This window comes from Acartia tonsa, chromosome 11, assembly GCF_053477335.1.
Source record: "Acartia tonsa isolate MP-2025a chromosome 11, ASM5347733v1, whole genome shotgun sequence".
NCBI classification, from domain to species: domain Eukaryota; kingdom Metazoa; phylum Arthropoda; class Copepoda; order Calanoida; family Acartiidae; genus Acartia; species Acartia tonsa.
The window spans coordinates 25,919,921-25,981,988 of record NC_137270.1 but is presented as its reverse complement, the minus strand read 5'-3'; the positions used below and the strand labels follow the sequence as shown (position 1 = coordinate 25,981,988).

Here is a 62,068-nt window from a genome sequence, read left to right as displayed (position 1 = left end):
GGAAAGATGCTTACCATTTTCAAAGACATAAAAATATGTTAAAAGATTTAAGTATGGTGCAAGCAAGTAAAACCCAGGGATCTAAAGGGATAAGGCAATTGCCCACTAATTGATGAACATCCCCACATGTTGATACACAAAATTATACCTTCTATAGATTACATTTAGTGGATGAAAAGTTTGGACAATCAACTTTCCAACCAAACAATTAAAATTGAATAAGAGTCCAAAAATTGTTAAACCAACCAATAAGAAAACGCTATTATAAAGCTTTTGGAACTAGTGCTATATTTAGCCCAATGTCCCTCCATCCCCGAGTAAAACTAAGCAAATGGATAACTATAATAAAAACAAAGATGACAACATCCAAAAAAGCGAAGCACTGAAACAGTAGGACAAACGGACATTAACCCTTGTATAGTGTCTGAACTGAATAATCAGAATGTAAATGTTTAAGAGTTGAAGCATAATTATAAGTAGATTTGTTAAAAAACTGCTTGATACAGGATAATGTTTATGGACATACTTACATTTTTAGTACTTGATTATAGAGCTGCTTCGCTTATAATAATGTTCTTTGTTGTCCCAGGAATCAATATACAAAAAATCAGATCAAACAGATAATTAGATCATATAAAAATTTGTTTTAAAAAAAGTAGAAAAATTGGACGTACGGACATTCTTGTAATGATTATAGAGTTTCTAAATCGAACCTAACTACTACACGAATCGCCATGCAAAGTTTGAAATCGATAGGACAATTCTAACATGCCTAAATGAACGAATAAAAGCTATCTATCTCGGACGGACCAACCCTAATTATAGAAAAGCTTCGCTTTTAACAAGGATAAGAATTAAAATTTGCAGAATTCTGTTTAGCTAACTGTGACGTACGAGCGAAAGTACAGAACCTAGTTACTCTTAAAAAATATTCTGGTTTATGTTATGTTGATTTCAGCATGCCCTAAAAGTAAAAAAAGTAGGTGAGAAAGGAATAAAGAGAAGGGTAGAAAAGGTCTCTTTAAAATACAAAAACAAGGATGACAACATCCAGATAGTGTTGGATGTATTTATGACTTATAATTGAAAAATTATGGATGTGTAAATGCCAGTGTCAGATGTATTTTTGACATATGTATAAAAATATTGTATGTATTTTTTGGCAGTGTTGGATGTATTTATGGCATGAGAAAAAGGAAGAAAACACTTTGCCAAAAATACATCGACTGTAAATTTGCTGGATGTGTAAGTGCCATATCCCCGAAGTGGTTTTTAGGTCTTTAGCCCTTAATCCTTAATCTTTGTTTGACTGTCTGTGCCAAATGATCTCACAAACCGCTGCATATGATGCTGGGAAGGTTTAAAATTATATATATTATGAGAGGGTACCGGCCTTCTTCAAAAAGCAATGACCTCTAGAAAAAAATGACCTTTTTCCCCAAAAATTGTTTGATTTTCACATCTTTCTAAATTGAAATTAAAATGGGAGGTAGAATCTTAAGTCGCCTTAGATTCCTTGAGGACGTAGCAGCTAGTGAAGTATATAACATAGCAATAAATTTATGTTTTGATATTTTGATTATGATTATTACTGCAGATAAATGTATGCTTTAATGATCTTTACAGTATGGCTTAGAAACCGTTTAATATCCGCTGGATTTGAACCGGTTCTCAGCTATACCGAAAAATTGAGTATAGCATCGTATCCTATCCAGTTTTCTACGAATATAAAAATGAAAAATCATAACATTTAAACCAGTTTTGTTAGACAGTGCCTTCAGTGAACCAACATCTCGGGGCTAACCAAAGTAGTTTAAATCTTATAATTGTACATGTTTATATCCGCGGAAAGCTGTTTATAATCCGATGCGATAAATAACTAATATGGACATCTTCCACGTAAGTGCTTTCCTTTATTATACACATTTTTATGTACCATTGGATATATAATACCTGGATATTGTGACAGGGGATTTAGGTTGCCAATATAGTCCTTAGATATTGGTCAATACGTTCCTCCATAGTAAGGGGACGGGGTAAAGTCATTAGGGGGATGGGGGTATTGTTATATTAGCCAGCCGGGAGAAACATTTATCAGGGTATGCGATAATCTGGGGGACTGCCATTTACACATCCAGAAATTTTACAGTGGATGTATTTTCGCCAGTGCAATGTATGTATTTATGACAAATTTAATTTTTACTGCATAAATGACAGTAAAATCGATTCTCATGCCATAAATACATCGAACACTGGCAAAAATACATCTAATATCTTTATACATGTGTCAAAAATACATCTCTAACAATATCCATGTTTTCTATATCTATTTATCTGTGTATTGTGTACTTTATACTCTTGTTTTAGTAGTAAAACCTATCTACAATTGTAAATCGCCTTCTGTCCGTGACTACATTGAAGATAAATTGTAATATTCTTGGCTGCTATCTAAGATAAATGTCTTATTTTTTGTGCAGATTCCCTTTGTTATTGAGCCAATTCCATTATTTAGGCGTTCATATGTCTTTCTGTCGGTCAATTACGCAGTGGGAAAGAAGTTAATTTAATAAAGATTTGTGAATTTTTTTCAGTTATAGTATTTCTTTTTCCTTTTGTAACAAACAAACAATATTTTTTAGTAAAACAAAACTTTCTCCTGTCTGTGTCTCTCTCTCTTTGTCTACCATATATCTTTGTACTATAAACAAGGATGACAACATCCATAAAAGCGAAGCACTGAAATGGTAGGACAAACGGACATTAACACTTGTATGGTATCTGAACTGAATAATCAGAATTAGGGTCGAAGCAAAATTGTAAGTAAATTTGTTGAAAAAACTGCTTGAAGCAGGATAATGTTTATGGACATACTTACATTTTTGGACTTGATTATAGAGTTGCTTCGCTTATAATATTGTTCGTTGTTGTCCCAGGAATCAATATACCAAAAATCAGATCAAACGGATAATTAGAACACTTGAAAATTTGTTGTTAAAAAAGTAGAAAAATCAACATTTTTGTACGTGGACATTCTGGTAATGATTATAGAGTTGCTACGCTTTCTAAATCGTGCCCAACTACTACAGGAATCATCATGCAAAGTTTGAAATCGATAGGACAATTCTAACATGCCTAAATTAACGAATAAAAGCTATCTATCTCGGACGGACGGACCGACCCTAGTTATAGAAAAGCTTCGCTTTTAAAAATATCTATTTTTTATCTTAAAGAAGAAAACCAAAAACTATTGTATACCCAATAGACATAATCTCTGAAAAGCAAAGCTTAATTCGAACATTGGTTAGTGAGTTCTTAAGATAAAGACTTACAAACAGAAAAAACAAACAGACAGTCAGACGTTCTTTTAATTTGTGATACTAAAGATTAATCTTTCTCTTTTTCTTTCTTTAACCTTTTCTATATCTTTCTTGAAAATGTATATAAGAAAACTCTCTCTTTCTATCTCTCTCTCACTTTCTCTGTCTACTATATCTCTTGCATCGACGAGCGGATACGCCCCTAACATCTAGGGTTTCTGTATTCAAAGGGGCTCAGAAAATATCTTAAAACTAATACAAGACTTAAATCTGAAAGTAAAGTAGACTAAAACCATCACTGGAACCTATGTAAAGCTTGCCTAAACAAAGAGAATCTAAGGTTTTCATCTAAAAATAAAATAGCATAAAACCGTCCCAGTACCTATGTGAAGCTCCTCCAAAAATGAAACTCAATCAGCTTAGTAGTTGACATTGTGAGATTCCGAAAAAATCTCTACTGCTTCATATAATAGTATTTCTTTCTTAAAAATTATAAAAATGTACATAAGATAACTCTCTCTTTCTTTCTCTCTCTCTCACTCTCTCTCTCTCTCACTCTCAATTTCTGTGTCTACAAAATCTGAGTGTATGTAGTATATAGCACCTCACTATGTTCCTGACAGTGACAAAAAATCGATTTTTACATTTTGGAAAATACACTTTTAAACAATTGTTTAATAATATACACAAGTTTTTGGAAATAAAGCCGAAAGAATTAGCTCTTTACTATGAAAAATAAGAATTTGATGTGTAATTACACCAGAGGTTTGGAATTAAGTTCCTTTTCATCAAAGTAAACAACTATTTTTTCGGTCAACTAAACTACATTTCAAATCAGTGTGAACCCTTTATTTTTAAAGCTATTTTTGAGTATTATATATTTTTGGAATCAGTATATAATAATTTATACGTTTAGCCTTTAAAAGAAGTCAAATCTCCATTTTTTGTTGTAATTGTAGGTACTTTTCTAGACATACCCGTTTCTTGTAAGATAAACAATTTTCTTGAAATGAAAATTTTACGTTTGGGTCCAGAACTAAAAATGGCAAAGGATGGCAATAAAATCCTCTCGTATGAGTAAATTAGAACTATGTATAATATCATAGAACCTTAGCCTAATCTCCCGAAATCTCGCGAAGTTTGCTTTTTTAAGCTCTTAAGTAACTAGGGTTAACCAAAAAATAACAATTTTTAAGTCATAAAAGTAATATATATTTCTTATTACTTAAAACACCTATTCAATTAAACTTAAAGTAAAGAAAAGTTTTAAAATCAAATAAATGATTATCCAATAATGTTTAAGCTCTTATCTGAACTATACCTTTTTATTAGGGGGGGAGGGGGGGGGGGGGGGTTGCTCGATATATATTAATCTTGGATCCCATTAAAGCTAGAAGTCTAAAAATTTTGTATGTGTTTTGCTTGATCAAGAAAAAATATTCTGATTTTATATTTTTAACAGTATATACTCCCTTTACCCTTTTATTGAGCAACCTTTCACAAAAGGTTCTTTAATACTTATTAACAAAGAAGAGTAGAATTTATGTTGATTAAGATAGATAGAAACTGTTTCCTTTAAAGTAAAATGAAAATAAAAATTAAAGTCTTACATATCTATGATCTAAAGGGATAAGACAATTGCCGATAAATTAATGTATATCCCCAATGCTAATACACAAAATTGCCCCTTCTATAAATTACAATTAGTTGTTGAAATGTTTGGACACTCAACTAATAAACCAACCAATCAAATTAATAAAGTCTAAAAGTTGTTATGCCTACAAATGAGAAAACACTATTATAAAACATTGTGGACTAGAAAAATAAACAGCCAATTGTTCCATCCCTCCCTGCTAAAAAAAAACACACAGAAAATGAGTAAGAAATTGACTGATCTGTATGTAAACTTTGTATCAGAAATCTCAAAATATAAATTTCAGGGGCAGCAGTCTGCGGTATAACGGCTGCAGATTTTCATTAAATTTTAGTTGGTCGTGTAATGTTGTTAGATTAGCTTAAGTTTAAAATTTGAAGTCTCTAAGTCAAAAATTGAGGTAACAGGATCTAATTAAAGATTTCTTGAGACCTGCAGGACCTTCAGGATAATACCTGGAACCGGAAATTTACTTGAACAACTAGATTTCATATTGGGATGTAGTATTATAGGATATTTTAGTATTTGGTAAGATGAAATGCTAAGTTTAAGTCATGAAAAAATATTTTTGCTCTTTACCTGTATGATCCTGCCAGGTATCCTGGCATCCTGTGCCCGCCAGGATGGAGATATTCAACTTTCAGGTATGTGTCGTGCCCATTTTAAACAAGTCACTCAGTTAAAGCTCTATATCTTTCACACACAGAAAATGAGATAGAAAATACCTGTAAGGGGGGGGGTCGCCCCCCCCCCCCGACTGTTAAGGGTTACCTAACATTGATTATTGGGTTGTGCAATATCTTTTGATATAATTCCCGTCAATGTAGCTCAAAAACAAAGGAAGTTACAGCTTCTGAAATGTGCTTATTAGACTATCTTTACACCCCCCTTGACGCCCTTTGTGTAAAACCCCTATTATAAGTATTTTTCACAATTATTTTAAAAGATATATGTATACTTATTGCTTTTTAAATAAAATTTCATTAAAATGTTCAAATATACACTCTCTATGATTTTTTGTCATTTTTCGGGATTTCTGTAACACAGTGCACCTGTATACGGGCACAATTTGAATCACAGAAATTGTGCGAGCCTCCCCAGGGAGGAAGGGGACATTGGGCTCTTTATCATACTAGTACCCAAAGTTTTTATAATAACATTTTCTTATTCGTTGACTTAACAATTTTGGGGAATTTAATTGAATTTTGATTGGCTGGGTCATTAAGTTTAGTGCCCAAACGTTTCAACCACTAATTGTAATCTTATGAAGGATTAACTTTGTGTATATCATTATTGGGAATGTACATCAATTTATCGGTCATTGTCTAATCCCTTTAGCTCCCTGGAGCCTCCCTCTCTCTATACATGTGCGAAATAAGATTAAATATTTTCATCTCTATACTATACATACTCTTTCTCCCATATTATATACTAAAATGTTAGATATACGGCTCCTACAACTTAAATGGTATTATTAATATTTAATATATCATCTGTTTTGTTTTTATGTAGTGAATTTATATAGTGATGTTTGTGAAGGGTTTGTCTTTCTTTAATTTAAGATAAATCTTTTAAAAAAGTGTAAAATTACTTTTAGAATGTTTTTTTTGTAACTATGGAGGTTTACAATATTTTTGAAAGGTTTCAGGACAAACGTAGGAGTGGACAAACTCAGAGGTGTCTAAAATATTAGGATTTATATAGACTAGGTTAGAATATACAAATAAACCCTCGCAGGGGTTAGGTATTAAAAAAAACTATTATATGGTTTAAAATAGGTTGTGTCAGGTTAAGTGTCCACTCCGTTGTTAGTCAACTCCGACGTTTGTCACTCCTGCGTTTATTCTAGTACCTTTTAAACAAAATGTAGTCAAGTGAACAAAGACGATTACATTCAAAAATGGCAAAGTTTAATAGATAAACGATACTTACCTCGTAAGCATAGGCGTCCAAGGGGGGTGGGGGGGGGGGTAATGGGGCGATTACCCCCCCCTTAAAAATTTTTTTCCCCCCAAAATAAAAAGCTTGGACGCCCCTGCTCGTAAGGGTGGGATTCTCCTTTGATTTTTCAGTAATCTTCTAGAGAATCCAGAGCATCATACGCCTTTTAATGGGATGCAATATTTTAACACCCAAGGTTAAAGTCCTAACTGTGCATGGTAATGAGTTGCACCTGTTTATGCACGACCTATGTCTCAGAAGTCCAAACTGTGCAAGGTAATGAGTTGCACCTGTTTATGCACGACCTATGTCTCAGAAGTCCAAACTGTGCAAGGTAATGAGTTGCACCTGTTTATGCACGACCTATGTCTCAGAAGTCCAAACTGTACAAGGTAATGAGTTGCACCTGTTTATGCACGACCTATGTCTCAGAAGTCCAAACTGTACAAGGTAATGAGTTGCACCTGTTTATGCACGACCTATGTCTCAGAAGTCCAAACTGTGCAAGGTATTGAGTTGCACCTGTTTATGGGCCAAAACATTCCCTCTATTGAACTATTTATGTCGAGCACCTGACATAGCAAATCATATACATCAATTATAAAGTAGATGTGCTACTAAAGTCATCAATTGCTGTTTATTGCTTCTGAATCGGAAATAGACTATTATTTAGACAAATAAAATTTTCTTTCTTTATTTACTATAAAATCTAGGAATGGATATAGTATATACATACGTGGATATATTGACATTGGGAAATTTGTCGTCAATTTAGCTTACTAATATGGACCTCATTATCGGTCAGTTCTTTTATCTTGTAGGAGGGACAGGCAGTAAGTAGCCTCGCCTATACCACACAAGTAGTAAAGTTCTTTTGTGTTTCCGAAAATATCTAAAGGGTGTGCAAAAAAATGCGGACTTTTTAAAAATAGAAATTGCGCGTCTTGTGTTAATAGTAGAAAAATGTTAGGCATACCGTTAGAACCGCTAAGAAGTCTTTTTTTGGAAATATAAGAACGATTCCTCTGCTACGTATTGTTACGGAGCTACGTGTTAAAATGTCCCAACTGATGTAAAACATGACTTGCGTGTAAATTTTAAAATATAACTAAAAATTAGAGAAGATATTTTGCAAAAAGAGATGCCTATATTTTTAATTTCAAATTGCGCGGCTTGTGTTAATAGTAGAAAAATGTTACGCATACCGTTAGAACCGCTATAAACTGTATTTTTTGGAAATATAAGAACGGTTCCTACAAATAATCTAGGAGCCAGATGGTAAAATGTCCCAAAATTTACTCGCAAGTCAAGTTTTAAGTCAGTTGGGACATTTTAACACGTAGCTCCTAAACTATGCGTAGCACAGGAATCGTTTTTATATTTCCTAAAAAAAAAATTCTTAGCGGTTCCAACGGTATGCGTAGTATTTTTCTACTATTAACACAAGCCGCGCAATTTCAATTTTTAAAAAGTCCGCATTTTTTTGCACACCCTTTATCAGTCTACGGAAACAATTAAGTTCTCCTTTTTAGGGAAGTTTTACATTGTTCTTTATAGTTTAAGCAGGGGCGGCCAAGCTTTTTTTTAGAGAGGGGTAAATAAGTAGTTTCAATATTAGAGGGGGGTAAACACCACTTTAACCCCAACATTGGACGTCTATGAGTTTTTTAATTTTAATTTAATATTTTAGTCTAGGTATAATTTATACTAGATGCTTAGGAAGCAAAAGCATTAATCTCTTTTACTTGTTTCTCGTTTTTTTCAGAGAAGCTTTACATCGGTTTTCTATACATTGAAATATTTAATTTTCAGAAAATAATGAAATTAAGAACTGATTAATAAACTTTATAAGTAAAGGTGAGTGATATTTAAATAAATAGATATTGAACTTTCATAATTAGAAATAATTTTTGATTTTAAACAATTTAAAACTTTTCTAAGTTTTACGTTTTTCTATAATTAAATCATGAAATCCTATTGTATAAAGTAGTAAGGTTTTTTTGTATCCTAAGATTTTAATAATTGCTGGACCGGATGAGTTCTCCAATTTATGGAATCTTTTTATAGGTCCCTGGATGGTTTTAGGCTATTTTATATTTATATCTAAGTTTGGTTTTAGACTATTTTTCTACTTTTCTTACTCCTTTGAATACAGAGCCCCTAGATGCTAGGAGCGCGCAGCCACAAGTGTTCTTATAAAGTATCTCATATAAACGCAATTTGCATTAAGTTTATGTACAATTTTCTTTCGACCTACATATTAATGTTTTGCTTATTAAGTTCTGACACTAATGATTATAGAGCTTCGCTTTTCTGGTTGTTTTTACCCTTGTTGCTAAGTTATACAGCTACTTTATCATTAACTAACAGCTACGCCCCTAGAGGCCTCTAGGGGCACTTAAGGAGGAGAAAGTCGAATTTAAAACCCAATTTCTTATTTTAGATTTTAAAAGAAAAAGGGGGGCGAAAATTTTTTTTTTTTTTTTTTTGGGGGGGGGGGTGTGCATGCCCCCCACTCATTTTTAATTTTAGTTAAAGAAAATTAAATTTTGTTTTTTTGAGGGGGGGTTCCACCCCCCAAGAAAATAGTTATAAACCTTCCCGGGACCTATGAGAAGCTACCCTGTTAAGGAGAACCTGATCGGTTCAGCTGTTAGCGAGATCCTTCGGTACAGACACACAACCACACAGATACACAGACACACAGACAAACAAACATCCTGTTACTTTAGTATAAGGATATAGTATAAAACTTCAGTAAATTAAATAAAAAAATCGGATTATGGAATGAAAACGAAGTAGCGGGTTTCGTCTTATCACCCTTAGGTTTTAATAGGTTATTTTAGGTTAGGTAAGATCAGGTTGATATTAATGATTGTCCTACAGGGTTAGGAAATAGGTCCAAAGGGTTAGAACCCCCCTCAGGGTCTAAAAATAGGAGAAAAGCTACTGTGAAAATACGAAGAAACTCGCTACTTCGTTTTCTTTCCATGATTCAAAAAAACTTCAAATTTTCGTTCAACCTTTATTCTTACTAACTTATATTATACTGTTCGTTTTTACTGAAACTTTAGCAATGGATTTGGGATAAACGTGGATAAAATGAAAGGTGAATTTAGTTTGATAATATGGACCTCATTTATTGGTCAGTTTGTTCATCTAGTTGTAGGGGAGGGAATGAGGTAAAAGGGAATGGATGAGGATATCTTTATTTTAGTACAAGAATATAGGGCAACATCCAAGTAATAATATAACGATTACTTTAACGTTGCTGCTCTACTTGGGTAAAAAATACTCTTCTAAGTACTTTTGTAAAGTGCAAGTAATTTAAATTTGTCTTATTACTCATTATGTCTGGTTTAAGTAAGTACAGGTTTATTCAGGGATCTAAATGGATAAGACAATGGCCGATAAATTGATGCACATCCCCAATAATGATAAAAATTTACCCATTCTGTAGATTACAATTAGTGGTTGAAATGTTTGAAAACTGAACTAAATGAACCAACCGATCAAATTTTATAAAAGTCCCCAATGTTGTTAAGCCAACGAATGATAAAACGTTGTTTTAATACTTTGGCAATTAGTGTAATAAACATTACAATGTTCCCTTCCTCCCTGTGTTTATTACTTGCTAAATTATTTTAACAACTACTTAATGGCCATAAGTTGTACAATGTACATCTATTTTAAGCGTACCAAGAATTCTTGAAGAAAAAAGAACAGCACACTTTTTTACAGAAATAATACATATAATATTAATAGTATCTTTCTGAAGATTGCGAAAGCATGAAACTTTAAGTTAAAGATAAATAAAATTGAAGTAAAAAACGTTGTTTTTACTATAAAATATAATATTAGATACATATTTTATAAAACAATAAATATTTTTCTTAATCCTGAAAGACTTTGTTATTAGCATATTTCTGAATATAAAAAAGCATAAAACTCTATATTAAAGATAAATAAAATTGAAGTATAAATCGTTGTTTTACTATAAAAAAGATTATTTTAAATAATTATTTGTGCTTGTATTCCTGTAAAAATAACCAAGGTAGTTGTATTGTCAAGTTGCAAGAATGGTCAAACTGATTCACTACAAAAAAAACCCCCGAAAAACTATCATTTTTTTTGTACATAATCTTTCAAATACGAAAATCATTTATAGAGAAGCCTCGCTACTGATAAGGTTTCCAAATTAGTAAACGGCTGTATTGCATGTCATTTTATGATTTTATTTCATTACCCACTTTATGCAAAACGTATTATAGACAGCTTGCCGCAGATAATAGGATAAAAATTAGGCCCAGGCACAAAACTGGTTTAATTTTATGATTTCTAATATTATATTCGTGGAAAATTTTCTGTAATAAAATGCTACACCTGATTGTTTAATATGGCTAAAAATCGATTCTAATCCTGCGAATATTAATGGTTTCCAAGCCAACCTTGAAATTACAATGAAAGAGAGATAAATTACTACTACAAGTTCTCAACAATTGAGAGGGAATGGGGGGTTACTATGCTCCGCTTCTAATTTATTCAAGTAGTAACATTCATTTTTATATAAAACCACACCATGTTAGGTAAATTACCCAATTTAACAATTTTGATTTTTATACTGTATATAATTTGATTATTTTTTAATAGAAAATTAAGAAGAATATCCAGTTGGGGGGGGGGGGGTTACCTCTCCCCTCTCTTTTTTACCACCCTATAAAATTAGAAACCTGGACGTCCTTGAATATCAACTCTACAAATAGTTTCTAACATCTAAAACTTTTTTGAAATACATTTTTTTTAAACTTATGAATTTGTAACACTAGTAAACCTTATAGAAAGTGAGAAAGGAGACAATGCTTTGGTTTGGGTTTTACGAAACTTTTCTACCTATAATATAAACGTTTTTTTTCAATGTATTCTGTTAACATATGATTCCCCCCCCCCCCCCTTAGTTTATAATCAATAAAAATTAATGGTTGGTAGTACGTTTGTTTGTGTATTACTACAGGTCAGATCAGGTCAGGTTATATTAGGTGCTGGATAGCCTCGCAGGGTTAGGACACCGCAGGTACAGGCCCTGCAGAGATGTAGCTCCTTGCAGATGTTAAGCATGAACAACCTTCCCTCTTATTTTCTATTTAGGGGGGGGGGGGGTGGATCAAAAGTCAACAGGCCCTTAATTTGTGATAGGAACTTTTAATCTATGTTAGTGAAGATCATATGTTTCAGTTCATTGTCAATGTGACATTAATATAGCATTTAATAGCAAATTATATAATTTTTATTAAAAATTAAAATTGTTTAATAATAGTTTTACATATAAAGAAAGTACATTTGTTTTTTTACTTTAAATTTTAAATATTCCAAGTATGTATAAATAAGAGATTCGATGATTTTTTCTTTTATTTTCCTTCTTGGATTTGGAATTAAAGATTAGCAGAACATTTCCAATTCCCACGGATCTTAGGGGATAGACAATGGAGGATAGATTAATGTAATCTCTAATGATTTTAAACTTAAGCTATGGGTTGAAAAATCTGGATAATACTCTTTTGGAGCCAAGCAATCCTAATTCAGAAAAAAAAGTACCCATAGTTTTGGAGACAACAAATAAGATAAAGTGATTTTTGGGTATCTGTGAAATTTCCAGTCCCTTCCCCCCTGTCCCCTCCCAATTGAAGGCAATACAATCATCCTTAATGCCAAATTTATTCATTCGCTTTCCCTTGTCACCCTTTTCATGGCAACAAAGCTACTCTATAGCATGTTTTGTTTTGCAAATTTGAAAAAAGTTAAAAATTAAGTATTATTCTTTGAAGCTCTTTATAGTGCCTATAAAAAAGGACGTCATACAAATGACCAATGATTGGCCGATACACATACTAAATTACCCACGGCAGGCCAGTTAACACTTGAAATTACCAATGGTAGGCCAGTATGACGTCATTTTTCTATGCACTACAAAAAGCTTCATGAATTTTCACAATTTTTAAATCCTTTTTGAAGATGTCATTCTTGTTTAGTATGTGATTACTGAAATTACAAAGATCACCATCAAGCAATAAGTATTTATTATGATAACAATTTACCAATTAATTATTCTTTATAGCTCTATCATCGTTGAAGTTTGTCTTTTTCTTTATAAAGTATTAGGTAAAGTAGATTTAAGTAAAAGATTAGAGGGGGCAGGAGCTAAATGAAGCTCTGCCCACAAGGGGTTTTGTATTGGATCTTATTTATTGGAAATTCCAGTCAAATAAAACAAAAAATACAAAACCTTGATGCCAATCCATTGTTTAGATTGTTTAAATAAGATGTGCATGTGTATATGTAATGTTTACAGGCGACTACTTGCAGCATATATACCACATATTTATGCTAATAGTGTTTATATACGTACAACATTTAATTTAAAATAGTCCCTTTAAAATTAGTAATTGGATTAATAAATTGGAGATAGATGAAAAGTTACTTCGGCACATGTATTTGATTATATTGCTTTTGTCTGCAGGTCCAATTCGTGCACTTAAAATATTTCTTGTACTATGAGCATAAAATACATTGACTTTTGTCTGTATGTAATGTTACAAAAAAATTATAACATATAGAAATATAACAGAAAGTTTTGTGATTATTCTTTGCTAAGTATGGATGTTGTCATCCTTGTTTTTATCTCAAAATTGAAAAATCTCCTAGTCTTTTCCAGCAGATTTTAAAAATATTTCCGAAGCTGTATTGGCAATGGTAATGAATGATTCCAATATACAATTTCTTTAATTTCTTTTTGCTGTTTAGGCAATTTTTCCTAAGTTTTATTAAGATATTAGCATAAACAAGGATGACAACATCCATAAAAGCGAAGCACTGAAACGGTAGGACAAACGGACTTTAACACTTACATAGTGTCAGAACTGAATAATCAGAATATGAATGTGTAAGAGTCGATGCAAAATTTTAAGTAAATTTGTTGAAAAACTCCTTTATACAGGATAATGTTTATGGACATACTTACATTTTTAGGACTTGATTATAGAGTTGCTTCGCTTATAACATTATACTTTGTTGTCCAAGGAATCAATTTACCAAAAATCAGATCAATCTGATGATTAGATCAAATAAAAATTTGATATTAAAAAAGTAAAAAAATCAACATGTTTAAAATGGACGTACGGACATTTCGGTAATGATTATAGAGTTGCTACGCTTTCTAAATTGTACCTAACTACTAAAGGAATCACCATGCAAAATTTTATATCGATAGGACAATTCTAACCTGCCTAAATTAACGAAAAAAGCTATCCGTTACGGACGGACCCTAATTATAGAAAAGCTTCGCTTTTAAAAAAACAAAGATAAAAATTTCCAAAATCTATTGATAAATCTTTTTATATTTTATTTAGCAAATAAACTTGCAAAAATAAGAGCTTATTATTGTTATAGAATGAAGGCGGAGTCAGTACCAGAATTGGATGAGGGGATGGAGACAAATGATGGAAAAGTAATAGTTATTTATCGCATTGATTATATACAGCTTTCCACGGAAAATAAAATGAAACATTATAAGATTATGGCCATTTTTGTTATCCCAGAGGAGCCGAAGGCCCTGGCTTTCCAAACTGGTATTAATCTATGATTTTTTATGGAAAATTTTCAGTATGGCTCAGAACTGGTTCTAATCCAGTGAATATAAATCGGTTTCGTAGCCATACTAGAAAGGGTTATCATATTACAGACTTGTCACCATAGCGTAACACGTATCGGCTTGTCACTAGGAGGATGATACATTCGTATCTCTCGGCCCTCTCCACGTCATAACCAATAACGTTAATAGTGTTGCTTGAAGCTATGTCATATATATTAAATATATACATTTTTGTTTTAATTCTTTAAATTGTGTTTTTACCAATAGCTTGTTTTGTTTAAATAAAAAAACTATATTGTACTATATTTTTACTAGTAGCTTCACCTTAACAGGTGGGTGAGGGTTTATCCCCTCATTATCTGATTTGAGTTTTTATTTTTTATTTTATATATCCTAGGTTGAAGGGGGTATGGAGGAAGGGGTCAACGCAGAAGGGGGAGAGGGCTCCATGCAAGATGAGAAACAGGTATATAAATGGTCCTAGGACAAACGCAGGAGTGGACACTTAACCTAACCTAACCTATTTTAGACTATCTTTTTTTAAATGCCTAACCCCTGCAGGGGGCTTATTTGTACATTCATCTCTTAACCTAACCTAATCTGTATAGAAATACTTAATTAAGTTAATATTTTAACACTCCTGCGTTTGTCCACTCCTGTCTTTGGGACTCCTGCGTTTGTCCTGGAACCATGTAAATTACTTTGTATATTTTCTAAGGAAAATATTGTCCTTTCACTGAGAGAGCTTTTTGAACACTAAACCCCTAAAAATGGTTGGAGCCACTGAAGGGGTTAGGCAAAAGAAAGAAAATTTACTAAAGATACATAATTATGTTATGTTAATTTGTTTAAACAAAAACTTACATTAACAACAAATTAGTTCATGAGGTTTTTGTCCACGAATAAAAAGACGCTAAGAATTGAATTTATAATTGGTTAACAAGAAGGATTACGTTCAATAGCAGCAAAGGTGAAGTTTAAAAAAAATATTTAAGTAAAAGCTGTGAGGGAAGTGGATTTTTTGAAGAGTAAGAGAAAGGCACGTCTAAAAACTAAAATCAGCAATCTATTAACATTACTGACAGACAGACAGACATAAACACTAATAGAACAGCTTCTCTACTAAAGATTTACAGCAATATAAAATCCCCTCTTATTCACTTTGTTGATAAGAATTACAACATAATAAATGTTAACTGTAAGTCTGTAACAAATAAACAAAAAACTTGTCGTTTCCTTTCAAACTTTTGATTGGCGGATAAATTACGGGAATCATTTCTTTGGATAAAAAAATGAAATACTAAAAAAGTCTGAAAGTCAAAACTTTTTTTCTCTTTGCCAAGTTGAAATTGTTGTTTTTACTTTGTTTTTAATTTGAAAGAGTGGTTTTGTTTTATGTTCAACATGTATGTTGTATTTTATACACAGGGATCGACAGCTGCGCATGCGGATAAGAAAAGTGACGGCTAAGGATCGCTGATTTAAAATTTGATGGTTGTGGCTTACTGAATGACTTAGTAAGCCGATTAGCTGACAGTAAGGCTTATATTTAAGCTTATGTAAGACACGCAACTAATGGTGGCTGAGGCTGCCGAGCCTTGGTAATATGTGTATTATATGTATGTGGTTTGAGTTTCCGATTGTGTACATAGTCTCCTCAACCTATCTCAATATTTACCACTAGCTAAAAAAGTTCAAAACTTCCAAAAAAAATCAAAATTTAAATAATTAAAATTTTGAATATATAATGTATAAATCGTTTATACATCATATCGCTTTTCCCTTTGGCCGTAGTAGCTGAAAATAGGTTTTGCAATATTTGAGTTATCTGCTGTACAACTTCGGAAATTAGGGAAGAAATAGGCAATCAATTTTCAGTTCATCATGTATGTATATCTGGGTACATTGAGAAGAGTTTTTGTATTAATGTCTAATGTTTTAAACAAGAAATAATTTTTATTTCAAATTTAGTCTCAAATCTTCAACTTTCCATGACCGCAAAGAATAATTTCAACAACCTACAAAAAACCAAATAATGATAATTAAACTCTCACATATTGAAAAGAAATCAATAATCTATGGTACAAATTTGCTTGCTGTCTGTCTATCTTTCCGTCTGTCTGAAGCTTAAGATCTCGGTAACCACTATAACGATTGGGCTCTTCAGGGAATATACCTACTGGTCCTGTGGTGTTTTTTTTGGTAGGTAGATAGATAGGTTCAAAAAAGTATTTGATGTAATTTAATTCTTTTTCGAGAAAGGAGTTTGATGTGGGGGGGGGGGGTGGTGGTATTTTCTCTTGGGTAGTTTTAGGTATTCTCCCCCCCAAAATAGTTATAAATCTTCGGTGGACCTATAAGAAGCTTCACTGTTTAAAAGAACCATATCAGTTCTGCGGTTAGCGCGAGATCCTTCGCTCTACATACAGACATATAATTATCCTGTTACTTTTCATACAATGATTGTAATTTTGTACTTTGTGTCTACATTATGTTTATATACATTGTACAAATTATCATGGAGAGAGAGGACAATGGGTTGTTTATTACACTAGTCCCAAAAGTTTGTGATCAAATTTCTTATTCTTTGGCCTAACAACTTTGTGGACTGTAGTTGAATTATAATTGGTTGGTTCCTAAAGTTGAGTGTCCAAACGTTTAAAACAACTAATTGTAATCTACAGAATGGGTAATTTTGTAAATCGTCATTGGGGATATGCATAAATTTATTGGCCATTGTCTTTTCCCTTTATACCCCTGACAAATTATACAAAAATGTAAAAAAGGTAAAATAAACAGTAATGTTTGTATGAATAGAAAAAGGGTAATGTGTTCACAAAGAAAAGGTTGGCAGAAAAAATGGATGTTAATATGTTGGTCAATTGATATATTAACCATCTCAGGGAGTAAAGGATTCTACATTCTTTTATAAAAAAAATGGACTGACAACCAATGTTTATAAATGTATTTACAATATTTCAACTGCCTTTTAGATCATTATAATTATTATAGTCAGCTGTCCGCGGATATAAAATGCCATTTAGGTGCTAAGAAAACTGGTATTAATTTTATTATTTTTGTTTTGATATTTGTTGAAAATTGTTTGTAATACACAACTAAAAATGGATTTTCAGTATGGCTAAGAATAGTATATATATCTAATTCTCTAATTATCATTAAGATGATAATCGGAGAATCGATGTAAATTATAGATTGGCTATTAAAAATAATTGCTGAAAGCTTTAGGTTAGCACAGTATACAAAGAAAGAAAGTAAATATAAAAGTAGATACGTTGGTAAGAAAGATTTTAAAAGTAAAAAGAAAGATTTTAAAATATTAAAGAGTGATATTTTAATTCATACTGTACGCTAGAGTCTTATAAACACTTTTTTTCATTCGTTAGTTTAAAAGCATTGGGGTCATCCTTTCCATCAATAATTTCAAAAATCCAAAGAAGGGGTAATTTTGTTTATTATAATTATGGAGCGTACGAACACCAATTTTTCATCTATTGTCTTATCTCTGAATAGATTAAGATCCCTAAATAGAGAGAAAATGAGAATAGTTTTTTTTTATCGCATCGTATCATAGATAGCTCTCCGCGGATAATAAAATGGCAAAGTTTAAGATTAAACTCAGTTTTGTTAGCCACAAAGGGGATGCAGGCCCGAGCTAACAAAACTGTTATTAATTTATGATTTTTGTTTTAATATTCGTGGAAAATTGTCTGTAATACGATGCTATTCATGATTTTTCGGAATGACTGAGAACTGGTTCTGAACAATCGGTTACGAAGCCATGCTGAAAGACTGTTAAACAAACAAATAAACGAGACAAATAAGGTGTAATTAAGGAAATCAAAATAGTTACAAATACGGTAATGGGCGAAATGGGCTATTTTATACAGAAACAAGGGCGACAACATCCATAAAAGCTAAGCTCTAAAATCAGAAGGAAGGACAAATGAACATTTAAACTTAAAGAGTGTCAGAACTTAAAACTAACTTCATACGATAAGACAAACGAACATTAACAATTGAAGAGTGTCAAAACTTAATAAGCAGAATATTAATTTAAGAGTATAAAGAAAAATATATGTATATACAATTGTAGCAAAATTGCATAAATACAGGACTCTGATAAAAGTCATACTTACATTTTTAGGACTAATAGATATGCTTCGCTTAAAATATTGTACCTTGTTGTACTAAGAATCATTGTTAAAAAAATCTAATAGATAGAATAATAATATAAAAAAGTTGTCAAAAAGCTTTAAATGAGCGTACGGACTTTCTGGTAACGATAATAGAGTTATTGCGCTTTCTAAATACCTAACTGTTACAGGATTTCTCATGCAAACAGCTCTATAAGTTACGGACGTACGGACAGATCCTAATTTTAGAAAAGCTTGGCTTTTTAAAAAAAGATTTAAAAGCTTATATAGCAGAAAAAAGACATTATTTACAGACAGACAAACTAATAAAGGCACAACTATATAGAGAAAGAGAGACCAAGAAAGTAAGAGATAGGAAAAGAGAAAGAGATAGGAAGAAAAATAGATATATAGAGAAAGATAAAATTTAAGGTTTTGTAAAAGAAGTAAAATTGTTTAAAACTACTATAATGGGTGTGGTAACTTATTTAGACAAAAGAGCGGTTTGCAAGAGAGAGAGAGAGAGAGAGAGAGAGAAATAGAGAGAGAAAAGAGAGAGAGAGAAAGGAGAGAGAGAGAGAGAGAGAGAGAAGAGAGAGTGAGAGAAAGTAATAGTATGTACATATACAAAGTGTATATTTGCAACCTGTTGGTTCTAATGTGTAACTCATGGAGTTTCAACAATACAACTAACAAACAAGAAAATATATCATATCGAGAAGGTACCAACTTTTTTTAGTTGAAACTAAGTAAAATAAATAGAATATTTTATATGTTTGAAATATATGATATTTTCTCTTAAAGTGCCTATCTGTGAGTATTAGGTAACCCCACAGGGTTTGGGCACTCACTTGGATTAGGCTAAGGAAAAAATACCCCGCTCATTTATGTTCAATTTTTAAAATTATTTTAACATAATGAAGGGGGCGGGGGAGTATTGTTCGACACTTTTAGGGAAAGTAATTTATGTGCAGAAAACAGAAGATTAAAAAAGCTTGCTAATATATTAATTTAGTTGTAACACAAGAACACCGTTTTTCATCAGAGTGAGAGAGAGAAAGAGGGAGAGAGCGAGAGAGAGAATATTTGCGAGTATTTTTCTAATTCCATTTTCTCTCTTTCTCTCCTTCAGTTTTAAACTGCTCACCATTAGGTATACACTTTAGGTAATAAAATACATTTAATATATATTTTCACTTTTTTGTAGATATAGGTTTTTATCTATATTAAACAAAATGATAAAGAAGTTTTAGCAAACTGGTGTTTTAAAATCAGTAAAGTAATGTTGTTTTAAATTTAACTTTGACTTCATATTTTAGAAATTTAAAGTTATTTAAAAATACTTTTTGATATTAATTATTATTTATTTATTCTTTTGATAATTAAATAGGTACCACTTACAGAAGGTTTTGTACGATTAATAAAATCCAACTTTAACTTGTAAAGATTTTTTTAATTTTGAACTTAAAAGATATTATTCATTTAGTCTAAAACACCTTTTGCAGACATTTTATTTTAATTAAATACTCCCTCTAGTTTTAAATTTCTCCATTATGTATACACTTTAAGTAATTCAATACCACTAAATGGACACACTCGGGTAGAAATTTTCACATTTATGGATATACAGGTTTTAAGAAATAAAAAATAAATAAACTACCTAAACTGTTTTTGATGAAAATAACTTGAAATTTGTATCTATGAATTTAATTACAGAAAATTAAAATTATTCATGTATGTTTCTTTAAAATGTAAAAATACCACTTGACCAGTGACCTCTATATAAAAACCTTCTTCCAAGGGAAGCTTTTCTAGTTCCTTTGATAGGGCACTGTTAAATAACATTTCAGTATGGCTTCGAAACGGATTAATATCAACTTGATTACAACCAGTTCTCATCTATACTGATAGAAATTGTATAGCATCGTATTTCAAATAATTTTCTACAAATATTAAAATAAAAATCATAAAATTAATACCAGTTTTGTTTTGATTAATTCTAAGATTTTTTTCTTAAGATCCCAGGAAAGCTGTTTATAATACGATGCGATATAAGAACCCTCCCTATTTTTTTTATTTAAAACATAAAAGTATAGCAACTCGGATGGGGTGGGAAGGCGGGAGGGAGGTGTGTGTAGTGGGAAGAAACCCACCTTCATTATATTTTAATAACAAATTATCAATACTGAAAGGCAGGGCTCGGCAGCCACGTGTAAGCCGCGACTTAGCCTAAAATTTAAACCAGTTTGAAATTTTTTTAAAGAGAGATTGGTTCAAGTTTAATCTTTCAGCTTGTTTTTTTGTTAAATCTTAAAAAAAAAAAATTCTGAGGATTACATGCGGTTGGCGCGCGGCTGCAGAGCCAGAAAGGAGCTGGATTTAATTATCTAGATTAGCTAGTACAGATTTTTATCTGTTATAGTTTTGTCAGGCAATAAATTAATTACAACGGATATAGAATATACGTGGATATTATGACAAGAGAAAAATTGTCGTCAATTTAGGTTGCTAACATAAAACTCCCATCTTGGTCAGTTCGTTCCTCCAGTAGGAGGGGAGATGATGGGGTAAAGGGGGGAATTGCTATTTTAGCCTGATGCGTGTCTAACTTTATCAGAGAACATAAAAATCTTTTGTAAGATCCAAGTAAAAATACATCCATTTTAAATACAGAACATGACATCATTATTGAGAAAGCAAAGCTACTCTATAGTTTCAAATATATGAAGGTTTATCCATAAATCATGGAATGACATTTAAAGATAGGCGTCTTCAATTTCTTTGTATGGATTTATTTGCTAAGAATATTAGTTTCAAAGAACCATAATTTACCTATCAAATAAAAATAACATGGTTAAATAAACTATGTTGATCTCTCATGAAAATAATTTTACAAAAGTTTTCCTAATCATCCATGGAATCACTATTGTAAAATGAAAATAAAATAATCATAAAGCATAATAAGATATTTTCTCTAGTGAGTAGAATCAGGCCTGTGGGTTATACTCAGGGATCTAAAGGGATAAGACAATGGCCGATCAATTTATGTACATCCCCAATGATGGTACACAAAATTACACCCTCTGTAGATTACAATTATTAGTTGAAACTGTTGAACACTCAAATGAATCGATAATCAAAATTTACAAAGTCCCCAAAGTTGGTAAGCCAACGAATAAGAAAACGTTATTATAAAACTTGTGTATCTAGTGTAATAAACAGACCATGTCCCCTTTCTTTATGGATTATACTAAGCAAAGTGAAGCTTTATGAAAAGTACTTTCTAAAAATTAAAATTAAAACATGAATAAACTAAATCAACAACCATTAAATAAATAGTGACTGAAACCAAACTTAAAAATAATAGTACATTACAAAAATTAAGTTAAAGTGTACTAAAAAAGTAAGAGATTATTTAACTCCCCCCCCCCTCATTTTATTACAGAATATTACCTTATTTCAAATTGTTGGAAATGCTGAAGTTGTGTTAGATAGATAGTTATTTTAGACAGTTTTCCGCGGATAGTTCGGGGCTAATAAAACGGGAATAAATCCAATAATTTTATTGTTCTTTTCGTGTAAAACTTTCTGTAATACGATATGATTCATGTTGTTTTCAGTATGGCCCAGAACCGGTTTTAAGAAAAAAAAGCGGGAATAAACCAGAGTCGTACCCATATTGTAATTCAGCAATTAGTGTATTTTTGAATTTGACAAAGCGTTTGATATTTAAGACTTGTTCCACGCATGGCTTTATAGAAAAAGCGTGTTTAGAATTAGATTAAAGCGATTGAAACTAGAATAAAACAGGAAGGGTTGGGGGGCGAATTCAACCCCCCGCCAACGTAAGTGCCCCTAGAGGTAACTAGTGGTTTATAAGATAGATTGCTAACTGTTTAAAATTGTTTATATTTTAGTTGAGTGAGAGTAGTAATCTGATGGATACTCTACATGGAGGAAGACCAAAGGTGTTTTTTACAGTGTTTTCATTCAATATTCTAATGTTTATTAATATCTTGGAAACAGCTGAGTAATTACTGGACAGTTCGTTCATCCAGTGGATGTGGGGTATTGTTATTTTAGCCAGCTGGAAGTGCCCCTTTATTAGTACATGAAAATCTGGTGCAACATCCAAGCAATCAAATATCGGTTAAAAAATATTACATTCAATTCTATAGGGGTTCAAAGGTTGTCAATTAATCACTGGAAATTGAATTTTCAAAGTTAAAAGATAAACAAGCAGTAGTAAAGGATAATTGTCAGTTTTGGTGATCTTTAGAAAGGCCCAGTGACTGGAGGACAGACGGACTGTTTATCATTACTACGCTACTTATGAACATAAATAACCTTGTTTGAGAATAGAATTTAGTTGTTAAGTTTAAGTTTAAGAAAATACCTAAGTAAAAAGTATTCCTAAAGAATTTTCTAATAAACCATGTTGAAATAAAGCTACTATTTTATAGACGTACAATAGGTAAAAAAGTAAACTATAATACAGTAATAATGTTGAAAAACCATTAAGTTTGATTTTTAATCAAAGCCGTTTTGTTTATGTTACCTGTATAATTTTTTTCGGCCAAAAGATTTTAAATTTAATCCCCTTTTTTATAGGCACTATTAAAAGCTTCTTTTACTTTACAAATTACTAAGCTTTTAAACCCTCTATATTTACCTTTATATTATAACCTCTAGGGTTATTCAATAAACAGATATCCTCCAAATACCTTAAACTGCAAGTGATGCATAAATACTCCCTTGTCATATTTTTTTCTTGTAAAAAGGACATGTAAAGCTTTTTTTTAGATTAAGCGTAGCTATGGAATTCTTCCGATAAATTTGAGCTTCAGAAGAAGAGTTTTTTTTTTTTTTTTTTTTGGGGGGGGGGGGGGGGGGGTCTATATACCCTCTTGTCGAAGATAGCGATTTTAGTCAGATATCTCTTATATTGAAAGAATATACCAAATATATCAAAATACGTTCAAAGGAATAAATTAAAAAAATTCTACTTCAAATGATGAAAACTATTTTTGAAAGAAATCACTTCACTTTACACAATTAATGTATGATTTACAAAGAATTTTACAAAGATACTTTTGATAAAAATTGTTTTTAAAAAAATATTCAAAGGTTTTCAGATATCTTACTGAACGAACACAGTAATAGTGTCTGACTGATTATGACGTAACAAAAAAAATAGCCAATGAGAGGCCACTATAAATTTTACCATTTGTCAATAGCGGCCTCTCATTGGCTAATTTTTTTTGTTACGTCATAACAGTCAGACACTATTACTGTGTTCTTACTGAACCAAAAAATTTACAAACAAACACACACACAAACATAATGCTATTTTAGTATAAATAAGAGTCATGGAATATCTGTGTTATTTGTGAGTAAGACATATCCTATTAAAGCCTACATGTATGTGTATAGCTATTCAATAATTCCTTAATGAATACACTAATATCTATGGCAGGACCATGTCAGGGAGGAAGGGGACATAGTACTATTTATTACACCAATCCCCAAAGTTTTATAATTTTCCTATTCGTTGGTTTAACAACTTTGGGGACTTTTATTCAATTTCTATTGGTTGGATCATTAAGTGGAGTGTCTAAAGTTTCAACCGCTAATTGCAATCTACAGAAGAGGTAGTTTTGTGTCTCATTATTGGGGATGTACATCAATTTATTGGCCATTGTCTTATCCCTTTCGATCCCTGGGACTATGTAGCAATATCTATAGCAACCCTTATTGTGCCATCATTTCTGCATAAATGGAAACCTCTGCTAAAATCAGTTAAATAAATTATGAATATATTTAAAAATTGCCAAAAATATCATTTTAATATCATAAAGCAAACCAACTGATTATTTCAGAGAGACATTTTAGTTTCAAGTTTAAAAAAAAAAAATTACTACATTTTTGGCTAATCTGAATAATTTGATTATAAGATTATTGACTGATCTAAAATTTTAAATTGCAATGTTCCTATGCTAATTATATTGATGTTTCGCTATTCTAATAATGACGGTTATGATAAGCTTTTTGTGGAAGTGATGGTCCACCGCAATCCCCTTTGGGCTACACACTGCGGTACATAAATGAGTTTATAGGGTTAACCAATAAAAAGACCTAGATAATTACAATAGAAGTATTTTAGAGTATCTTTCAAGTGAAAAAAACTACGTTAGTTCTAGCATTGTTATAAATTAGCTGCCTAGCTTCGGCTGCAGCTTTTGGTAGAATCGATTAATTTGAAGCAGCTTAAAGTGCCTACTAAAAAATGACGTCACAAAATACAAATGTCCAATGATAAACATGAATACATTGTAATTGACCAATGATAAAATGTGTACTGTCATTTGTAATGTATTACTTCTTTTTTATTAGGCACTATAAGCTACTTCATTATTTTTAGTACTAAGCTGCGACCAGCTACTGTTGCCGAGCATTAAAAAAATAAATATTAAAAATTGCGGGTTTGGCTATAGTTGCTGAGCCCTGCTTACAATTTATTATCATTTGATCTTAAAATCAAACTATAAACATGTTACACATATAATATTTGTATCAAAATATCATCTTAAAAATCTTAAAATAATTGGTCTAATACAATAGATTGTCAAAGTTTTAATTTTCTTACAAGAAATTCTGAGCCTATAATTTAATTTACGGTTCGTTTTTTAAAGCGAAGCTTTTCTATAATTAGGGACGGTCCGTACGTCATTTCGTAAAGGTCAGCTATTTTCGTTAATTTAAACAGGTTAGAATTATCCTATCGATTTCAAACTTTGCATGATGACTCCTATAACAGTTAGGTACGAATTAGAAAGCATAGGAACTCTATAATCATTACCAGAAAGTCCGTATGTCCATTTAAAACAAGCTGACTTTTTACTTTTTTGTATATCAAAATTATCCGATTTTTTTTGCATACTAATTCCTATTACAACAAGGTACAATCTAATAAACGAAGCATCTCCCTAAAAATGTAAGTATGTCCTTAAACAGTATCATGTATATAATCAATTTTGCAACAAATTTGCTTACAATTTTGTTTAGCTTTAGCATTAATATTCTGGTTATTCAGTTCTGACACTCTACAACTGTTAATGTTAGTTTGTTCTACCATTTTAGAGCTTCGCTTTTATGGATGTTGTCATCCTTGTTATTTCCTTAAATAATGAAAATAGACAAGATTTTACTCCACAACTAACTGATATAAGGTCTGTTTATCTTGAATAAATGTTAAATTGACTGTTATCAAATGTCAAAATGTATTTATTTAAAGGGCTCTACAAATGGCAATATAAACGCAATCAGGGACAAGGGACAAGGGAATGTGATTCAGACAATCAATTCTAAGTGAAAATTTTCCCAAAACCCTTTTACCCACTTCCCTTCAGCTACATCCAAAAACAAGTTTTACGTTAACTATACACCAACAAAATATTTCGGCAATTTCAAATGGAATTAATTAGCTGAATCACAGACCCTGAACACGTTTTGCGTTGATGTACAAAATAAACCTTTGTTATAATAAAACCCTCCGATAAAAAAAGATTTTATCTAAATCAGCAAAGATGCCCAATAAAGCCATTTAAAGGAATCTTATTATTTTACAGTGTTACGAATTTTACTTGTGGGTGAATTAGTAGCTACATAACACAACTTTTTAAAACTCATTCTATTTCATAAAAAAAAATAAGGAAGTTAACGTTACATTACATACAGACAGACAATTGAAGCTTTTTTTTTTATAAATATGGCATTTGATCAAACTAATTTTTCGTATTTTAGATTTAAAAGAAAATTTTAAAAAGAAATTTGGGGGGGGGGGAGGGGGGTAGTCGACCCCACTATTTTAAATTTAGTTTTAAAAAGAAAAAGAAAAAAAATTTGGTATTATCCTCATAGAAGTTTTTTTCAATTTTGAAAATTTGAGTCCCCCCCCCTTGACAGCGATCTATGTCTAGCCGCAGCGCTCGGCCCCCTTGCCTGCCTAGCCGCAGCGCTCGGCTCCCTAGCCTAAAACCTAATCTAACCTAAAATAGTTGTTCGTCGTTGTCGAGGGGGGGGGGGGAGGGTACTCAAAGAGGAAAATGCCAAAAAAATGTTTGGGGGGGGGGGGCGTTTTAATTTTTTGGGGGAGTTGGGGGTGTCCCACCCCCTCAAGAAAATAGTTATAGATCTTCCTGGGACCTATGAGAAGCTACCCTGTAAAGGAGAACCCGATCGGTTCAGCGGTTAGCGAGATCCTTCGCTACAAACAGACAGACAGACAAACAAACATCGTTCTACTTTGTATTATAGATAGATGGATGGACTAGGTTAGTTACAAATAAGCCACACATCTCAAAATGTCAACCTTCCATTTACAGATAAATATATAGGTAAATGTCACGGCAAAGTTTCATTTATGTACATTGTAAATATCATTTATTCTGATAGATTAGTTTTAGTATCGAAGCTACTCTATTATTCGAAAAATATACAGCCGTTTTCAAATTCTTAAAGGAAAGCAAAGGTTGTTAAAAGGTTTTAAAAAGCAAAAGGGAATTTGCGCGAAATCCATTTAAACTTGAATTTAGTGAACAGCTTTTTTTTCCTGTTTAATGAGCTAAACTATATATTATAGAGCATATATTTGCAATAATTTCAATTTTCTACCACGTAGATTAAAAAATATCAAGATTGAAATAGTGACTTTTACTTACACAAATTAGACATTTTTGGACATAACCCAAAACTGGCTGGTAAAAGTTTATTTTTATTTCAAATATCTTCATGGCTATATGTATGTATATGTTTCATATTCTAACAAAAACATTTAAAGTGTCACTTCTACAAGTACCCCCAACTCGGGGCTTAAGGGTTGTCAATTAATCACGTTGTGCAACTATCCCTTTGACTTTAATAAGAATTTATGTTCATGTAAAGTACTTTGTAGGAGTACGTTGTACTTTGTAAGAGTACTTTGTACTTTGTACTTGGTAAATCGTCTGAAAATTAAATCAAAGTTCCCTATAAAGGTCCGGAAAGGGGGCCAGTCTAAACTAAAGTAATGTAATTTATTTAGTTCTAAAGAAAATTCAGAGCAAAGTAAATGTTTTTATTTTCAATTTGTAGCTAAATTTATGGTCACGGAATTATATTTGTTCATGGCTCACTCTGGTCATATAAACATCAGGGAGGGAGGGGACATTGGGCTTTTTTTTACACTGGTCCCCAAAGTTTTATAATAACCTTTTTCTTATTCTTTGGTTTTACAACTTTAGGGACTTTAATAGAATTTTGATTCTTCGATTCATTAAGTTGAGTGTCCACACGTTTCAACCACTAATTGTAATCTACAAAAGAGTTAATTTTGGGCCTCATCATTAGGAATGTACAACAATTTTTTGGCCATTGTCTTATCCCTTTAGATCTCTGATATAAACATACATAGCCCATGTTTACTTTTATATACAGTGTGTTTTTCTATTAAATAAAAGTAATGGATAATTTAACCCACTTACCTCTGTCAGAAATTAATCATCAATAGATTATTTTCTTCATGGATTTGATGAGTTTTATACCAGAAAAAAATCCGTTTGGAAGCTATCTGTATTTAAAGTTATTTTGCCGAAACAATGATCCTGTAATTTGAAATCATAATTTGAAATATATATAATATTTAGCTGTATTAAATTTTAAGTTAAATATTTCAAAATTTAATCTTTGTCATTTGATATGAAATGAAAAGGAGTTAAATTTTCTGACAATTTAACATAACAAATATTTGATCATATTAAAATTAGCAATACTTTAAAAACATTATTTAAGAAAAGATAATATTCCTAGAAGGATTTTGCAAACCATTATTGTTCATTTTTTTCACCAAAAGGGGTAATTATGTTTTCATAATTAGGGGTGTAAAAAAAATTTCGCTGATAGTATGACATAATTCTCCTATTCTTCTGATTTTTGGTACAATGATTCCTAGGATAACAAGGTAAAATGTTTTAAGAATCTTTATGATAAATTTCTAAAATTGAAAGAATATCTTAAACTGTATGCTGTATTAACTCAATTTTGCAATAAGTCTTTACTTAAAAAATAATATTCTGCTTATAAAGTATCTTTTTTCAATAAATATGAGACAATCGATGTTTAATTACAAAGATTTAGCAACATGTTTTCTTATACTGTGCTAAAGTGATGCTTGCAGCTGGGTTAGATAATGATAACCCCCAATTTATCCCATCCCCTCACCTCCTAATGGATGAACGAACTGACCAATAAATGAGGTTCTTATTAGGAGCTAAATTGACGACAAATTTTCCCCTGTCTATATATACGTGGATCTTATATCCATTTATGCAGGGATCTTAAGGGAATAGACAATGGCCGATGTACATTCCCAATGATTATACACAAAATTATTCTTTCTGCAGGTTATAATTATTGGTTGAAAAGTTTGGACATTCACTTTACAGAACCAAGCAATCAAAATGCAATAAAAGACCCTAAAATTGTTAAGCCAACAAATAAGAAAATGTTATTAGAAATCTTTTAGGACTAGTGTAATAAAAAGCCCCATGTTACCTCCCTCCCTCTATCCATTTATGGTTCACACTGTAAAAACTGTGTAAAAACAAGGACGAGGAGCCACATGTGAAGAAAAGTGTGAAAAAGAAAAGAGAAAAGACAGAATATATTGTCAGAGTTGATCTGGTAAGTTTATTGCTGTGATAATAAATAGCGGGTACGCCCCTAGAGGCCTCAATAGGTATTTGAAATTTAGATTTAAAAGGAAACAGGAAAGAAAAATTTGTTGCGGGGGGGGATCATTCTCTAGGGAAATTAGGTTCAATTTTCGTTTTAAAAAGAAAAAGTAAAAAAGAAATCTGGGGTCTATCTTGGAAGTGTAGTGGGATCCTCTCCCAGAACAGTTACAAACCTTACCACAACCTATTCATGGTAAAAAAGAACCATATCGGTTCAGTGGATAGAAAGATAGACATCCTGTTATTTTAATAAAAGGATGAAATGAATAATTTAGGATGAACTTGGAATTTCCGAAGATGAATTCGAAGATTTACAGAGTCTTTTTGAGGTAAACTAGTTTTGCATGGCGATTCCTATAACACTTGGGTACGATTTAGAAAGCATAGCAACTATAAAATCGTAAACAGAATGTCCTTTCGTCCATTTGAAACATGCCTCTATATAACATTTTTGACAAACCTTTAATGTATGATATAACCATTTTATTCATTTGATTTGTGGAACCATGATTCCTAGGATAACAAGGTACACTATTCAATCAAAAATATCTTTATAATAGAATTCAAATACGTCCTTAAAAAGTATCCTGTATTTATGGAATCTATAAGTCTAAACAAATCTAGATATATTTTTTTTAAATTTTAGACTTGATTTTGATATCATGCTGATTAAGTTCTGATTCTGACACTCAACAATTATTGATGTATGTTTGTCCTACCTTATAATCTTAGAACTATTTTTGAAAGTTGTCATCCTTATTATAACATAATCATGTTAATAACTATACAAAATATTACTTGTCAAACTATCTATCTATCTATCTATCTATCTATATATATATATCTATCTATCTATCTGTCTATTTATCTATCTATCTATTTATCTATCTATCTATCTATTTATCTATCTATCTATCTATCTATCTATCTATCTATCTATCTATCTATCTATCTATCTATCTATCTATCTATCTATCTATCTATCTATCTATCTATCTATCTATCTATCTATCTATCTATCTATCTATCTATCTATCTCTCTATCTATCTATCTATCTATCTATCTATCTATCTATCTATCTATCTATCTATCTATCTATCTATCTATCTATCTATCTATCTATCTATCTATCTATCTATCTATCTATCTATCTATCTATCTATCTATCTATCTATCTATCTATCTATCTATCTATCTATCTATCTATCTATCTATCTATCTATCTATCTATCTATCTATCTATCTATCTATCTATCTATCTATCTATCTATCTATCTATCTATCTATCTATCTATCTATCTATCTATCTATCTATCTATCTATCTATCTATCTATCTATCTATCTATCTATCTATCTATCTATCTATCTATCTATCTATCTATCTATTTTAGTTGTTTGATCATGACAAAGATGGAATTCTAAGCCTCAAGGAACTTTCACAAAACTATTCCAATAATGCTCTTCGCCATATATATAAACTTTATATTTTTTAGCAGCAACGTTACAATTTTACTTTGCTTAACGTCTTCTACTTAGAGGCCTCTAGTGGCACCCAATTTTTTATTTTCGACCTCGAAAGCTACCCTGTAAAGGAGAACTATATAAATTAAGTTGTTTTTTTAACAAGTTGCTATTGAACAGTATAAAGTTATTTTTTGCCCAACACCTAGTGTCTGAGTGGTAATATTTCCCTCGTGAATATGCTATAGGACAATTATTATTCAATTATCATAAGAGCAAACCACATTGACTTTTATGATTCTATTTTACAAGAATTAATTAAATAAATGATCTGTGATCCAATATCAAATGTATAGATCACTTAACATCTAGTTTTTGAGTTGAAATAGTTTCACTGTGAATATGTTATAGGACAATTATTATTCAGTTAATTGTATTAAGAGCAAACCACATTGACTTTTATGATTCTATTTTACAAGAATTAATTAAATAAATGATCAGTAATCCATTATAAAAATATATAGATCACTCAACACCTAGTGTCTGAATAATAATTATTCCCCTGTGAATATGCTATAGGACCATTATTATTCAGTTAATTGTAATAAGTGCAAACCTCAATCTATTCATATTGCCACAAAATAGTTATAAACCTATAAGAAGATTCACTTTAAAGCTGTGGTTAGCGAGATCTTAATCTACAGACTTAGTCAGACAGAGAGACTTTCTGATACTTATGAATAAGGATTTATAAAGAAAGCGAGGCTCAGATGGGTAAGTGCAGCCTGGGCTTGTGACCAAATAAACACTTATTTTTGTTCATATTAAAAAAGTAGGTATAAAAACACTTGATCACATAAGAGGAAAATATTGTTATTTTTTGGTGATACTCTGATGTTTTTTTGCTTATTTTAAAGAAGTAATTTGATGATTTTTCATCCTTATGAAAAGTAACAGGATGTTTGTGTGTGTCTGTCTGTCTGTACCGAAGGATCTCGCTAATCACAGACCTGAAAGTTGGATTGTTTAGCTATCATTTTGATATTGTTGTATTGTATGTATGGTGACAAAAGGAAACCAGGGTTCTAAAGGGATAAGACAATAGCCGATAAATTGATGTACATCATCAATGATGAAATAAATTTTACCAATTCTGTAGATTACAAAATGTGGTTGAAAAGTTTGGACACTCAACTTAATGAACCAACCAATCATAATTCAATAAAAGTCCCCAAAAATGTTAAGCAAACAAACAAGAAAACGTTATTATAAAACTTTGGGGAATAGTTTAATAAACATCCCAATGTCCCCTCCCTCCCAACCTGAAAGGAAATGCTTGTCATTTCCATGAACACATCTATTGTCATGAATAAAAAATAATAACATATTACAAAAATATTATATTAATATTTTTTTATATAAAATGTTTGCTTTTATAAATTGTTGGATAGCAATCTTTAAGGATCTTGGACAAAGTAGCTTCGGACAAAGTAGCTTCGGACAAAGTAGCTTCAGGACAAAGTAGCTTCCGGACAAAGTAGCTTCCGGACATTTACTTAAGAAAAGTAGCTTCCTAAGAAAAATAGGAAAATGTCTACACAGAAAGAGAGACATAAAGAAAGGCATAAAGACAGACATAAAGACAGACAAAAAGACAGACAAAATGACAGACAGACAGACAGAAAGGCGGACAGAAATTGTAAAAATTTTAAAAAATGTTAAAACGAATTAAAAATTATAAAAAAATCGCCGAACCATTTTTAGTAAAATCCACGATCCACTTTTTGTTAAAATTGTTAAAGTTTTGTTTGCTTTCAATAAAATTAGAAGTTAATGTACATTAAACATTCTTACATAGGTTAGGTTAGGTTATAGGAAAGGGGGCCGAGCGCCCGCGGCTAGGCAGGCCAGGGGGCCGAGCGCTGCGGCCATAACCTTTATTACTATTAGAAGCTACTTTTCTTAAGTAAATGTCCTGAAGCTACTTTGTCCGGAAGCTACTTTGTCCTGAAGCTACTTTGTCCGAAGCTACTTTGTCCGAAGCTACTTTGTCCGAAGCTACTTTGTCCAAGTTCCATCTTTAACCTTTAATAATTTTTGTAGTTAAGCTACTTCATAGATTAGATAGAATTCAACCTATAGAATTAACACAAAAAAAATCAATTATTGCTTCATAGCCGATTAACATCCGCTGTATTAGAACCGGTTCTCAGCCAGCTGAAAAATCACCAGTTAACACCAGTTTTGTTAACCCGGTTTTTCGCTTTCTAGTTTCTAACAAAATCTTAATTTTAAATCTTAATCTTAATTTTTCATTTCAATATCCGCAGAAAGCTGTTTATAATACGATGCAATAAATAATTATTATAATCTTCATTTAACTCCTTGGGTATAGATCGATTTTAGAATAAACAGTAACTGCCATTTCTAAATAATGCAAAAACAATATATTTTAATATCTAAACTTGCAAGAAATTCATCAAAATAAGTTAATAAGCAATATTTAGAAGGGGATACAGTTGTAATCAGGGAGGGAGAGGACAATGGGTTGTTTATTACGTTAGTCCCCAAAGTTTTAGAATAATGTTTTTTTATTTGTTGACTTTGTCGACTTTGAATTTTAGTGGGTTGGCTCTTAAGTTTAGTATACAAACGTTCAACCACTATTTTTAATCTAAAGAAGGCGTAATTTTGTGTATTTTTATTGGGGATGCAAAGCAATTTATTGGCCATTGACTTATCACTTTAGATCCCTGGAGTTTAACTGTATTACTTTGATATTCTTGACAAAACTTGTATTGTATTCTGTAAAAGATAGTAACTTTTCTAGTAATACAATTTTACATCACAAAATAAAAGTTAGAGACCTTGACCCAAAATAATGTCTAATATATAACTAGTGGCTACGCCCCTATATATATCTATGGGCACTTTTAACCCTTAACGGTCGGGGGGGGGGGGGGGTTGAACGCCCCCCCTCCGGTTTTTTCTATCTCATTTTTTGTATGTGAAAGAAAAAGAGCCCAAACTGCGTGACTTTTTAAGTATGGGTATGACACATAACTGAGAGTTGGATTTTTTTGAATATCTCCATCCTGGCGGACACAGGATGCCAGCAAACCTGGCAGGGTCATCCAAGTAAAGAGCAAAAATATTTTTTTTTTACTAAAACAAAGCATTTTATCATACCAAAATACTAAAATATCCTCTAGTAGTACATCCTTATATGAAATACAGGTGTTCAAGTCCTTTCAGGTTCCAGGTATGATCCTGCAGGTCCTGATCCTCCAGGAAAAGGGGGGGGGATAAGTTCGACCATCTATTTTTAATTTTTAAAAGAAAAAAGATGTGGGGGGAGAAGAGTAAATGATAATTTTTTCTTAAAATAGTGATTTCTCTTGGTAGGGTGGAGGTTCTGTACTGAGGTTATGAAAAGCATTTAATTAAAGAGTTTAAGAATAGCTTTGTTCACGAAACAATTTAAAAATTTACCATAAAAAAAATTGCAAGCTTTTTGTAATAAGAAAAGGTAAGTTTATAGAAACATTGAAAGTTGTCTAAGGAAGTTGGGAAGTTGAAATATTTTCCTTTTTTATTCCTTTCAACTTCATTTTCTGTACCGGCTTTAAATTAGATTATAATAATTTCATGTTTGTTAAGACAGATTCTATCCAATTTATATTTACATATCATTAGCTCTTATAACATAAAAAAGTTTATAAGGTTGAAATATATATAAATCCTTTCTTAAGAGAAGGTAATTATATTCAACTTCCATGATGAAAAGTTCAAGTTTTATTTGTTTTCCACACATACCAAGAATAATTAAACTTAGATACCAACTTAATTTACAAGGATATAGGGTTAGGTAAATAAATATTTATTATTTCCACACATACCTAGAATAATTCAACTTAGATACCAACTTAATTTATATAGATATAGGGTTAGGTAAATAAATATTTATTATTTCCACACATACCTAGAATAATTCAACTTAGATAACAACTTAATTTACATGGATATAGGGTTAGGTAAATATATATTTATTATTTCCACATATACCAAGAATAATTCAACTTAGATACCAACCTAATTTATATGGATATAGGGTTAGGTAAATATATATTTATTATTTCCACATATACCAAGAATAATTCAACTTAGATACCAACTTAATTTACATGGATATAGGGTTAGGTAAATATATATTTATTATTTCCACATATACCAAGAATAATTAAACTTAGATACCAACCTAATTTATATGGATATAGGGTTAGGTAAATATTTATTTATTATTTCCACACATACGTAGAATAATTTAACTAAGATACCAACTTAATCTATATGGATATAGGGTTAGGTAAATATATATTTATTATTTCCACACATACCTAGAATAATTCAACTTAGATACCAACTTAATTTATATGGATATAGGGTTGGGTAAATATATATTTATTATTTCCACACATACCTAGAATAATTCTACTTAGATACCAACTTAATTTATATGGATATAGGGTTGGGTAAATATATATTTATTATTTCCACACATACCTAGAATAATTCAACTTAGATACCAACTTAATTTATATGGATATAGGGTTGGGTAAATATATATTTATTATTTCCACACATACCTAGAATAATTCTACTTAGATACCAACTTAATTTATATGGATATAGGGTTGGGTAAATATATATTTATTATTTCCACACATACCTAGAATAATTCTACTTAGATACCAACTTAATTTATATGGATATAGGGTTGGGTAAATATATATTTATTATTTCCACACATACCTAGAATAATTCAACTTAGATACCAACTTAATTTAAACCATATGGGATAAATATCTAAATCTTAATAGCCATTACTGAGCTTCAGCTGTGAAATTGTAATTTGTACACCCATTTTTAGACAGCTGACTGATATATATGCCGCTGTAAATCCTTGTGAATTCACATATCCCTAACTACTTGTTTAATGCAGAAGCACTAACATTATTTGCACAGTTTGAAAATCATGTGCACGGAGCACTTTCATTTTCCTTCAACAGTATCGTATATAATTACTCAGAAGATACAAATTTTAATAGGTTGCTGTCATTTCTACGACTAACAAAAGTACAGCCACTTGTTTTTGACCAAAAGTGGGTGTATTTTTGTCAATTTGATTATTAGGTTTTATAATTGGCAATTTTTTTCCCTACTGTCAAAATTATTCATTTACTACTAACATATGCACAGTTCCATTGTCATTTTCACACCCATGAAATTGAATAAGGCTGTCAAATTTATGGCTTTATTGATAAAAACACGACTGTTTTTGGGTATTTTTATAATTTTTTAAAACCGTATTTTAAACTCGATACAATACAAATAGCAAGTAAAAACTATATCATTTTTTTAAGAGGAAAAGTGTAGGTTGTACATAAGTAAAGCGTTTGATATGGGTAAATATTTAAAGAATACAATTAGGCTTATAAAAAAACATATTTTACCTATTTTTATATATATTTTTTCCCCACTGCACTGATATTCTTGTATCCAATTAGTTTACCTATTAATTTAAGTAATCCCCTTTTTGTTTTAAAAGATATCATTTCTGAACATGAGAATGTTACATCATTGTTGCACACACCAAGAGGCTATTTTAATCCTCTAGTAATCATGCTTATAATAAAATAACAGGATCTGTGTATGTGTGTCAGTGTGAACCGAAGGATCTCGCTAACCGCTGAACCGATATGGTTCTCCATTGCAATGTAGCTTATCATAGGTCAGGAGAAGGTTCTTCACTATTTTGTGTGAGGTTAACACCAACACCCCAAATAGAAAAAAATTTCAAGTACCGCTAGGTGGCGCAACTAGCTTAGAAAACAGTAATAATAACAGCTGATTTCAACACAGACAAATTATTTCTCAACACAGATATATTAAAAGAAAACATTTTAAAGTGCCACTAGAGGCCTCTAGGGTCATAGCCGCTAGTAGAAAAAATTTGTGATAGTTATGATTGAACAGGAAACAATGAAGCTTCTTAGGTGTCTTGGATTTAGAGCAGATGAACAACAGGTATATTTATCTATCTATCCACTCTTATACTGTATCTATCTATTCATCTACCATTAAAGTAAAACAATATATGGGGAAGGGGTTAAATAATTGTATGTCTTCACCCCGTGGACCCTGTGCCGTCTTTCAATTGGGTCTTTGATAATCAACCAATAGAGGAACATTAACACAGCCAAATCGCTACAAAACAGCAGAACTAAATTTGCTAGCAGACGAAAAAGGTCCCCAACAATCTTATTTTCTAAATGATAGAAAAGATTCTCTCTTTGTAAATGGTTTATGTTCAGTTATCTTAAGGGATAAGATAATGTCCGATAAATTGATTTACATTCCTAATCATGATACACAAATTTACCCCATCTTTAAATTACAATTATATAGTTGTTGAAACGTTTGCACACCTAACTTAATAACCAACCAATCAAAACTTAATAAAGTTGTGAAGTCAACGAATAAGAAATTATTAAATAACTTTGGGGACTAGTGTGATAAACAGCCCAAGGTCCCCTCCCTCCCTGGTTAATATCTATCACAAATGTGTTTTTTATTCCAATACAATGCAAGAAAACATTTTATTTAAGTTTTTACTAATGTCTAAAATATGCAATACTGCATTATAGAGAACCATTTTTATTCTTGGTTATTTTGAATAATTTGCATGATTCCATTAAAAAGAATTGTTAAGAAAAAAAAAGTTCGAAATAGTTAGTTCTTTTTGCGATGGGATGTTTTATAAAATTTTAGCGTCTGTTCTAAAGACTCGCGAATATATGACAAAAATTTATATGAATATTCTAATGCTTTGTCAGACAGATGAAATATGCTACAATTTGCTTATTATAAAGATAAGCTTTATCCGTATTTCAATAAGATACAATTCCTAAACTTAACATTAAACATAAAAAATTCCCATAATTTGTTTTTAACTTTTAAAAAAACTCTGTTTAAACTATTTCCTAACTAAAATAAACACAGAAAATAGCAGTTTCAAACACAATGCATTGACCATAAAGGAACTTTCTTTCAAAAAAATAGCAATTTTATCCTTTTTTAGTTTAGGTTATTTTTAGTTAGGAAAAGATAATAATATCCCCTTTAGGAACAAAGCCCTGTAGTGTTAGAGCCCCATGTAGAAAATATAAATGAATTTAGTTTAAATATTAAAAACCTTTGGAGGCAGGGGGGGGGGGGTATGTTCCATGGTAAAGGACTAGGTTTGAGTGAAAGCACCCATAATATATTATTTTTGTTGTTTGGTCCAATTCCAGTTTAAGGGGAAATTACCTTTAATCCCTTGTATTGATATATTGATGATGTATAAACTATGTGTAGGCAAGGATCTAAAGGATTAAGACAATGGCCGATAAATTCATATACATCCCCAATGATGAAACAAAAATAACCAATTTTCTGGATTGCAATTGTTTGTTTAAACGCTTTGACACTCAACTTTGTGAACCAACCAATCATAATTTTTAAAGTACCCCAAAGTTGTTGTGCCAACGAATAAGAAAACGTTATCATAAAACTTTGGGGACTATTGGTATGCTCAATACCTCCTCCTCCCTGATGAGTAAGAGTAATTATTGATACTCTATACGGTAATAACAAGAGAACTTTACGTCTTTGATAGCATAATTCGTCTGATTATAAAATTCCTTTTAGAGCAAATTTTGTTTAACAATTACAAAGCTGCAAAAAATAGGTTGTGCTTTTTATGAAAGCTTTCTAGATGTCTCGGGGTGGTTTTAGGCTATATTTTTATGACTATATCTGTCCTCCCCTATAGGCTAGGGGGTAAGCAACAAGTCATTTATATAAAGTAGTAAGGGTTTGTATTTATCCCACGAATTTTCTATTTGGTCCTGAGATGGTTTTAGGCTTTTCTGCCCCACAAAAACAGAGCCCCTAGAAGCAAGGGGCTCAACATCTAGTCTGTTTTTATCAAAGAGAGAGAGGTGACAATGGGCTGTTTATTACACTCGTCCCCAAAGTTGTATATTATTCTTTTCTTATTAGTTGGCTTAAAAATTTTGGGAATTTCAGTGAATTTTGATTGATTGTTTCATTAACTTGAGTGTTCAAAGGAGTAATTTTGTGTATCTATATTGAGATTTTCATAAACTTATCGGTCATTACCTTATCCCTTTAAATCCCTAGTTTTTAAATAATAGTAAAGTTTCTGTGATACCATCTGATGAGCGTTAATTATTAAACAATATGAAGCTGTCTGCATGTCAATTATAACAATATAGGCTTGTCCTACATATTTTTCCAGTTAGGGAGTGGACAATAAACTGTTTGTTGCACTAGTTCCCAAAGTCCTAAAATAACGTTTTCCTATTCGTTTGCTTAACAACCTTTGGGACTTTTATCAAATTTTGAATGGCCAGTTCATTAAATTGAGTGCCTAAACGTTTCAACCACTAATTTTAATTAATTTTTTTAAGGGGTTATATTGTCTTATCCCTTTAGATCCCTGTATTTTTTAGAGCAAAGCTACTCTAAATGACTATTGAGTTTTTTGCACATAACGTTTGAACATTATAACAATAGCACTAGAATATTGATAAGTTAATATATCTATAAATATAGATGTATAACCAGACAACTACCTGGATCAACCTGTTGGGGATCTTTTTTGTCTGCTAGCAACTTACTTTCTTGTTTTTTTTTGTGGTTACATGTCTTTGTAAATATTCCCGACGCTATTGGTAGATTTTCAAAGACCCAATTGAAAGTTGGCAGATGGTTCTCGGGGTAGGGAATTGCAGTTATTTAACCCCTTCCCTCTCTAATGGTGTACTCTAATAATAATTAAGACGAGAAAAAGTTATTTGAATTAAAACAAGTAATCAATAATAAGACACATTACAAAATACTTAAAATGAATTTTGTATAATACTGAAGACTGCGCCTCTAGCCTCTGGGAGCTATGTATTCGTAGGGACAGGGAAGAGACAGAAATCAATACTTAAATCCATCCTTAAATTTTAAAATTAACTCAATCGATTAAGCGGTGAGCAAGATCATTAAACATTTCTTTAAACCTTAAAAAAAACGAATCACATTTACATTTTTGAGTAGATTTTCATTAATTTATGTTTTCAGGCTAGATGTATGGCTGGTCTTGTCAGTGTCGATGAGGTAATAGATAGATAGATAGATAGATAGATAGATAGATAGACAGATAGATAGATAGATAGATAGATAGATAAATAGATAGATAGATAGATAGATAGATAGATTGGATACTTTATGAAATTATTGTAATGTATAAAGTGTGTTTTACTACTATTTTATTATCTAACTCAATCAAATAATTGTGAAAAATATTTCCAAAAAAAATAGAAATATTTCATTTATATATTATTAAACTTAAAAATTACTATTTTCATAATTTAGGTTGGATTCTCAGTGTCTTTTAACGAATATCTTAGACTAGTTTCACTACAGGCAAAATCAAATAATATAATATCTTTAAAAAATAATGAAAGCTTTTTTTGTAGTAACATGTAACAGTTTAAGTTTACAGTTAGGTACTTAACAATTAATCTTAATAAAAACAAGGATGACAACATACATAAAAGCGAAGCACTGAAACGGTAGGACAAACGGACATTAACACTTGTATAGTGTCTAAACTGAATTATCAGAATATAAAAGTATAAGAGTCGAAGCAAAATTGTAAGTAGATTTGTTGAAAAACTTCTTGATACAGGATTTGATTATAGAGTTGCTTCGTTTAAAATATTGTTCTTTGTTGTCCCAGGAATCAATATACCAAAAATCAGATCAAACGGATAATTAGATCACATAAAAATTAGCTGTAAAAAATTTTGAAAAATCAACATGTTTAAAATGGACGTACGGACATTCTGGTAATGATTATAGAGTTGCTACGCTTTCTAAATCGTACCTAACTACTACAGGAATCATCATGCAAAGTTTGAAATCGATAGGACAATTCTAACATGCCTAAATTAACGAATAAAAGCTATCTATCTCGGACGGACGGACGTACGGACCGACCCTAATTATAGAAAAGCTTCGCTTTTAATAACCAAAAAAAGCATAAACTGATAAAAACCTAGTTAAGAACTGTTAAGCAATTTTTTCAAGCAATTTCAACACTATGTTTGAATATTATAATTTCTAGTCCATTTTTAGATCTTATCAGTTTTTTTAAGGGTGTTGTTAAATGTTAAAAAATTACCTGATTTGTAAAAACCAAAAGCTTCGATTTAGTGTATAAAGCAAAAACTATTTTTTGAGGGGTTTTTAAAAAGCAGTTAATTCCCAACTTTTAGGGGTAAAATTTTTATATGGGGGAAAGCAAAAAATCAAATCTATTATATTTTTCAAAATGACGTCTTTATCCAGATTTGAATGTTAATCACCTTTTTAACCCCCCCCCCCCGCACTACCCCTATATATAAACGTCCCAGTAATGGAGTCTAAAAAATAGTAAATTAATCTAGCACATCCTTTTCAAAACCTACGGTACTAGATTTTTTACTTATTTTTTAAAAGATATATTTAGAAATATAAATTGTATTTTGCATATGTATGCACCATATGAATTCTCTCATGCATATTTTGTGACATTTTGCTAGGTACAGGATAGAAAAGCTATATTTTGTGAGGTTTTGCTATGTTATGTGAGAGATTGCTAAGTAAAGAACAGAAAAGCTATATTTTTCGAGATTTTGTTAAGCTGAGGACAGAAAAGCCTGGTTTTGTGAGGTTTTGCTAGGTAAAGGCAGATACGTTTTAGATATGTTAGATGAAGGACATAATAATCCTTCCTTAGACCAATGTCGGGTTACTTATGTCCTAATTAGGAATGAGTTCATTTCCTTTCCATGATCCGAATTTTTTACTTAAAAATATGAATTATATTTCTCATATGTATGTATGCACCATATGAATTAGTTTCAACTTCTCTCATGCATATTAAATAAACCTATTTTTCAAAGGAACATATCTTATAAAGAATAAAGGTTGTTGAGTCACAAGGTTTTATTAGTATTTAATTTTGTATAGAAAATATAAATTATTCAAGTATAGCTAACATCTTTTTAAAACGAAGCTTTTCTATAATTATTAAAAGCGAAGCTTTTCTATAATTAGGGTCGGTCCGTCCGTCCGTCCGCAACGGATAGCTTTTTCCATTAATTTAGGCATGTTAGAATTGTCCTATCGACTTCAAATGTTGCATGGTGATCCCTGTAGTAGTTAGGTACAATTTAGAAAGCGTACCAACTCTATAATCGTTACCAGAATGTCCGTACGTCCATTTTCAACATGTTGATTTTTTCACTTTTTTAACAACAAATTTTTATATGATTTAATTATCCGATTGATCTGATTTTTGGTATACTGATTCCTGAGACAACAAAGTACAATATTATAAGCGAAGCAACTCTATAATCAAGTCCTTAAAATGTAAGAATGTCCATAACATTATCCCTCATCAAGCAATTTTTCAAGAAATTTACTTATAATTTTGCTTCGACTGTTATACATTTATATTCTGACACTATACAAGTGTTAATGTCCGTTTGTCCTACCGTTTCAGAGCTTCGCTTTTATGGATGTTGTCATCCTTGTTTTTTATTATGTCCTGTAAGATTATACAGAGAAGATCAATTATTAAATTGAAAGGTTTTAAGTTCTTATTTATTTTAAGGTGATTAGAGTCTGAAAAGTAAGTAGTAATATCTCTGAACTTGAGAATCTTTATTCCCTAATCTATAGATGTTATGTACAGTTATAATTCATACCAAGAAAAATTGTCTGGGGTAGAGGTGAGGATTCTAAAAAACAAATTTTGACTTGAAGATTTCTGAGAAATTCTGATTATGAGTGGGAGGGGGGGTCATTCTTTCTTGGAACTATTTTCTTGGGAGGGTGGTGGTTCTCTACCCTAACCAGCTTTAAACCTTCCCACAACCTATGTAAAGAAGAACCATATCGGTCAGACATAGTACCTTGGGCTGACGAAATTAAAATTCGTGTAATATTGCAAATTTGGAACAATACTAATTACCCAAAATAACATAAAGTTTTGTTTGAAAATATGTAATATGCAATCATTAACAAGGAAATAACAATAATTAAGCCTCAAATAGTCAGAATATTGCAGACTTAATTATGTTTTGTAAATGTAAAATTATAGTCTTAGAAACAATTAGCGTTGCAATATTGTATAATAACATATATATTGCCAGGCTAATGGATTTTGTTTGTAATAATCAAATATTTTTTTTCAAATATGATAATTATAGTTTATTATAAAATCACTAAACCTAGCAAAAATCTTTTTAATGAAAAATATTCTTATTCTTTATTATGTACCAGCGGCTACGCCCCTAGAGGCCTCTAGGGTCACTTGATGAGGGGGGAGTTTATTTTTTTTGTGGGGGGGGGGAGAGGTAATTTTTTTCTAGGGGCGATTTCTCTTGGGAGGGTGGTGGTACCCTCCACCAAAAATAGTTATATACCTTCCCGGGACCTATGAGAAGTTACTGTGTAAAGGAGAACCCAACCGGTTCAGCGGTTAGCGAGATCCTTTGGTACACACAGACAAACACACATCCTGTTACTTTATTATAAGGATGATATTTTTAAAAGCGAAGCTTTCATATAATTAGGATCGGTTTGTCCATCCGTATGTCCGTCCTTGATAAATAGCTTTTATTCCTTAATTTAGGCATGTTAGAATTGTCCTATCGATTTCAAACTTTGCATGATGATACCATACCTCTAGTAGTTAGGTACGATATAGATGTTGAGAAAGATGTAAAACATATAATTCACCATATAATTATAGTTGTCAGAAATTTCGTTTTCCTTATTCAGTTTCTTATCAAAGACGAGGGAGCATATTAATTTATAGAGTAGCTGACTTATATTTATATTCTTATTATTAAGTTCAGACACTATACAAGTCTTAATGTCCGTTTGTCCTACTGTTTCAGTGCTTCGCTTTTATGGATGTTGTCATCCTTGTTAATAAGTGAATATGTTAAAATTTGACAAAAATAGCCTTAACCAAACCCCCCCCCCCCCACCCTCTTACCCTCTATTCTTAATAACTAAATGAGACGCTGAACATTGATTTATTATTTAACTTTCATTTTCAATTTAACCCTGAATTGACAGGCAAACACAGGGATTTAGGATTAAGTAAATCAGTGCTATATCTGTTTTAGCAAAGTTTGTTTTAGCTAGGAGACTAGTGTTAAAATCGTAGAATGAATGAAGTTAATGTAATAATGAACATCTCAAATATTTGTTTATTGATTCAATTATATAAAATTGATATCAATCAATAATTATATTATAATTACAATGGAAATTGGGTGAATTTTAATACTTGAATTGTTAAAGGCTGGATTAGATTTAAAAAGTGGGATAACATATTTTCTTTTTTTCAAACTGTAAATACCAAACAATTTTTGATTCAAAATTATATTATTTCCTTCTTAATTGTATTATGATATACGCCTCTTTCTTGGAATCTATAAATTTCTCCTCCCTCTTTGTCACATTAGGTTGAACCATTTAAAAAATCTTGATATTCAAATTATATTACTTCCTTCCTGAAATATGGTTTCATAATTCTTAATTGTATTATAATATACGCCTCTTTCCATGAATCTATAAATTGCTCCTCCCAATTTTACACCAACTACTCATTATCCCTATAATACTTTTAACTTATCATCTTGTAATTATAACTTTATCCCTGTAACATACTTTTAACTCTATTTTTTGTGACGGGGGGGGGGGGGGGGAGGAAATATCGAATTTCCAAATAATCCCTTCAAACAAAGAAAATAATATCTAAGTATTTGGGCAGTTTAAAGTGGAAGCTTATGAAAAAGTATCTTATGTGTACATAGAAAACATTAAGGATTACTTATTTATTACATTAGAGATACGTTGTGACGAACAGATAAATTTTTATTATAGCGAAGCTGTGCTTCTAAAAAATATGGTTGACAATAATGTTTAAACTTACTGTTTCAACAGTTTCACTGTTTAACACAAAATCTTTTCAAAGAGCCCCTTTTACAATCTTAAACAAGTCAAGTTTTAAGTCAGTTGACCTAAAATAGACTTCATACTGGTTCTAATGGTATGCCTACCTTATTCTACAATTACTATGAGCCGCTCAATTTAAATTTTAAAATCTACGTATGTTGTGGCTCACATATCATTTAACTTTAATACAGATTTAGGAACCAAATATTGAAAATCCATAAAAACGAAGCTCTGAAATGAAAGGACAAACTAACATTTACAGGATAAAATGCATAAGTCTACATAAAATTATTGCGATTATAGTAAATTTGGGGGAAACGTGGGGGAAACGTGATTTTTAGTAGCGAAGCTACTCTATCATTCGAAATGTCCGTCCGTCAGTCCGTCGGTCCGTCCGTCTGTTTGTCCGTCTGTCCGTCTATCTGAGACAAAATGGGGGAAACGTGATTTTCTCGGCTCCTATTAGAGACAGCTGAAATTTTTAGTGAAGATTCCCATGATAAATGCGCATCTAATCTATACATTGTTTTGTCCATCTGTATGTTAATTGGGGTGATAGATCGATTCCTAGATTTTTTTGTTTTCATAATTTTCTCGACTCCTTTTCAAGACAGACAACTGAAATTTTCAGGGATTAAGTAAATTTGCATCATACATATTTTTACTAAGTTCAATTAAGATTTGTATATTAATTCGGGTGCTAGATCGATTCCTAGTTTTTCAATTTTAATGATTATCTCAACTCCTGTTCAGGATAAACGGCTGGATTTTTTAGGGATTAATCAAGTCAACATTTTTAAAAAGCTTTTTTTAAGATATGATAATTGGTTGGGGTGCTAGATCACTTCCTAGTTTTTCCAGTTTTCATGATTTTTCGACTCCTGTTCAAGATAAACAGCTGGAATTTTTAGGGAATAATTAAGTCAACATTATACATATTTTCACCAAGTTTATTAAAGACTTGCTATTGGTTGGGGGGCTAGATCGATTCCTAGATTTCACGTTTTTCTTCTTAGCTTAATGCTTCAAAAGATATCATACATTTTTAAAAGGTTTTGGGATTTATTTCATTTATGTCTTTTAACATACCTAAAAGATTATTTTTCCTGATGTCCTATCAATAAATTTTGAGCATCGATACTTATGGATGTTGTCATCCTTGTTTTAGCATCGCTTTCACTACATGGATTCTACATGATTCTTGTTTTTACTTCAAACTAAATTTAATCTTAACCATGAATCTTAATTAATTAGAAAATGAAGTATAAAATTATGAAAATTGCCAATTACAATACAAAAAAAATAATTAAATTATTGGCCAAAAAAAGTTAGGATTCTGCTAGTTTGGAACCAATCAATCAAAATACTGAAATTATATCAAAATATAGGGATCTATAGAGATAAGACAATGGCTGTTAAATTGATGTACATTACCAATGATGACACATAAAATTACCCCTTCTGTAGTCCCCAAAGTTGTTAAGCCATCACACAAGAAAACGTTATTTTAATGGCGTTGCTACAAAAGACCAACTCTACAAAAGACCAACGCCTACAAAAGACCAACTAGTCGGTTCTACAAAAGACTAACGCCTACAAAAGACCAACCCTACAAAAGACCAACGCCTACAAAAGACCAACGACTACAAAAAATCGTAGAGCTGGAAGGTCTATAGCTGCAACTGGTGTAGCATCATATTTGTATTTATCAAATTAATAAATATAATGAATATAATGTATGCTTTAAATAGATTTTAAGCGACACAATTACAAGAAAAAAATTGTAATTATTTTTTTTGTATCAATGTAATCAAATAATGGCTTGAAAATCTTCTAAATTTTAAAGAAAAAATCTTCCAATTTTAATGATATCCAATATGGCGATTAAAACACAAGGACAAAATTCAAAACCGAAATTTCTTTCTTGAATAACTTTGTCCACAGGCTGAATTTTAAAATTCCGTCCGACAGTTTGTCCAAAGTCTGTGTTTGCTACGTAACGGAATAGTTTCGAACCCGATACAACCTTGCTTTTAAAAAATTGACCCTTTTGTAGTTGTTGGTCTTTTGTAGGTGTTGGTCTTTTGTAGGCGTTGGTCTTCTTATTTGTTGGCTTAACAACTTTGGTGAACTTTACTTTCAATTTTGTTGGTATAACCACTGCTATATTAATAACCTGACCATTCAAAATACAATAAAAGACCACAAAGTTGTTAAGCCAGCGAATAAGAAAACATTATCGTAAAACTTTGGGGACTAGTTTCATAAACAGCCCATTGTCCCCCCCTCTCTCTCTGCTAGTTTCCAACGTTTGATAATAACGTTTTCTTTTTCGTTGGCTTAACAACTTTGGGGACTTAAGGAATAAGACAATGGACGATAAATTGATGAAAATTTCCCATTTACGATAAGAAATAAACAAATCATTGTTCAAAAAGTTTTGAGGACTTTTATCGAATTTTGATTGGTTAGTTTATTAACTATAGTGTCCAAACGTCCAACCCCTAATCGTAATGTATAGAAGGGGTAATTTTGTTTACCATAATTGAGGATGTACATCAATTAATCTGCCATTGTCTTATTCCTGTAGGTTCCTTTATTTGGGTATAGTCCCTTTAGTGGCAAGGGGCGTTTCGTCATATTCTAAAAGCAAGGCTTTCTATAATTAGGGTCGGTCCGTCCTTTCGTATGTACGTCCGTCTGTACATCCGGAATGGATAGCTTTTTTTGTTAATTTATGCATGTTAATTGTCCTATCGATTTCAAACTCTGCATTGTGATTCCTGTAGTAGTTAGGTACGATTTAGAAAGCGCAGCAATTCTATAATCATTATCAGAATGTCGGTATGTTCATTTTAAACATGTAGATTTTTTACTTTTTTAACAACAAATTTTTATGTGATCAATTATCCGATTGATCTGATTTTTGTATATTGATTCCTGGGACAACAAAGTACAATATTATAAGCTAAGTAACTCTATAATCAAGTCCTAAAAATGTAAGTATGTCCATAAACATTATCCTGTATGAACTGGTTATAAAACTTTGGGTACAAGTGTAATTTATGGTCCAATGGCACCTCCCTCCTGGTTTGCTCAAACAAATGCATCATAAAACGGTTTGAGAAATAAAGCCAAACATTAACCCATTTACTTATTTAAAACAAGTAAATTTGAATAACAAAATGGTTAGCTCTTAAAAAATTAAAAAGGATGACAACATCTGACCAAACCTTCAAACTACCAATAATTTTAATCTGAAGATAGGTGCTAATAATGTTTATTATAATCAGATTGAGATATCAAATTATCCTCCATTCTTCATTATTATGATTTTAGATAAATTTCAGGGAGGGAGGAACATTGGGCTGTTTATTACACTAGACTCAAAAGCATTTAGTAACATTTTCTTATTTGTTGCAACTTTGCGACTTTAATTATCGGTTTATTGAGTTGAGTGTCCAAATGTTTCAACCACTAATTATAATCTACAAAAAGGGGTTAATTTTGTATATCATCATTGGGGATGTACATCAATTTATTGTCCATTGTCTTGTCCCTTTAGATCCCTGATAAATTTTGAAATTCTATCAATTTAACCGTTTTGTTGAAAATAATATTGAGTCATAAAGTAGCTAAGCTCAAAAGATTGTGTTAATTCCACTGCTGCTCTGTATAGATACTGAGCAAAGGGGGAGGGGGGATACTTGTCCTTAAACATGGACTTGTATTCTTACTTTTCTACCGATTAAAACGAAATTTGATGCTTATCCACAATTTTATTCCAATACAAAAGGCTAATGTTTAATAGCATAATGTTGTTTTTTTCTTTATTATAGTATTTAGTATTTACGGTGAATGTTGTTTGTCATCCTTATTAAATTGAACTAATATTATTAAAATGGCTTAAAACCTGTCCTTAAGCAATATATGTGCTAACCGCTCAACTAATATGGTTCCCCTTAACAATACAGCTTAAAATTAAACCACCTCTATTACCTTAATAACAAATAAAATATTATTTGAGATGCAAAGAAAGGATAGAACAATTTAGTTTGAATGGGAGGAGAAAAAACAAATATGAATAATTCCCCCAACCCCTGAGTATCATATAACATAATTAACAACATTTCTTTTCGGTCAAATAACTTGACCTTGTTTGACCCCCCCCCCCTCCCCCATCACACACATCCAGATATATTTTTAAGAAGCGCAGCTTCTATCTAATTTGTTTGGCTGTGCGTCACAACGTATCTCCATCAAAATAAACATGTAATCTATTGTAACCTAAAGTTAAAAAAATGTATTAAACATTTTTTTAAAGATCAATAAAAGTTTTAGACATGCTTAGAGCTGAAACTGATTTAAATTTGGAAATTATTTTTCTTGTTTCACTAATAAGTCATTGATTATTAGGAAATTCAATCATAGGTTAAAGTGAGGCGATCTCAGTGGCGAGGCAAAGTTGGTAATTTTCAACACACTTTCATTAAATGACACTTTTCTCCATGTTTTAATCGACTGATAGGAAAATCATTAAACCAAAGTTGTTCGTTATTAAATTACACACAAACAAGGATAATAACATCCATAAAAGCGAAGCTCTGAAACGATATGACAGCCGAACATTAACTTTTGTTGAGTGTCAGAACTGAATATACAAAATATAAAAATATAAGGTTTGACAATATTATACGTAAATTTGTTGCAAAACTTCTTAAAAACAGAATTCTGTTTAAGGACATACTGCCATTTTTAATACTTGATTATAATATTGTACCTTATTGTAATAGGAATCAGTAATAAGAAATCAGATCAATCGGATGATTTTATCACATAAATAATTCTTATTAGAAAAGTAAAAAAAACCAACATGTTTAAAATGGACGTACGGACCTTCTGGTAACGATTACAGAGTTTCTACGATTTCTCAATCGTACCTTACTACTACAGGAATCACCATGCAAAGTTTGAAATCGCTAGGACAATTCTAACATGCCTAAATTAACGAATAAAAGCTAACTATCTCGTACGGGCGGACTGACCGACCCTAATTATGGAAAAGGTTTGCTTTTAAAAAGTATAAATAGTAGCTGTTCATAGGAGAGTTTATAACTATTTCTGCAAGGGTATCATTATACCGAGAGTGATTGCATCAAGAAAAATTCCAATCCCCCCCCCCAAAAAAAAATTAATTACAACAAGGATGACAACATCCATTAAAGCAAAGCATTAAAACAGTAGAACAAAAGGACATTAACACTTGTATAGGAGAGTTTATAACTATTTCTGCAAGGGTATCATTATACCGAGAGGGATTGCATTAAGAAAAATTCCCAACCCCCCAAAAAATCAATTAAAACAAGGATGACAACATCCATAAAAGCGAAGCATTAAAATGGTAGAACAAACGGACATTAACACTTGTATAGTGTCTGAACTGAATAATCAGAATGTAAAAGTATAAGAGTCAAAGCAAAATTGTAAGTAAATTTGTTGCAAAACTGCATGATACAGGATAATGTTTATGGATGTACTTACATTTTTAAAAGTTGATTATAGAGTTGATTAATATTCAATATACCAAAAATCAGATCAAACGGATAATTAGATCACATAACAAGGATGACAACATCCATAAAAGCGAAGCACTGAAACGTTATGACAAACGGACATTAACACTTGTATAGTGTCTGAACTGAATAATCAGAATATAAAGTATAAGAGTCGAAGCAAAATTGTAAGTAAACTTGTTGAAAAACTGCTTGATACAGGATAATGTTTTTGGACATACTTACATTTTATGAGTTGATTTTAGAGTTGCTTTGCTAATAATATTGTTCTTTGTTGTCCCAGGAATCAATATACCAAAAACCAGATCAAACGGATAATTAGATCACATAAAATTTTGTTGTTAAAAAAGTAGAAAAATCAACATGTTTAAAATGGACGTACGGACATTCTGGTAATGATTATAGATTTGCTTCGCTTTTTAAATCGTACCTAACTACTAGAGGAATCATCATGCTATTTTTGAAATCGATAGGACAATTCTAACATGCATAAATTAACAAATAAAAGCTATCTATCTCGGACGAAAAATTAACATGTTTAAAATGGACGTATGGACATTCTGACAATGATTATAGAGTTGCTACGCTTTCCAGATAGTACCTAACTACTACAGGAATCATCATGCAAAGTTTGAAATCGATAGGACAATTCTAAAATGCCTAAATTAACGAATAAAAGCTATCTATCTCGGACGGACGGACGGACCGACCCTAATTATAGAAAAGCTTCGCTTTTAAAAATGTGTTGTTAAAAAAGTAGAAAAAACAACTTGTTTACAATTGGAAGTACGGACATTCTGGTAATGATTATAGATTTGATACGCTTTCTAAATCGTACCTAACTACTACAGGAATCACCATGAAAAGTTTGAAATCAAAAGGACAATTCTAACATGCCTAAATTAATGAATAAAAGCTATCTATCTCGGACGGACGGACCGACACTAATTATAGAAAAGCTTTGCTATTAAAAATGTGTATAACTCTATTCTCTAATACAAAGTAGCTTGATGTCTGTCCGTCTGTCTGTCCCTTAAGATCTTGGTAACCACTGAACTGATTGGATTCTACTCTTTAGGGGAAAAAAATCTGTAAAAAATCTTGATTTGACCAAACTTATTTATCTAGGGATAAAGAGGTGTTTTTAAAAGAGAAGCGAAGCGAAACTGAGGCCTAGAAAATAATGGATTTTAGTGGATAAGACTTTTTAAAAAGAATTTTTTACGACTTTTGTTAGCAGGTTCACTGTCTACTATTAACAGGGATCTTAACCCTTTACGGTCGGGCCCCTTGCCGCACCTTAATCGGTCGGGGGGGGGGGGGGGCGTTGAACGCCCCCCCTCATTATCTCAGTTACTATTAGAGCTAGAGGGCTAAAAAAATTTGGATCACCCTGCCAGGTTTGCTGGCATCCTGTGTCCGCCAGGATGGAGATATTCAAAAAATTCCAACTCTCAGTTATGTGTTATACCCATACTTAAAAAGTCAAGCAGTTTGGGCTCTTTATCTTTAACACACAGAAAATGAGATAGAAAAAACCGGAAGGGGGGGCGTTCAACGCCCCCCCCCCCCAACCGTTAAGGGTTAAGGGATTGGACAAAGTAGCCCCAAAGTAGATAAATTGTTATAAACCCAATAATGACAAGCCAAATATAATTATTTGTTAAAAACTTCAAGTACTAATAGTTTCAAAAGTCATGCAAGGTTGAGTGATTTCGGAAAAAATTTACAAGTACCCCTTTTTGAAAAATTAGAAAATAAACCCCTTTTACCTAACATCATTAAGGATGCTATATTGACGAATATTACATCACTAGTAATTATCTTTTCTTACCCAATATTACACACTTAATTATATTTTCTTAAAAATACAGAAAATATAAAAATTAATAAGGTTTGTCATATTCCTATTATTCATAGTTGATTATTTTTTTTGAAAATAAAAATAAATAAACAAAATCATATAGGATAATCATATATGTAATATTCATTTTTGAGATATTGGATAATTTCGAATTTAGACAGCCCAAGGTACTAAGTCTGATATCGGTTCAAGATCCTTCGGTATACACAAACACACATACATTACTTTACTTTACTTTATTATCAGATCTGGATCTTTAAATCATTTTAGTGGTGAGCCAGATCGGGGCGAGCCGAATTTCAGCCAATCACAGTGCGGCATTTCATAAAATGCTGTGCTCTCATTGGTGGAAAAATGGCTCACCCCGATCTGGCTCACCACTAAAATGATTTAAAGATCCAGCTCAGGATAACTGTCCAAAACATTGTTAGAATTATATTTTTCTTAAAAAATAATAATAACATAGTAATAATTTTACTAAAGAAAAGTTCTACAGTTTTTTTACCAAGAAACCATTCTAGCAACTTTCTTATAAATCAATATTATATTTTTTTTCCCTATATCAGTGACTCTGCAATATTAGTATATTTGTTGATGACTTTATGATAATGATTATCATGTCTGCTGGTATCAAAAGAAATAATAAATCTTTCAATTTTTATATACAGCACTCACATCATAATGAGACTAAGAATTTAATTTTCTTATCCAAGCTACTCTATAAGTTGTTGTGTCTGCCTTTTGTGTCCTTTAAGTATAGAGCTACTTCTTAATGGATTATGTCTTGTTATAATTCCTATAAAAAAATGACATCATTCTGGCCTACCATTGGTCAATTAAAATGTATTCTGGCCTGTCATTGATTTAGTCTGTGTATTGGCCTATCATTGGTCATTTGTGTTTTGAGACGTAAGAAACTATAAAGATCTTCCTTCTCTATTTACTCTCACTACTTTGCAATCTCTCCAACTGTATTTATATCTCTTTCTTATACTCTATTTTACTTTCTGTCTATCTGTCTCTCTGTATCTTTCTCATATTTTAAAAAGTTAGTGATTAAAATTTTATATGCAAAGACTCAAATGTAAGCAAAACCATTCATATATATGAAGAGGCCAAAGTTCTGTCCTGTCTATTCTCAATGATATGGCTGGTGTTATATTTGATGCAAGATTAAGTACTACTGTGCCAATCAATTTAAGGAAAAATAATATAAAATCATAATATTAATTCTTGTGTATGGAAATCAGGGAAAGGAGGTGGGGGGTACACCAAATATAAGCAGCATTTTAATTTGTTTTCTATGCCATTGAAGGCCTGTAGTGGCACTTTAAAATAACTCTTGGTACAGAATGTTTTCTACGCCAGTTGCGGTCTCTAGTGGCACTTTAAAATATTTTTTTTTATATCTCTTTTCAAGGATCGATATCTCTGGGGAGATACATTCTCCTAAATATCTATAAACCTTCCCATGACTTATGAGATGCTTGAAAAGGAGAAACATATCAGTTCAGCAGTTTTATCGAGATCCTTCGGTAAGGATAGGCACACACAGAGATTATGTAACTTTTAATATTTAAGGATGATATTTTATTAAAATTATTTGATTTTGTAGAGGAGAGCAGAGCCAGATGAAAATTCACTCATGGATGTGTTTCTGTAAGTTTTGTTAATGGATATACAATATACGTGGATTTTAGACAGAAGAAAAAATTTTAGCCAATTAAGGTTGCTAATGTGGATATTATTTATTAGCCAGTTTGGTTATCAAGTAGGAGGGAAGGGGATGGGGTAAAGGGGATTGAAAAGGGGGTTCGTATTTTTAGCCAGCTATAAGTTTCACTTTATCAGAGTGTATTGTAGTCTAATGGAAGATCCAAGTAATAACAATTCAATTTTTATATTAGATTAAATATTAAAACTAGCGGCTACTCCCCCTAGGGTCCTCTAGGGGCACTTGAGGGAAAGGGGGGCGGGGGGGGGGGGGTGTGTGGTTAAAATTCGACCTTTCACAGTAAATCTCATTTTAAAAAGAAAAGAACAAGAATTTCTTCGCCTACCTATTTCTTTTTTATATGAAAACTTTATTTTAACACGTTTATCTTGTTGTACATTGTAGGAGCCTTGACCCCGAGCATACAGGAAAGATAGATGAAAATCACTTCAGGAAATGCTCTTAATAGTGCCTATACAAAATGACCAGTGATAGGCCAATATACAGATTATATTACCAATGGTAGCCCAGTATATATTTTAATTGACCAATGGTAGTCCAGTTTACATATTAATTGTCTAATAGTAGGACAGTAAATATTTTAATTGACAAATGGTAGGCCAATACACAGACTAAAGTATCAATGGCAGAGCAGTAAATATTTGAATTGACTAATGGTATGCCAGTGTTCATTTTAATTGACCAATTGTAGGCCAGTATATACTTTTTAATTGACCAATGGTAGGCCAGTATGACATCATATGACTATAAAAAGCTTTCTTCAGAAAAATGATGAAAAGTAAAGAGGCAATTCCAGAACAAGATATTGAGGATATGCTGCAAGGTAAGAAGTTGAGCACAGAACTTCCCCCACTCCATTTTGAAGCTTTTAATACTGATATAAAAAATATTTTAAAATAAATTAACGAGGGGTGTAGTCCTTTTTCTATGTCTAGCCTCTGCAGGGGTCCTAAACCTGCAGTCTTGAGGTACTACACCAGTACAAATATAATCTAACCTATCCTTTTCTAAAGTAATATTCCCCTCAACTACGATAGTATTTTCTAATTTTTATTATTTTCAAGTTATAACTAGCGGCTACGTCCCCCAAGAAAACCTCTAGGGGCACATAAGGTGGGAGGGAAAAGGTCGAACTCCTCTGATCAAATTTAACTTTAAATAAAAAAGATAGAAGAAAAATTTGGGTGGCGGTTCAACTTTATTGGGAGGGTGAAGATACCTTTCCCAAAAAAAGTTAATAACCTTCCCTGGATCTGTAACAAGTTTCACTTTAAAGGAGAACCATATCGGTTTATATTACTAATATATATAACAGGATTGATAAGCTTGAATGTTTAACTCGCATTTAGAATATAAACGGATAACTGCTGGAGTTCAGGAGGAAGAAAATGTTATTTATTATAAAGGTAAAATTATCTCATAGATTTTCCATATCAAAGATTTTCAAACAACTGTTTGTTTTTAGTTATTAAATTTATTATAAAATTTAAAACAATCTTTTAACTTTAACTTTTAACTAAGAGCTAATCCCTTCCCCCTTTTAAGAAATACCTTTCTTATATTAAAGCGAAACCAATTAATACACGTTGAATGACCTGCCAGGTTTGCTGGCATCATGTGCCCGCCAGGATGGAGATAATAAAAAAATTCCAACTCTCAGTTATGTGTCATACCCATAATTAAAAAGTCACGCAGTTTAGGCTCTTGATCTTTCACACACAGAAAATGAGATAGAAAAAACCGGAGGGGGGGGGGGGCGTTCAACACCCCCCCCCTGACCGTTAAGGGTTAAGCTATACAAAAAAAGTATGTCTAGCATTGTATTTATCCAGTTTTCTACGAATATAAAAATGTACAATTATAAGATTAAAACCTTTTGCCTTCGGCATCTCGGGGCTAAATAAATGGGTTTAATCTTATAATTTCATATTTTATGATAAAGCTGTTTATAATACATTGCGAGAAATAAATATTAACCTATTTTGAAGGATAATATTTCAATTACTGTATGACTTTTTCATTCTGTAATTCATAAACTATTACTTAAAATATGACAAAATTATCATATTTTTGTAATATTGAACTTACGGAAATATGTTCCCAAATTTTTCTGTAAATATAATGAGCACATGGAAAAATTGCAATTTCTACCTTTTTGGTTTCCGATGGAAATAAAGATTTTTTTTAAGATTGATCATTGACAGAATATTTGGAATACCCATTCCAGCTTGATTAATATCATGAAAATATGATAATATTTACTTTTCCCATCGTATTATAAACAGCTTTCATATTATGATTTACATTTTTATATTCGTTGAAAACTGGATATAATACGATGCTATACTTGATTTATCAGAATGGCTTGGAACCGTTTTTATGTTGCCATTTCAGTCGTTTTATTCATAAAGACAAACGAACATTCAACTAACTTCTTTAATTAATAATATTTTAAATTTTTAGACTTTATCAGCATGCTTCAGCAATAATAAAACAACAGCCAACAAAATCCATAATTGCATTTACCAGGTTTATGGAGATAGATTTAAAAAAAATTTATATTTTCATTTTTTGTTGCGTTTTAGTACCTTAAAACTGACTTAATTTTAAAAAAATTAAATTACTTCAAAAATAAGAGGTCTACAAAAAAAATCCGATTGCATATTTAAATTCTATGGACCATTTTACATCTGCTACTTACTAAAAACACCGACTAGGTATTTTAAATAAAAATCAACAAAGTTAAGACACCTTCTTTTGAAATAATATGAATATTAGTTTATACCTTTAGGTCAGGTTAGGTTAGGCTACATTGGGTACTGGGTAGCCAAGCAAATATTTGCCCGCTGGCTTAGGTCCACCCACAATTCATTTTAAAAATAAGTGGAAGGAGTGCAGTGACATCGAATGGAGGGGGGGGGGGGTTTATAGTAAAGTGTTTTTTTATCCACCCCCCCCCCCTCTCCAAAAAACAACATTAAAAACCAGCCTTTCAATAATTGATATTCTAGAAATTAGAAACGAAAAAATCTATATCCATAATATTTAATTCAGAAAACTGATGTATTCTATATGAACAATCAAATTTGAGTGGACAATCTTTTTACCATATAATCAATAATTTATCAATGCACAATCCTTTGTAAATAGATGCATAGCATCTGTATATGTTATAGCTTTGCTTATTTATGTTAAGCTGTTCTTTCTTTTTTTATTCTTTGCAAATTATATAACTTGGGTATAGTCCCATTCGTGGCAACCCTCCTTAAGGGGCGATTCTTCGTTTTTTCATAGCAGCTTTTCTCCTATTTCTAGCCACAACGGGGGTTCTAACCCTTCGGGGCCAATTGCCTAACACTGTGGGGCAATCACCTAACCTAATATAGACTAATCTAACCTAAAATAACCTTTCAAAAGCCATTTTAAAAATGCAACGAATCGCCCTGGCTTGCCACGAAAGTAACTATTCCCTATAACTTTTATTAGGGATCATATTTTGGTTCACTGACAAACGAACTAGGGGACAAACCTTCTATAAGAGCAATCTCACAGGAGACACAGGGATAAAACAATGGTTGATAAATCTATGTTTATCCCCAATGATGATTCACAAAATTACCCTTTCTCTTTAATAAAATAATTTTTGGTTGAAACGTTTAAACACACAACTTAATGTATCAATCAATAAAAATTCACCAAAAGTCCCCAAAGTTGTTATGCAAACGAATAAGATAACGTTACTATAAAACTTTAAGGACTAGTGTGATAAACAGCCAATTGTCCTCTCTCTCTCTGAGAGGACAAAATGGAAATGCTTATTGTTCCTTTGAGAATTAAAGAATTTTTAACTTATTTTTTTTTTATATTTTACAATGTTTAACAAAATAAAAAAAATGTTTTGCCTTATTTTTTTTTGTTTGACATTAAATTTAAAACTAAAGAAATTAAATCTTTCAAATTCAAAAACAAAATTTCATAATTCTAAAAAAATACGAGAGCGTCTTACAGAAGATATGCCCAGAGATAGAGGGGACAATGGGCTGTTTATACACTAGTCCCCAAAGTTTCATAATAACGTTTTCTTATTCATTGGCTTAATAACTTTGGTAACTTTAGTTAATTTTGATTGGTTGGCTCATTAAGTTTATTTTCAAAAGTTTCAACCACTAATTTTAATCTACTTAAGGGGTAATTTAGTGTATCATCGGGAATGTACATAAATTTATCGGCCATTATCTTATCCCTTTAAACCCCTTAGAATCCCCCCCCCCCCCGCGTACATTTGTTGCATTAGTACGTTTGTCATATTTTCTTATATTTTCTTTTTTATCATACTTTGTTGAACTTAAAAAGCTTCTTTTAGCATTTTATACTTTAAAAGAATTTTAGGTTCATCAAATTATTTTTTAAAACTAAGAAGAATTTCAAAAAGACAATCATGAGAAAGTAAAAAGCTAGCTTTAAGCTGCAAAAAAAATCTTAAAAATCTAATTTTGCTATTGTAAAAGTTTTGCTTCCAATAAGCTAAAAAATATCTTTAATTATTGAATGTAATTTATTTTTAAATTTCCACTTCGTAGGATTTGTACAGTTTGAACCAAGTACAGTTTAGGGACTAGTTATTACCATGGAAAGTTGTTTCCATAAACAGGGCAATATTAATTGACTAACATTTTTTTCTATTCATTATGTTTATGTAAAAATTTCAACTAACAAAAAGAAGTATATAGTTTTTCTTCTCAATGATGAAACTTGTTATAGTGCCTATAAAAATGACGTCATACTGGCCTACAAATCTTTACTTGTCTGCTATTGGTATTTATATTGGCCTATCATTGTTCATTTGCATTGTATGACGTCATTTTTATAGGCACTATAAAGAGCTTCCTCAAGTATACATGATTGAAGCTGTACAAATCCTGGAAATGAATGTTGTCAATCATATTCCACAATGCTAACGCCCAATTTAGAAGCGCTGGAAAGTGTCATGTGTGATGTCATACGTCTAAATCCATCATTTTTATAAGGGGTTTCCTTTTCCACTTCTACTCTTATCCTTCCTTTTTTAGATGTATCTTTATGACGTCACACATGACACTTTCCAGCGCTTCCCTACTTTATATCATATCAAATATATTTTAGTTTGTGATTCAACCTCTGTGCTAAAATTGGAGCTTTTTATAGTGCCTATAAAATATGACGTCAGACTGGCCTACCATTGGTCATATTATCCTGTAATTGGTAATTTAGTCTGTGTATTGACCTATCATTGGTCTTTTGTATTGTATGACGTCATTTTTTATAGGCACTATAAAGAGCTTCGCTAAAATTTATATTTTTTAATTATCAGAAAAAAATATCTTTATAGATTTTTGGGGACAAAAACTTTTAAAATTATTCCAGAATTATTTGATTTTAGAATAATATGTCCAGTATGGCTCCTAATCCATTAATATCCGCTGGATTAGGACCAATTCTCAGCCAAACTGAAAAATTATGTATGCATCGTATATTACAGTCAATTTTTTAGGAATATCAAAATAAAAATCATAAAATTGATACCAGTTTTATTAACACGGTACTTAGGCCCTTCAATTACTGGTTTTACTCTTATAATTTTTATTTTAATATCTGCGGAAAGCTGTCTATAATACGAAGCGTTAAATAACTATTCCTTTCCCAAAAAACTTTGCCCTCTGCTTAGCCCTTGCGATGTGTATTCAAATTGCCAAATATTACATGTAGTTGCAGTAGTTTTATTTCAAATTTGAATTTTTTCATAATTTAAAATTACTCTCTTTAGTTAAGACAAAACTCTATTTAATGTCTACACGGCCGAGCCAATCTAAAAATGTTCTACTTTGTTTTAATTAGCCATTATTATTTTAAATCTTAAATATATTACATATGTTAGAATTCCACAACTTATTTTCTTTAGTTATTGGGATCAAGTGCAGATCAGGGTAATATTTTGCTCAATGGAATTAATTATTTCCAAAAAGTAAGATTTTTAGTGGCGGAACGTACAAATGATGTTAAAGCTCAGCCGTTTGTCAGCTAGCATCCTTTAAATTTCATATATTTTACGATAATCGGTTCTAGTAACATTTTACCGTAAACTGCACTAGATTCAATTATATAATTATTGTTTAAAATGTATGTTTTAAATGTACCAAGTAGTTTAGAGATATAATATAACAGAGACAATTAAAAGTGTTTTTTTTTAATTCTTTTGAACAGCTATACTGTATAATTGAGTCACGTTAGTTTGTCCTACATCGGAGGTGGATTCTTAAAAAAATTTGCCCCACTAATCGCTTAGTGAGGCAAAATTGTTTTCTTGAAAAATCCTCCAAAATTACATCAAAAATCTACAAAAATTAAAAAAAATAATAGAAGGGTTTTCAAAATAAGATTTTATTTAATTTTTGTAGATTTTTCATGTGATTTTGGTGGATTTTTCACGAAAACAATTTTGACCCACTAATCGATTAGTGGGGCAAGTTTTTTTTAAGAATCCACATTGGGTCTACTTAAAAAAAACTTTCATTTTTTTTTTTATTGAAGGATAATGGATAAAAAAGATAAGAGAAAAAAAATGGGGGGGGGAATAATTATATTGAAATTGTTGATAAAGATGGGGCTTGGCTAACATCACAGAACGAATGCTTATAGAGAAGCTTTGCTACCACAAAGATATAGGGAGGGAGGTGACATTGGGCATTGCAATAGTCCCCAAAGTTTTATGATATCATTTTCTTATTCGTTGGTATGACAACTTTAGTGACTTTTACTTTATTTTGATTGGTTGGTTCATGAAATTGAATGTCCAAACGTTTTAACCACTAGTCTACAGAAGGTTGTTTTATGTGTTATCATTGGGGATTTACATCAATTTATATGCCATTGTCTTATCCCTTTAGATCCCTGGATACGATGTCATAAGATGCGCGTGTATATTACTTGATATATATTTTGCAATAAATTTTGCTCAGTTTTGTTAAACATTTGAGTGGAAAAACATCTTGCAAAATTATTAATGTGTTTTTACAGCAGATATAATTTAGATATATACTCTTTAAATCAGCCATTTGGAGAAACAATCCGGTCACATATTTTCAAAAGTGTACAGATTTCGTTACGATATGGCAGTTATTTTTTATGTATATTTTTTGCATAATGAGTCAGCTATAAATAAACGCATTTCTTGGTATAAAGCTTTTCATAGTTTTATTAAAGTTTTACTGTTAGAGGATTTCATTCTTAAATTTTGGAAGATTTTTTTTATTTCATAATTTTTTTACATAATTAGTACGTTCGTCCTTTAGGAGCAGGGGCGTCCAAGCTTTTTTTTTTGGGGGGGGTAAAAAATTTTAGGGGGGGGGGGTAATTCGTGTTTGGGGGGGGTAAAATGGCGCGCGAAGCGCGCCGAAATTTTTTTTACCCCCCCCAAAATTTTTACCCCGGGGGTAAAATTTGATTGGGGGGGGTAATTACCCCCCCTAAAGTCTGTTGGGGGGGGTAAATACTCCCCCCAAATCTGTTGGGGGGGGGTAATTACCCCCCCCAAACTAATTTACCCCGGGGGTAAAATTTTTGGGGGGGGTAAAAAAAATTTCGGCGCGCTTCGCGCGCCATTTTACCCCCCCCAAACACGAATTACACGAATTTAATTATGTAAAAAAAGCACCTACCTAATCTATTAAGTTAATAAGTACTATCCTATAACATAAAGTAGTAAGTAAGGTTTATTTGACTATAGCTTCAGATTTCATTACTTTTAATACTGAGTTCTCATTTTTAGGAAAGCT

General features: G+C 31.5%; 1 protein-coding gene across 1 annotated transcript; it reads left to right on the top strand.

The window, feature by feature from the left end:
* The first annotated feature begins 8,722 nt into the window (after positions 1-8,722).
* LOC145331403 (uncharacterized) lies at positions 8,723-58,518 on the top strand. Its single transcript, XM_080176033.1, has 16 exons — positions 8,723-8,769; positions 14,356-14,413; positions 14,955-15,023; positions 22,629-22,679; positions 29,356-29,430; positions 29,759-29,812; positions 30,877-30,918; positions 36,986-37,033; positions 40,145-40,180; positions 40,439-40,489; positions 54,138-54,181; positions 54,642-54,689; positions 55,022-55,080; positions 55,607-55,663; positions 56,721-56,786; positions 57,312-58,518. Exons 2-15 carry the CDS (start codon positions 14,357-14,359, stop codon positions 56,744-56,746), a joined length of 717 nt encoding a protein of 238 aa, XP_080032159.1. The 5' UTR covers positions 8,723-8,769; position 14,356; the 3' UTR covers positions 56,747-56,786; positions 57,312-58,518.
* Positions 58,519-62,068: the final 3,550 nt, after the last annotated feature.

Excerpts from the sequence above, each read along its gene's own strand:
- LOC145331403 (XM_080176033.1), top strand. The coding sequence starts at position 14,357 with ATGAAGGCGGAGTCAGTACCAGAATTGGATGAGGGGATGGAGACAAAT. Across the intron at positions 14,414-14,954 it reads TGGAGACAAATGATGGAAAA|GTTGAAGGGGGTATGGAGGA; the intron begins GTAATAGTTATT and ends TATATATCCTAG. Across the intron at positions 29,813-30,876 it reads ATTTACAGAGTCTTTTTGAG|TTGTTTGATCATGACAAAGA; the intron begins GTAAACTAGTTT and ends TATCTATTTTAG.